At 40.1% G+C, this 72089-nt stretch overlaps 1 long non-coding RNA gene across 2 annotated transcripts; it reads right to left on the minus strand.

Annotated features, from left to right (window-relative positions):
• Positions 1 to 25048: 25048 nt before the first annotated feature.
• On the minus strand, positions 25049 to 52166 carry LOC121013373 (uncharacterized). 2 transcript variants are annotated; one of them, XR_005782670.1, is made up of 6 exons: positions 51767 to 52166; positions 36848 to 36997; positions 33087 to 34874; positions 30423 to 30561; positions 28678 to 28822; positions 25049 to 28075 (listed from the first exon to the last, which is right to left on the minus strand). It is a non-coding gene; the product is annotated as an uncharacterized LOC121013373 (long non-coding RNA). The 2 variants fall into 2 exon arrangements; XR_005782669.1 differs by having other exon boundaries at positions 28678 to 30561.
• Positions 52167 to 72089: the final 19923 nt, after the last annotated feature.

A 72089-nucleotide genomic window follows, 5' to 3' on the forward strand; every position in this document is an offset into this window, starting at 1 on the left:
CCATTCCCCCCTCCCACATCCCCTCTGTTTGTTCTCCATATTTATGAGTCTCTTATGTTTTGTCCCCCGCCCTATTTTTATATTATTTTTCTTTCCCTTCCCTTATGTTCATCTGTTTTGTCTCTTAAAGTCCTCACATCAAAATCCTCAAGGAGAAAGCAAGCAAAAACCTCTTTGATCTTGGCCACAGCAACTTATTCAGTCTTTCTAAAACTCAGTTTCTCCTCTCAGAGCATAGAGATAACAATAGGAACATTTGCTTGGGTTTCCTGTTAGGATTACATAAGATAACGCACACATAATGTTTAATAATTTCTAAACCTTAAATGTTTCATATTAATATTTCCTATTAAGCCTCAGAATTCTTTGCTACCCAGAACTCTTGGCAGCTATAAGCAATTAGTCACGATTCAAATTGAGACCATTTTTACATTCCTGATTAGGAGAATGCTTTGTTAATTATTATCAATCACTTCAGAAGGTTAATAGAAGCTAATTAATAATTTAGATACTGTTATGGAACTGACATTTGCTCACCATGGGCACCCTAATGATTTTTTTTGCGTATCTGCCATGACATACACTATCATCCTTTTTTGTTAACAGAGACTTCTATGTTTTGCTATCAGAATACAGAGAAAATAATTAAAAATACGCTATGATGAAAGCAAATGTAAGAGTATCATTAACTGGCTTTTTCTCACTTTCCGCAGATAAATTTTCACTTTGGTTTCTGAATTCCTTCCAATAAGGCCTTATTTTTATTAGGGTAAAAGAGTGAGATATGATGAACATGTTCATATACAAAGATTGGCTTGATCAATGGTTATCTGGGGTTGGGAATGGAGAGAAGAAATAACTACAAAGGGCCATCAGGGTATTTTGCAGATGATGGAACTCTTCTGTATTTTGATTGTGGTGGTGGTTATACAACAGTATGCGTTTGTCAGAACTAACGGAGTTGACATTTAAAAGGTGACTTTTACAAATCATATCTCAATTAAAAAAAAACAACAGATTGAATTGATAAGTTGGTTTTCTCCTAACCTTAGGAAATGTTAGTAGTGACACTGGCTTTCCATTACATATTGAAGAGGCCAAGAGGAATACATTTGTATATTCACAAGAATACAATCCAGTGATAACTTCCAGTTTTAAAACTAAGTACAAAATAGCATAGTTATACTTAAGTAGATGTTGTCCTTACAACGGAGCTACCTCCGTTGCTGCATGTGGGAAGTGGAAAACAGGGGAGGTGAGCATCCAAAGAAGACTTCCAAGAGGGTGCAGTTTTACCTAAATATATGGAACTTGAAAAATTCTAGATGTTTTGTAAAAATGATGAGAGCACCTTTACACGGTATACCTATTGTGTGTAATGTTAAAATGAAGAATGAGAGTGCAAATTGAGCACTGTGTGATTTCAATACCAAGATGACTTATGCCTGCTGATTAAAGCTTGTTGCAAATAGAATTGCATTCTTATTTTTGATGGGTGAAGAGAGATTTTATTATATTTGCTTGGCTCTTGTCCTTAGTTAATGCAGAGGGTGAATGTCTCACACAGAAACATATGGCTTCTTGGGAAGTATGAGTCGTCAATTGACCCAGAGGTGCCCAAAACAAACAAACAAACAAACAAAACCCAAACCAATAACAACAAACCAAAAACCCAAATGAAACCAAACCAAAACAAAGTGTTGAGAAGGTGGCAATTATCCAGGAGGAAATGCTTTTATTGATATTTCTTGTTTTTTTTAATTTTAACTCCAGTATAATTAGCATACAGTGTTATATTAGTTTCAGGTTTATAATATAGTGATACAATAGTTCCTTACATCACCTGCTGCTCATCATGACAGGTGTGCTCTTTAAACCCATCACCTATTTTATCCATCCACACCCCCGCCTCCTCTCTGGTAACCACCAGCTTGTTCTCTATGGTTAAAAGTCTGGTTTTTTGGTTTATTATCTTTTTTTCTTTGTTCATTTATTTTGTTTCTTAAATTCTGCATAGGAGTGAAATCATATGGTATTTGTCTTATTTCACTTAGCATTACATTCTCTAGATCCACCCCTGTTGTTGCAAATGACAAGATTTCATTCTTTTTATGCCTGAGTAATATTCCATTGTATGTATGTAGCACATCTTCTTTATCCATTCCTTTATCAACGGACACTGGGCTGCTTCCATAATTTGGCTATTGTAAATAATGCTGCTATAAACATAGGTGTGCAAATATCTTTTCAAATTAGTGTTTTCATATATTTTTTGGGTAAATTCCCAATAGTGGAATTACTGTACTTCTACTTTCAACTTTTTAAGGAACCTCCATACTGTTTTCCACAGTGGCTACACCAGTTTGCATTCCTACCAACAGTGCATGAGGGTTCCTTTTTCTCCACATGCTCGCCCACATTTGTTGTTTTCTTGTGTCTTTTTTTCTCTTTGTTTTTTATTTTTTGTTTGTTTGTTTTTAGCCATTCTGACCGGTATGAGGTGATATCTCATTGTGGTATTGATTTGCATTTCCCTGGTCATTAGTGATGTTGAGCAATTTTTCATGTATCTGTTGGGCATCTGTATATCTTCTTTGGAGAATTGTTCATGTCTTCTGTCCATTTTTAAATGCATTATTTGTGTTTTTTTGGTGTTGAGTTGTGTAAGTTCTTCTATATTTTAGATATTAACCCTTATCTTCTATGCCATTTGCAAATATCCTTTCCCATTCAGTAGACTATCTTTTAGTTTTGTTGATAGTTTCCTTTGCTGTGCAGATGCCTTTTACTTTGATGTAGTCCTAATAGTTTATTTTTGTTTTTGTTTCCGCCTGAGGAGACATATCTGGAAAAATGTTGCTATGGCTGATGTCCGAAAAATTGCTGCCTGAGCTGTCTTCTGGATTTTTATGGTTTCGGGTTTCAAATTTAGGCCTTGAGTGCATTTTGAGTTTATTTTTGTGCTTTAGGTGAGAAAGTGGTCCAGTTTCCCCAACACCACTTGTTGAAGAAAATGAGTTTTGTCCATTACATATTCTTGCCTCCTTTGTTGAAAATTAATTGACATATAATCCTGGGTTTATTTTTGGGCTCTCTATTCTATTCCATTGATCTATGTGTCTAATTTTGTGCCAGTACCGTACTGCTTTGACTACTATAGATTTGCAGTATGTCTTGAAATCTGGGATTATGATGCCTCCATTTCTGTTCTTTTTTTTCAAGATTGCTTTGGCTATTCGAGGTCTTTTGTGATTCCATACACGTTTTAGGATTATCTGTTCTACCTCTTTGGAAAATGCTGTTGGTATTTTTGTAAGGATTGCATTTAATCTGTAGATTTCTTTGGGTAGTTACAATATTTGTTCTTCCAATCCATGAGCATAGAATATCTTTCCATTTGTTTGTGTCACTTCTTTCATCAATATTTTATAGTTTTCAGGGGATAGGTCTTTCATTTCCTTGGTTAAATTTATGTCAGCATTTTATTATTTTTTGTTGCAGTTGTAAATGGGATTGCTTTCTTAATTTCTCTTTCTTCTGTTTCATTAATAGTGTTTTGAAATGCAACAGATTTCTGTATATTGATTTTGTATCCTGTAACCTTACTAAATTCATTTATCAGTTCTAGTTTTTTCGTGCAGTCTTTGGGGTTTTCTATATGGAGTATCATGTCATCTGCAAATAGTGAAAATTTCTCTTTATCAATTTGGATGCCTTTTATTTCTTTTTCTTATCTGATTGCTGTGGCTAGGAGTTCTAGAACTATGTTGAATAAAAGTGGTAAGAGTAGACATTTTGTCTTGTTCCTGATTTTAGGGGAAAGCTCTCAGTTTTTCACCATTGACTATATGTTAGCTATGGGTTTTTCATATGTGGCCTTTGTATGTTGAGATATGTTTCCTCTAAAATTAGTTAGTTGAGGGTTTTTATCAGGAATGAATGTTGTACTCTGTCAAATGCTTTTCCTGCATCTACTGAAATAATCATATGTTTTTTTCTTTCTCCTGTGGATATGGTGTACCCCCATTAATTCATTTGCAAATATTGTACCACCTTGCATCCCAGGTATAAATCCCACTTGATCAAGGTGAATGATTTTCAATTTATGTGTGATTTCAACTTGCCAGTATTTTTTGAGGATGTTTTGTATCTATTTTCATCAAAGTTATTGGTCTGTAGTTCTCTCTCTCTCTCTCTCTCTCTCAGAGTCTTTATCTGGTTTTGGTATCAGGATAATGCTGGCCTCATAGTTTGACTAGAAGTTTTCTTCCTCTTGTATTTTTTTTTGAATAGTTTGAGAAGAATAGGCATTAACTCTTCTTTAAATGTTTGGTAGAATTCACCTGTGAAGCCATCTGGTCCCAGAATTTTGTTTTATGGGAGTTTTTTGATTACTGATTCAATTTCATTGCTGGAGATCTGTTCAAATTTTCTATTTCTTCTTGATTCAGTTTTGGGAGGTTGTATGTTTCTAGAAATTCATCGCTTTCTTCTAGGTTGTCCAATTTTTGGCATATAATTTTTCATAATATTCTCTTATGATCCTTTGTATTTCTGTGGTGTTGGCTGTTATTTCTCCCTCTCATCTCTGATTTTGCTTGAGTTCTCTCTCTCTCTCTCTCTCCCCCCCGCCCCCCCCCCCGAATAAGTCTGCCTTGTTGACCTTTTCAAAGAACCAGTTCCTGGTTTCATTAATCTCTTTTATTGTTGTTATTGTTGTTTTAGTATGTATTTTATTTATCTCTGCCTTAATCTTTATTAGTCCTTCCTTTAACTGGTTTTGGGTTTATTTGTTCTTTTTATAGTTCCCTGAGGTATAAGTGACCATCAACTTAATATGGAGTACTGTATGCATAAGATGTTACATACAAACCAAATGGTAACCACAAATCAAAAATCAGTAATAGATATGTAAAAAATAAAGAGAAGGAATCCAAATATATCACTAAGTAAAGTTATCTGAGGTTGTTTATTTGAGATTTTTTTTTCTTGCTTCTTGAGATAGGTCTGTATTGCTATAAACTACCCTCTTAGAACAGCTTTTGCTGGGTCCCAAAGATTTTGGACCATTATGTTTTCTTTTCATTTGTCTCCATACATTTTTTAAATTTCCTCTTTGATTTTTTGGTTGACCCATTTATTGTTTAGTAGCATATTATTTAACCTCCAAGTATTTCTTTTTTTTCTAGATTTTTTTTTCCTGATTGTTGATCTCTACTTTCATAGTGTTTTGGTCAGAAAAGATGGATAGTATGACTTTAACATTTTTGAACTTTTAAAGACTTGTTTTGTGGCCTAATATGTGAGCTATTCTAGTGAATGTTCTATGTGTACTTGAGAAGAATGTGTATTCTGCTGTTTTAGGATGTATATCTTTTTAGATCCATCTTGTGCAATGTGTCATTGAAAGCCACTGTTTTCTTGTTGATTTTCTGTCTGGATGATGTATCCATTGATGTAAGTGTGGTGTTAAAGTCTCCTACTATTATTGTATTACTGTCAGTTACTTCCTTTATGTTTGTTATTACCTTCTTTATGTATTTGGGTGCTCTCATGTTAGATGTATACATATTTAAACTGCTATATCTTCTTGTGGGACTATTCCCTTCATGATTATTTAGTGTACTTTATCTCTTGTTACAGTTGTGGTTTTAAAGTCTATTTTGACTGATATAAGTATTGCTACCTTGGCTTTCCTTTCACTTCCATTTACATGATAAATGCTTTACCATCCCTTCACTTTTAGTCTGCATGTAGGTCTGAAATGAGTCTCTCATAGACAGCATATAGATGGGTCTTGCTTTTTTATTCGTTCTGTCACTCTATGTCTTTTGATTGGAGTGTTTAGTCCATTTATGTTCAGAGTAATTATTGATAGGTATGTGCTTATTGCCATTTTGTTAGTTGTTTTATGGTTTGCTCTTTTCTTTCACTGTTTGCTAACTTTACTTAGTGATATATTTGGATTCCTTCTCTTTATTTTTTCATATCTGTTACTGATTTTTGATTAGTAGTTACCATTTGGTTTGTATGTAACATCTTATGTATATAGCACTCCATATTAAGTTGATGGTCACTTCAGCTTGAACCCATTCTTTACACCTCCCCCACTGCATTTCAGATATATGGTGTCGTATTTCACATCCTTTTATTTTGTGAATCCGTTGACTAACTTCTATAGATGTATTTATTTTTACTGCTTTTGTGTTTCCTACTTTCTACTCCTACTTAATGGTCTTTCCTTTCCACTCAGAGAGTCCCCTTTACCATTTTTTGTAGGACTGGTTCAGTGATAATGAACTCTTTTAGCTTTGTTTGTCTTAGAAACTCTTTATCTCTCTTTCTATTCCTAATGATAGCCTGGCTGGATAGTGTATTCTTGGCTACAGGTTTTTTTTTTTTTTTTTCTTTCAGCACTTTCTTTTGTAATGTTTATTTACTTTTGAGAGAGAGAAGAGAGTGGGGGTGGGCAGAGGGAGAGGGGGACACAGAATCTGAAGCAGGCTCCAGACTCTGAGCTGTCAGCAGAGTCCAACGTGGGGCTCAAACCCACAAACCACAATATCATGACTTGAGCTGAAGTTGGATGCTTAACCAACTGAGCCACCCAGGTGCCCCTTTCAGCACTTTGAGTGTATCATGCCACTCCCTTCTGATCTGCAAAATTTCTGCTGAAAAAAACAACTGATAGCCTTATCAGGGGTTTCCTTTGTATGTAACTGTTTACTTTTGTCGTGCTCCTTTTAAAATTCTATCTTTATTACTACTTTTTGCCTTTGTACTTAGTATGTGTCTTGGTGTGGACCTCCATGGGTTGATTTTGTTGGGAACTCTCTGTGTTATTGTTATTTCTAATGTTCCTATTCCACTGGGGAAACCTTACCTCTGGCTATCATGAGCTCCTTTTTTTAGTTAAAAAAAAAAAAAAAAAAGAAATGAGTCTGTTGAATGTTTGAAGGTGCAAAATTAGTCATCTGTCTTCTTTTTATTTTCCCAGGAGTGACCCGCTTATGAACTATTGATAGGTTATTTCTTGCATTTATTGAGTACTTAGTGTGAATCCTTTACTATTTTCTAGGCATTGTACTAGATATTTGGAATTCAAGCACCCATTACAGAGAGATTTTCTTATTACTGCTATGACTGTTGGATTTTTCACATTAACTAGGTCAGCTTACTTCCATTTTAAGATCGTCAGAATCGTTTTTTTTTTAAGTTTCTCTTCAGCCACTAGTACTTCTCTTTAACTTCTCTATGATAACACTGTTTGATGTTCACCTGTATTAGCATAATATTTATTACTAAAATTCCTGTCACAAACTAGAAAAGCCTATATATGTGAATGAAGAACAAATAATAATAATAATATAAGTATTTTAATTTCAAAAGTTTGGACACTATAGGCAGTTAACCATGTATCTATTTATTAAAAAATATTTCTTTAGGACTCACCATATCGCCTACATTGTTTTGGATATTGGAGATGTAGCAGTAAATTGGATGGATGAGCCAACTGCCCTTCTGAAGTTTATATCCCAGTGAGGTATAATAAACAAGTAAAAGAGTGAGTAAACATTGTAAGTTCAGAGAGTAAGGTGAAATAAGGCAACATGACAGTCAGAGGCACTCTCTGAGGAAATGACATATGACAAAACACCTGATCAATGAGAAAAAGTGGCTATTCAAAAACTGGAGAAGAACTTCCAGATAGAGAGCAAGCAGGTGTGAAAGTTATATGGAGAGAACGCTCTTATTCTAGGAGCAGAAAGCACACAGGGCAAGTGGGGGTCTATGTGGGAGGTGAGTAGGATTAGCTGCATGAGGAGTCAGCAGAGACTGGGACTGTAGGACAAATGACAAAAGTTGTATTCAGCCATAGTGCATAGGAAACAGCTAGAGTATGTTTAGCAAGACATTGAAAAGCTTTTAAGAAAACTTTATTTGGAAATAATTTCAGAATTACAGAAAATGTAAACAGCACAAAGAATATCTACATTCTTTACTCAGGTTTACTTATTGTTAGCATTTTGCCTGACCTTCTTCATTGTTTGCTATCTCTATCTTTCTTAAAACCTTTTCTTCTTTGAACCATGTGAGAATAAGTTGCATACATTGTGGCTCTTAAACTCTAAATACTCTATTGTGTATTTCCCAAAGAAAGACTATTCCCTTATGTGAGAGTCAGTTTGATGTGTCAACTTGACTGGGTCATGGGGTGCCCAGATATTTGGTAAAAAACATTATTCTGGGTGTTTTCATGAGGGTGTTTTGGGATGAGATTAACATTTAAATCTGTAGATCTAATAAAGCAGATTGCCTTCCCTGATGTGGGTGGGCACCATCCAATCAGTTGAAAACATGTGTAAAATAAAGACTGACATTTTCCAAGTAAGATAACATTATTCTTGCCTGATAGTCTTTGAACTAGAATATCAGTGTTTTACCTGCTTTCAGATTCAAACTGGAACATTCATTCTTCCTGGATCTTCAGACTGCTGACCTTGGGACTAGAACTACACATTAGCTTTCTTGGGTCTCCAGCTCACTGACTCACCCTGCAGATCGTGGGACTTGCAGTCTCCATAATTATGTGAGCCAATTCCTTATTATCTATCTATCTATCTATCTCCTATTGATTCCATTGCTTTGGAGAACCCTAATATGCCTGACATAGCAACAGAATAGTTATCAACTTAAGTAAAATTTAGTATTAATGTAGTACTTTTATCCAGAATACTATCTGTATTCCAATTATATCAATTGAGTCAATAGTGCCCTCATAGCATTTTCTTTTTCTTTTCCAGTACAGGTTCCAGCCTAGGATCACATATCGCATTTGGTTTTCATATCTTAGTTACTTTAATCTGGAACAATTTCCCAGCTTTTCTTTTTTTTCTTTTAGGATTATTGACAGTTCTGAAACATTCAGTCTCCCACCCCCATTTCCATTCCTGCTTTGACCACCCACCCCATTTTAATAGATCAATACCCATTTTGGATTTGTCTAACATTTTCTCATGTTTAGATTCAAGTTATGCATTCTTGGCAGAAATAACAGAATTGATGTTTGTCATTTTCAGGATATCCCATCTGGAGACATGTAATGTCCATCTGCCTGTCCTCTGTGATATTAATTTTAATCACTCAGTCATTGTGTTATCCAGTGTCCACTGTATAGCTATTATTTTCTCCTTGCTGCTAATAAGAAATTATGCAGATATCCTGGTCCTTACCAAAACTTCCTCCCTAGATTTAATATTTCTTGATGATCCTTGCCTGAATTCCTCCTTACTGTGATGTTTGCAAAATGAAGATTTTCCATGTTCGCTCTACATTTACAGTATGCTACTACAAGCAAGAGCCTTCCTTCCTTCACCCTTTATTTCATTATTTATTATCAGTGTGGACTTGTAGATTCCTATTTTTAATGGTTTATGATTATAATTATGTTATTTCTCAAAGTGTCCCAGTGGGAGCTCCTTAAATATGTTCCCTGTGTCCTTGTGACAAATCCTTGTCATTTTGGGGGGGTGGGGATTTCTTTAAGTTTTCAACATAAAGGTATAGGTTCACAACCTTCTCAGGAGCTTTCCTGATGTAATCTGAAATCAGCCACCGTATGCAGAGGGCAGGTAGAGACCACAGAAAGAGGCAGGCCACTCCATGCAATTTTAATAATAGCAAAAGGAACTTATATACGAGGCTAGTCTTGCGCAGCAGCAAGATGAATGTATCCCCATGCCTGCCTCCAAATCTTGAGAGAACCTAACTGGGCTCAATCACATATACTGTGCAGGTGCTTTCAACATAACATCACCATTTGAAGGCTGTGTCCTTGGAGGAATCTCTGGAAGTAGAAAAGACAAGGTGAACTCACATTCCAAGGACAGAGGAGGGGATGAAGAGCCTTGGGGTGCCCAGGTCCAGTTCATGGCTCAGCTGGTGGTCATGTCTTTTTGACTATGTTCCTCAACAAAAGCAATTTTCCAGTATCTTATTGTACTAAGCTTACCCAGCCTAAGAGACTGACATTTCTCTGAAAATCTCCGATGCCTTTTAGTGGAGATGGTGTCAAAAATCAGGATCTAGGGGCTGCAATGTTTTGTTACCGGGAGTGTCATTGCTCCAGGTTCTTTCAGCAAACAGAGCTAGGAAACGTGCGTGTGTGCATGTATGTATCTATGTTATATATGCGTGTGGATACATACATATACTCAAATACTTAAACATTTTAGAAATCATAAATCTACATCAAGAACTCCAATTCCAACCCATCCTCTCAAGGTACTCTCTTTCTTCCACAACGTCATAATGGGATATTGAAAAAGCTTTTTGACTACTCTGTGGACAACGTACTCTAGGGTGGGAAAATGTGGAAGCAGGGATGCCAATTGGGAGATATTGCAGCAGTTCAAAGAACTATTGATGGTGACTTGGACAAGAGTGACAGTGGTGGATGTCGTGAGGAATGGTCACACATGTATTTTTAAGGTTTAGATAATACCGTTAAGGACAGTATATGCTATGTGAGAAAAGAAAAGAAACCATACATTACTCCTGGAGATTTAATCTGATCACTGGGTCTGACTCAACTGGCAGAGTTTTCATTGGAATTGATTTGATACTTTTTCTTTTTTTAAAGCCCCTTTTTAGTAGGATCCATATAAATTATGGAAGTGAGCACATATTCACGATGACCAATGAAATCCCCATAAACCCAGATTCTTTCCTTAGGAAAATATTTTATTTATTTTTTTTTTAAAAAAAAATTTTTTTTTTTTAACGTTTATTTATTTTTTTGGGACAGAGAGAGACAGAGCATGAACGGGGGAGGGGCAGAGAGAGAGGGAGACACAGAATCGGAAACAGGCTCCAGGCTCCGAGCCATCAGCCCAGAGCCCGACGCGGGGCTCGAACTCACGGACCGCGAGATCGTGACCCGGCTGAAGTCGGACGCTTAACCGACTGCGCCACCCAGGCGCCCCAGGAAAATATTTTAAAAGTCAAACACTTACATACTTCCTTTCCCCACCTCAGGGAAGTGTTTGGGATACATAAATCCCAGAGGGGAGGCTGTGCAGCTGAGGGAAATATGTGGACATTCCTCATATGCACTTCTGAGAGCAAAGCAAGAAAACAAGCCCACTTTCTAAGCATTCTTTTTCTTTTCTTTTCTCTTCTTTTCCTTTCTTCTCTTCTCTTCTCTTTTCTTTTTTTTTTTCTATTTTCTTTTTTAAAACTTATTTTATTGCAGTAAGAACACTTAACATGAGATTTACTCTACCCTCTTAATGAATCTAAGTGTACAACACAATGCCATTGTGTAGAGGTACAGTGTTGTGCAGTAAATCCCTGAATAATTTTTTAACATCAGAACACATTCAATGCATATTCCAAAGCAATTGCAAAGAAAGCAGGAATTGCATTGCCCACTTTTCCGATAGCTGGACACCATCTGTATGACAATCACGGGGGACCAAAAGACCCACTGCCCATCAGGAATAGAACTACTTTCATTTCTTTAGGTTTCCCTCAGCCATGTTCATAGACACCCAATTTCTACACTGAAGCCATCAGTGCACATTTTATGATGTTTTTAACTTTATTTCCTGTCTTTATTCCTATTGAGCATTATAAGAGAAACATTTAAATGTTTCTGACTATTCCCCGTTTGAGATCACTCATGTCGTCTTTTCATAATATAGATATTTGCTTTTGCACCCCCACCGCCAGAACCCTCCAAACAAATAAAAGTTTCCAGAATGTAGACTTCACAACTCTCATTACCATGCTTTACCTTATCGCTTATATCCTACCTTGCTTCAGGATGGGAATGTGTTTCAAGTCACATAAAGAAAAATGATTCATAATTTATCTACTGATTCATTTTATTCTTTCACCAGACCCTGGGATGTCAAATCTAAGCCCGCTTTCCTATGCAGACCTACCAAACACAGTTTGATCTGCTTTCTTCACTATGGACATTGCTCCCATGAATGAAATACCACAACAATGGCTGAATAGACACTTAGATTTAAATTTATCTAAACATACACACAGCAGCCTATCTCCAACCCAGAGAGGAATCCCAGCTATCCATGTTTCCCAGGCCCAGATAGACAGTTCCAGTGAGTGATGACACCTGAGAACAGCTTCCTATCTGTTCAGTCTAGGACTGCATACTCCATATCTCGTACAAAATTCCAAAGCTCTATCTAAAAACTCTGAACACTGTAGAGCTTTCCTTATCTCTGAGAGCTCACGGGACTGTGGAACCAGCACTTCCTGCATTACAGGAACAGGAAATAGCGAATATGATTTACTTAAGATGCTTCTTGCTATAGCCTGTGCATCGCCAAACCCCAGACTGTCTGCATGGATGTTGATTCCCTCTGCTTGTGGAAACATTAATGTCTATGATGTCCTCACCCAGAAAATGTAAAGGAAGGTTCTTTAGGTGTGGGGTAGATGCTGATATGTTGACCTTCAATCACTTGAGAAACCTGATTGGGCTTTACTGATAGGAGAAGGAAGTTGAAGCAAAGGAAACAACACAGAACTTAAAGCCAATTGTTTTGAAACTGCAAAATCTGTGGGAATGTGGTTTCCTGCTCATTTTCCCACTATGGCTTGATTCGCTGCATACTCCCCTCGGCACCCCTCCCCAGGAGATGATATATTTAAAACTTCACGAGCCTAGAGATTTTAACATTTATTCTAAGAGAATGCTGTTAAACACATCAGAATGTGAACCTCTAAATTCAAAATATCAGACGCATATGGGAACAAAAAAATAAAATTCTTATACTGGAGAAAGGGGGCTGCATCTTGCACCTCATGGCCACTTTTTCTTGGCATTTTGTTAGCAATTTCCTGGTAGCAATTCTCAGCGAGGTGTTACCTGGAATTCTGCCAAATCAGTCTTATGCAATTTGTTACAATGACTGTAGGTCACAATCTTTAACTGTTGGCAGGTGTTCTGGGCTTGCCCTCACTTGAGGAGCCCCAGTGAATGCGGTTTGGTACAACTCTTTTCTGTTTAGTTCTTGAAGATCCTTTTATATGCTCTATGAACCAAAAAAATTAGTTAGCATGAGCTCACACACTCAACTCTCCATACTGCTTAGAGGGTTGATTTCCAAGAGCTGAGTGAATCTTTTGAGAGCTCTTCACATATCTCTGTCTATTCTCAAAAGATTTTTTCAGTGAATTTGTGAAAATAAAAGGAATATAATAGATACCAACGTATTGGCAGGAGTTACCTCACTGTTCCTGTAACTGTATGTTGGGTTCCTGTAACAAATATCATAGACAGAATGATTTAAACAATAGACCCTTATTTCTCATACTTCTGGAGGCTGTGAAATCCAAGATCAAGGTGCCGGCCGATTATGTTTCTAGTGAGAGCCTTCTTCCTGGTTTGTAGAAGGCCACCTTGACACAAGAATATGTATCATCTGGGAAGGTAACCACCCTAAGCATTTTCAAGAAGTTCAAGAGAAGCAAAACGTTTGTTGCTCTTGGCTCTCTTGGCTGAAAAAGGGTTGGGTGTTTCCCTGACATGTAGGGTATTCATTCAAAGCCCAGGGTAAAACAAACAAACAAACAAAAAAAAACAGCTTCTACTGCAAAAGTTGTTTGTAACTCAAACACTAGGGACAGCTTAGCCCTTGAGGCACATTTCAGACTTGTGTCTTTCCAAGTTTCAAGACTGGAGAATCAGGAGAAAGGGATGCTAGTTCAGGCATTTGGGGCTTCTGGTTCTCTCTTCTGTTCAGTTATCTCCAGTCTACTGAAGTGACTGTGCATTCTTGGATTCTCTCACTGCCTCACCCGTTGGTGACAGGCTCTGCCTTCCTGGCTATAACACAGCCTCTCACTCTAGGACTACCTCCTCACTCCAGAGAAGATACTCCTCCAGGCTCGAACAGTCTTGTGGTCACCACCCACTGTGTCTGGAGATTAAGAACAGGAAAAAAAGCACCCTACAAAAAGATAGATTACTGGGGTGCCTGGGTGGCTCAGTCGGTTGAACGTCTGACTTCAGCTCAGGTCACGATCTCACGGTTCGTGAGCTCGAGCCCTGCGTCGGGCTCTGGGCTGATGGCTCAGAGCCTGGAGCCTGCTTCCGATGCTGTGTCTCCCTCTCTCTCTGCCCCTTCCCCGTTCATGCTCTGTCTCTCTCTGTCTCAAAAAAATAAATAAACATTTAAAAAAATTAAAAAAAAAAAAGATAGATTACTTATCCAATATTCCCAATATTCCTGAGGTGTTGTATTGTAATACCCTAGTTCCTTTAGATTTTCATTACAACCCGAACCCTACTCTGATTTTCCTCCGGGCAGCAAATAAACACTAATTGGGCAACCTCACATCCTTCGAGTTTTATCAGACTGCCTGTCCCACGCTTCCATGCTAACACTAACTGTGGCAAGCGACTGGGTTAGCTGGTTTTTTGTGCTTGTTCGACTTTTATGATTAACGTTTTTCTTAAGCAAACGCTAACTTTTCTGTACAGTGCTCTTCCCCCTGTACAATTATGGGATCGTTGTGGATTGGGGAGAAATAAAGAAGTTATATTACATCGCTTTTCAAAACGTTTTAATTCTTATGGAACATCCGGATAACGTAACCAGCTCTCTTCTCTTGGTCTTTGTTCTACTTGGAAGAGTGTTGAACTCAAGTGGTAATATAGAAAAGAAAGAAAGGTTATGGCCAGTCTCACAAAAACAAGTGATAACCTGAAATAACCCAGAAATGCTCAGAAAACTTTCCTATGTCTGATGTTCATGGCACAGCAGAATTTATTACTCAAGGCTCATTCCTGTCTTGCAGTCTAACCAGAGTCCCTTAAATTTTCACACACGGGAATGTCTTTTTCATGATTAAGAAAACAGTCATGGACCTATAATAGGGAAATGTTGACTGAGAAAATATCTGAAATATCTGAAAATATCAGAACTTAAAATTAACATTTTCGGATACAATTGGATTTTATCAGTGGTCAAGTCATGTAGACATATTTGAATGATGGTAACACATGTATATGTAAGAAACTTATTTAGGCTACAGGCAAAGTCTTTGTGACACACATAGTAGGTACTTGAAACATGTTGAAGAGGTTGTCTCTATTACTCTTTCCATATTTGTCTTCTTCAGACAAATTGTTTGCCATTAACTTGAAAAATAATAAAATTCATACACATATGTAGGTCCTACACAAACATCCTGAGGTTTATGCCCCTTTTTATCTTCACATTTATTTGAACATTTATCTGACAGCCTGTAGTATAATTGTATGGCCTCCGTGGCCCCTGGAATATTTAGCAAAAAGCTCCATAAATGGAGATGCTTTCGAGTTTACGTTCTATAAATTGTTCAATTGATGATGAGTGTCTGAGACACAAAAAAATCTAAGAGAGTGGTTCTCAAATATTCCTTTTTGCCCTAGAAACCTTCCTACAAACTCAGTGTTAGTCTGAAGGCCTAATATAAACCATATTGTGGAGGAGGTGCACTCATTGAGGAAATGTCTAGAAGCCTCCCTGCTCTCTTTTCTATTGGACATTTCCAGAGACCATCAGAGAAGTCCTGGTGCCTGATGTTGATGTTGATGTTGTCAACTCTTCCACCAGGGGTCTGACCATTTGAGTTCTGGCTAAATGATGTCAGGCAAATCTCTCTTCTAGTTTTAAATGTCCTCATCTGTTGAGAGAGAAGTTAGAGCCAGATCTGTTAAGACCTTTTCTGTTCTAAATGATAAACTTCCTCACTTATGTCTTCATACTTTTACTTTCTTTCCATTTTCTAAGACGCTGAGCTTCTCTTCAAAACAGGGCCTGTCCTCAGTGAGACAGCATCTCTCTATTTCCCCCTGAGAGATGGACACCCAGGAGACTGAGTGGCAGTGTGGCTCTGCAGCTGTTGTAGAAGGAAGTCACTGAGAATGAGCCTAATGTCCGGAAAATCTACTCCATGAAAGCCAGAAGCCAGGCTGGAATCCTGGGAAGGAAGCCACTTCAGAGGTGTACCTCAAGGTCATGACTGGAGAGTCAGTGGTGGAGAGCTTGAGCCCCAGCTAGGATGAGCCTTTGATTTCTCAAACACCCTTCCCCTCAATCCTTCCTATATTCAAATCTTTCCCTAACCAAGGAGAAAATTTTCTGGTATATGTGAACCAACCGAGTACAAGTTCCAATGTTGAAGAGCTACCTGTAATCACAGTGACAGTAATTTGAATATGTTCTATGTGCCAGTTACTACCCGTAGGCTTTTCATACACCCTTTAAACCTCACTGCAAGCCTTTGCTGTATCTGTGATTTTTATCCTCAATTTGCAGATAAAGAAACTGATGTGCAGAGGCTAAGTAGCTCCCTAAATTCACAATGTTAGTAAGCAGTGGAACTCTAATTCAAACCCAGGACTGTCTTATTTTCTTACTTCTCTCTCCTCTGAACCAAGAAGCTGACCTTATCTCTTCACCCCTGTGTCTACACATGGGGTTTTTTGTTGCTTTACTTAGACTCAAATAAGTTATAAATCCTTCCTATTCTTAACCCTTAAAATGCACTGTTGGAGACAAGAAGCTATGTTTAAAAAGGGGAACTCTGAAGCTATAGTAACTGGGTTTAAATCCTGGCCTCACTACGTATTAGCTGTGTAATTTAATCCTCTCTGCCTCAGTTTTCTCATCAGTAAAACGAAGTTAAGAATAAGACCTCAAATGGTTATTTGATTTTGAAATCAAATAAGACAAAACTTGAGAATCTGTTGCAACAATGAGTGTGTAACATGCACTTAATGAATATTAAGCATTATTACTTTCTCTGCTTATAAGAAACATAGACTGCACTGTATATGTTGTTGAGCTAGATCTGTAATGTCTATGCTATGGTTATCTATACCAGCAGGGACTGGCAAGGCCAAGATCACTGTCAGTTCCACTCATCACGTTGTCATGTGAAACCAGATACTTATCAAAATGCTGCTTAGGTGATTGTCTTAGTCTGTTCAGGGTACTATAACAACAACAACAACAACAACAACAACAACAAAAACCATAGACTGGGTGGCTTAAACAACACACATTTATTTCTCATAGTTCTCGATGCTGAGAAGTCCAAGATCATGGTGCTGACAGAGTTGGTATCTGGTAAGAACCTGCTTCCTGCTTCATAGACAGCTGTCTTTTCACTGTATCTTCACATGGTAGAAGGAACAACGGAGCTCTCTGGGGTCCCTTTTATGGGAGCACTGATTCCATTCTTGAGGGCTCCACCCTCATGACTTAATCACCTCCCAAATTTTAATATATGAATTCGGGGGGCGATGCGCACAAATATTCGGTCCATAGCAACGATAATGGTGATTACCATACATTATTTTGGGCGTTTAAGACCCGAATTTGTTCCTCTGAGGCCAGAAGGGATTTGGGGCGTTTAAGACCTGAATTTGTCCCTCTGAGGCCAGAAGGGAGGTGGTCATAGAATGGAACTCTTCTTGCTACAACTAATCTTCACTTGTCTCTCCATGAAAGAGGGAAATAAAGATTCCTGAAAATGCTGGATTACCACGACCAATCTTGCATTCTTAGAAAAAATGAAACTGTTGTATCGAAGCCAACAGATTCCTTCTCATCAACAACAACAACAAAAAAACCCCAAAAAACAAAAAAAACAAGCTCATTTTCCCACTAAAAGTGAGGTTGGAGGTCCTTGTTCTTCCATAGAAAAACCCAGTATGTTCAACTTCAGCAGCTGCAAATGGTTTACTTTGAAACCTGTGATAGGATTATTTTCTACAGTAAAACTCACTTCAGTCTTTATTTGCATTTCACTTCCAGGCTTTCACAAAGAAAAAAAAAAAAAGACACCTTTATTTTTATTTTTTTTTTCAACGTTTATTTATTTTTGGGACAGAGAGAGACAGAGCATGAACAGGGGAGGGGCAGAGAGAGAGGGAGACACAGAATCGGAAACAGGCTCCAGGCTCCGAGCCATCAGCCCAGAGCCCGACACGGGACTCGAACTCACGGACCGTGAGATCGTGACCTGGCTGAAGTCGGACACTTAACCGACTGCGCCACCCAGGCGCCCCAAAAAAAGACACCTTTAAATAGCCATATTATAAATTGTTATTTTTGTTAATAGAAATAACAAGAACACTATACAACAAACAAAATATTTTTCATATTCACTTGTCGATATTCACAACAACCCTGTGAGGAAAGTAAAACAAATCCATCAGAAAACTCACTGTGTTTTCTCAGCACTCCAAGGTATTAAATCTTAATTTTAGGTTCTTGGCAACAATGTGCAGTGCGAGTCCATCAGCGACATTTTGCTAGATCTTCCTGGTTTTAGACATTTGACCTTTGAATCTCTCCTCTCACTCCCATTGGAATTGTCTTAATTAAAACTGTCCTGTGTCTTGTATCTTATAGCAGCCTCCAATAGGTCTCTTTAGCACAAGTCAAAGCCCGTTGTCATTCATTGTTGTCAAAATCCTGCTCGGCCTTCAAAGACTGAGATTCAATCTCATGTTCCAGAGGAAGTGTATCAGATTCCACTATCAGAATTAATGTCCTTGTCGCTGAACTCTCATCACCTTTTACTTATGGCTCTTCTCATGATAATATGCATTACATCTTACTTTAATAATATCTGTGAATATACTTGTCGCCTCACCTGTCAGTAGCACCTTTGAGGGCAAAAGCTCTGATTTATTCAGGTGTGCAATTGCCCAGCCCCAGCCTGGACCTTCCACATGGTAGTGTTGCACGGTTGATAAAATGAAAAAGGTCATAGCACTAAAGTGCTCTAAGACAGCCTATTAAATTTATCAATATCAGCCACTCTCATTGTATAATATTACCAACGTTTGTTCAATGTTAATTCTTCAGCAAATACTGTTTTTGTTTACTTGTTTGTTTTGCGCTAAGGTTGCTTTAATTGATCAAGTAACAGAAACTCTTCTTCGCCCCAATTTTAGTTTGTATCCTATGGAAACCTGCTTGTAGAACAAACATAGAATTCAAACTGCCCTTGATCTTCAGAGAGATGTTTAGAAGAAAATAAGGAAGTTGAATCTGAATTGGGACAATTTCATTCACGGGCCTCCTTAAATTAAGCAAGCTGTGGTTAACTTGCAGAGTTCTGAAAGGTCATACTTAGAGAGAATTGAGTTTTGAAAAACGGGGTCAATGATAAGAAGGTAACGTAATTCCAATTTGTCAGGATAAAGAGAAGTCTGTCTTTCAAAACTGTGCTTTGGAGAGAATCAGTTTTTGTCTTGAGGTTACATACAAGACACTTCAAGAAAGATTGATTTTATAACAAAACCAAAATTAAATATTGCTTGATAATTGGCAGAGTAAGTATTATGTGATAATTGGTAGAGAAACTTATCAGCAAGTAATCTTAACACTCTATTTGACATCCACAATTGGATGCCTATGAGACATCTTATATGTAGTGTGCCCTTGTTAAATGAAAAAAAAAAATGAAAGAATATATAGTGGTTTTTCTTTTGTATAAGGCAAAAGAGGAAAGAATAATGAAATAAGAATATATATATTCTTTGGTACCATGTAAATATAATACATGACCAACACATAAAATCGAAGGGAAGTAAGAGCAAACCCTAAATTTAAACCCTAAAATGTGAACCCTAAAATTAAATAAAAACAACAGCAAAGTAAACTTAACTATATAGCAAATTTATACCAAAATCATGTAGAAAAAAATTAATCTAAATAATTTAAAAAAAATTTAAGTTTATGTATTTTGAGAAGGAGAAAGTACAGCAAGGGAAGGGCAGAGAGAGAGAGAGAAGGAGAGGATACCAAGCAGGCTCTGTACTGTCAGTGCGGAGCCAGACATGGGACTCGATCCCATGAACTGCAAGACCATGACCTGAGCTGAAATCAAGAGTTGGAGGCTCAACTGACTGAGCCACCCAGGGGCCTCAATCTAAATAATTTTGAACACAGTACTCTGGTTGTGTATTTTGTGTGGGAAATATTTTAAAGGTAAGAATAATCGCAAAAACAATCTTAAATTTTACTTATTAAGTTTTTCATAGCAGTGGTGTGGGTAGAATAGTTGTGAGATTATTTCTGTGTATACTGGGCAAATGAGTAAATATATTGATGTTCTGGGAACTAGGGTTCTCACTATAGTAAAAAAGAGAGAGAGAGAGAGAGAGAGAGAGATAACATGAGGGAGTGTGAGGAGAACGCTGCTGGGCTTGAACTCAAGATATCAGTATAACATAATCATTTAGAAAGTTACAGACCAAATGATACCACAGTATAAATGAACAAATGCAGCACCCATATTTTGCTTTCTAAATATTATTGCCTACTAAAGATCCAGAGCTCCTTGCAGAAATGACTGATTATGCGTTCAAGACTAGAAAAATACAAGATGAACATAGAATATCCAGTTGCTTTAGAAAGCAAAAAGATAATCAAATACTGATGAAGACAAGAAGACAAGGGGGACTTTTCTTTTTACCAGTGACAGAGTAATAGACACCTCATTTACCTTCCTATCTTAAATAACTAGAAAACTGGGATATACATATATCCTGAGATATATTCCTGAGAAAAGAAAACCAAGTTAAACCTGCAACTGACCCAGCATAATGCTTGAAGGAAATTTCTAGGCTGCAGCATAGGAAGGGGAAACCAACAGAGTTTGGGGGTCTCATTAAATTGAGGAGAAAACAAATTAGAATTCAAGGAGGCTGAGGCAGCCAAAATTTTCATGGCAGAATACTGGAGCAGGGGCAGCTGAGCTCCAAAGGTTTGGAAAGCGTCACCTCAAGTCTGCAGCAGAGTACTGTTTTGTATGGTTTGGAAGCAAGTACTCAAGGCCAATGGAAAGAAGCAGGCTGAAGAATTCTTAGAGCTCAAATGGGGCTGAGAATAATTTGTGTTTCTACCAGACAGGGGAGACAGACCTCATAACACATGGGGCACTGGATAGAATTCTCAGAAAGATATCATCTTTGTAATGGGGATAAATTCATCTTAGATGAAAAATTACTCTTGATTTAACCCAACAAAACTTATTCCAGTGAAGTGATGAATAAAATTGATTCCAAGCACATACCGCTAGAACATGTTCCAACAATAGTTACAGGAATACAACAAAATACAGCATTGACAAGTTAAAAATCTCAAAGTCCAGCATCAAATAAGTAATGACTAGCCATATAAAAAAATAGGGCAATATAATCCATGTCTATGAAAAAAATCAATAAAAATTTATCTCCAAATGACTAAAGTGTTCAGATTGGCAAAAACACTAAAATTGCTATTATAAATATGCTTGATATGCATCAGAAGGTAAAGGAAAACATGAGCACAATAAGCACAAACAATCCAGTGTAGAAATGGGCAGAAGACATGAACATACACTTTTCCAAAAAAGACATCCAAATGGCTAACAGACACATGCTCAACATCACTCATCATCAGGGAAATACAGATCAAAACCACAATGAGATACCACCTCACACCTGTCAGAATGGCTAACATTAACAACTCAGGAAACAACAGATGTTGGCAAGGATGCAGAGAAAGCAGAACTCTTTTGCACTGTGGGTGGAAACACAAACTGTGCAGCCATTCTGGAAAACAGTATGGAGGTTCTTCAAAAAAATTAAAAATAGAGCTACTCTATGATCCAGCAACTGCACTACCAGGTATTTATCCAAAGGATACAAAAATGCTGATTCGAAGGGGCACATGCACCCTCAATGTGTATAGCAGCACTATCGACAGTAGACAAATGGAAAAAGCCCAAATGTCCATTGACTGATGAATGGATAAAGAAGATGTGGTATATACATACAATGGAATATTACTCGGTAATCAAAAAGAATGAAATCTTACCATTTACAACAACGTGGTTGGAACTACAGTGTTTAATGTAAGTGGAATAAATCAGTGAGAGAAAGATAAATATCATATTATTTCACTCATATATGGAATTTAAGGAACATAACAGATGGACATAGGGGAGGGGAAAAATAAGATAAAAACAGAGAGGGTGGCCAATCAAAAGAGACTCTTTTTAAAAAAATTTTTTTTAATGTTTATTCATTTTTGAGAGACAGAGACAGAGCAGGGAAGGGGCAGAGAGAGGAAGACACCGAATCTGAAGCAGGCTCCAGGCTCTGAGCTGTCGGCACAGAGCCCAACGTGTGGCTTGAACTCACGAGCTGTGAGATCATGACCTGAGCTGAAGTCAGACGCTCAACTGACTGAGCCACCCAGGTGCCCCAAGAGACTCTTTAAATACAGAGAACAAACTGAGGGTTGTTGGCGAGGTGTTGGGTGGAGAGATGGGCTAAATGGGTGATGGGCATTAAGGAGAGCACTTGTTGGGATGAGCACTGGGTGTTATATGTAAGTGATGAAGCACTAAATTCTACTCCTGAACCATTACTACACTATGTTATTCTAACTTGGATTTATATTAAAAAAAAGAAATTCCAGAGATGAAAAATATATAATATCTGAAATGCTAAATATACCAGATGGTGTTTTTTTAAATTTACTTTTAAGAGACAGAGAGAGACAGAGCATGAATAGGGGAGGGGCAGAGCAAGAGGGAGACCCAGAATCCAAAGCAGCCTCCAGGCTCCGAGCTGCCAGCACAGAGCCCGATGTGGGGCTCGAACCCACGAACCACAAGATTGTGACCTGAGCCAAAGTCAGACACGTAACAGACTGAGCCACCCAGGAACCCCACTAGATGGTATTAATAGCAGATTAACCAAAGAAAAAAATGTCAATGAACTTGAAGACGTAGAAATAGGAGCTAATAAATGAATCACAGATGGGAAAAATAAAAGCTAAAAGGGAGAGGAGGAGAAAGAAGGAGGGAAGAGGAAGCCTAGCAACAACAAAACCAACAGATATAACAAGAACAACAAAGCTCCCTGAACAACTCAACAATATCAATCAGTGTAATATACATGGAGTTGAACTCTGAGAAGGAAAAAATATTTGAAAAATGAATGGCTAAAATGTCCCAAAGTTATATTTATATATTAACTTATATATATTAATTTATATATTATATATTAAAAGATAATTATATATAATTGTATGCATTATCAATAATAATTATATATTTTTATAATATATATCTAAATCTACAAATGCAAGAAGCTCCATTAACCCTGAACAGGATGCACCTAGAAGAAAATCACACTGAAACACATCATAATCCCTTTGATGAAATTAGTGCTAAAAAAGACATTAAAGCAACTAAAAATACAAAGACACATTATTAACAGAGAAACAAACATTAAGAATGACTTCGGTTTCCCTGTCAGAAACTATGCAAATTAAAAAAAAAAAACATGAAGGAATGACATTTTTAAATTTCTGAAAGAAAAAAATCTAAAATTCTGTAACCAGCAAATATGTCTTTCACAAATGAAGCAACATAAAGGATGTTTTTGACCATGAAAATCCAAGCAGACTTGCACTAGAAAAATGTTAAAGAAAGTTCTTTAGGTAGACACAAAATACCAAATAGATGTTTAGATCTACACAAAGGGAGTGAAAAGGGCTAGAAAATGATGTGTATGTGGGTAAATAAAAGAAAAACTTTTATTTATTTATTTATTTATTTATTTATTTATTCTGAGAGAGAGAGAGAGAGAGAGAGAGAGTGGGAAGGGGCAGAGAGAGAGGGAGAGAGAGATAATCCCAAGCAGGCTCTGTCAGCTCAGAGCCCAATGCAGGTCTCGAACTCACGAACCCCTGAGATCGTGACCTGAGCCAAAATGAAGAGTTGGACGCTTTACTGACTGAGCCATCCAGGTGCCCCAAGGTTTCTCATTTTTAATTGCTTTAAACATAATTGGCTGCTTAGAGCCAAAATAACAGTGACTGCATTAATAATACATACAGAAGTAACTTGTATGATGACGACAAAAGCACAGAGGACCGTAGGGGAGATAAAGAAACATATTGCCGTAAAGTTCTTACACTGTTTGTAAGGTAGTGTAATATTTGAAAGTACATGGGATTGGTTAGATATGCACATTGTAAATTCTACGTAACCACTCAAAACAAAACAAAGAAATAGATAAAATTTTATAGAAGCCCCTTTGAAGGGGCTTCTGCTAATTACATTTGTGGCAAATTTGAACATCAGTAGGATAATGATAGTTCTAGCACATTAATTTTTTAAAATCCTTTCAGATTTTAGTGATGATCAAAAAGGGAGAAGAAACAACAAAAAAGAAAGTTGTTTTTTTATAAAAGAATGCCAACGAGTACATGAAGAAGAAATGACAGGCTTAAAAAATTTGCTGTGGGGCGCCTGGGTGGCTCAGTTAGTTAAGCGTCCGACTTCGGCTCAGGTCACGATCTCGCGGTCCGTGAGTTCGAGCCCCGCGTCGGGCTCTGTGCTGACTGCTCAGAGCCTGGAGCCTGTTTCAGATTCTGTGTCTCCCTCTCTCTCTGACCCTCCCCCATTCATGCTCTGTCTCTCTCTGTCTCAAAAATAAATACACGTTAAAAAATATTAAAAAAAAAATTTGCTGTTTTGCAAACCTAAACAAATAAATGATAAGTGAATAAATGTTTCATGGAAGAATAATTAATGGATGCTAAAACCACTGGGCGAAATTTTTTTGAGGAACTAAATATTCATACAGTTTAAAATTTTTACTTCGCCAAATATTATTTATTAATTACAAAGAGAAGTTTCTTTGGAATAAAGAGCTCTGACAGAAATTACCTTAAACAAGTAATCAACTTGGTATTCGTAGTAACGGGACTATTATTTGCCATGTGGCAAGATGCAATGAGAAGGATACATCAAGTTTGAAGTATTCTTGCCAGGCATTAAAATAAAAATTAATGTTTATTTATTTTTGAGACAGAGAAAGAGGGGCGGAGGGGTAAAGAGAGAGGGAGACAGAGCATCCAGAGCGGGCTCTGCACTGAGAGCACAGAGCCCGGCGAGGGGTTCAAACTCACCAGCCGTGAGATCACGACCTGAGCTAAAGTCGGACACTTAACTGACTGAGCCACCCAGGAGCCCCGCCAAGCATTTTAAATATGAATTTAATCATGAGGACATAATAGTACAAATTCAGAATGTAGGACATTCTCCAAAACAATTGTCCCGAGTTACTCAAAAAGGTCAATGTCAAGACAGACAACAGCAATGAATTTTTTAAAAGTACAAGGCAGTTGTCTTACATTAAAGGAGATTAAAGAGACATGACACTCAGATGTGATGTGGGAAACCTGACTGGGAAACTGAGGCATTCTAAGTATACACGAGGGTCACCGGGCAGTGAGAGGCAGAAACAGGAGACCAAGCTGGTTGTGCTCATCTCCAAAGCCTAGGCTCAACTTTTTGTCACTATTCGTGGGTTTTTACAAAATCTCACTGTTAGCTTGTTGAACGTTAAAGAAGAATTTTAAACCTTGGTGTTTCAGAAGTGCCGTTTTCACAACCCACTTCGTCTCATCGGTCGACAAAAAACCCCCACGTGTCCCAGATTTCAAGGAGCGTGTTTATCTTAGACCACAGAAGTGACAGGTGATTTACTCCATCCTAAATAAAATAAAATAAAATAAAATAAAATAAAATAAAATAAAATAAAAATTTACAGATAGAGACACTCTTTACACCTAAAGATAGATCTAGAATATGGAGTCTAGCTCTTCACTTCCAGGACTCCAATCACAGGCACCTACTCTTTGGATACCGGGAAGGAAGCGAGTTAATGTGAAAGCCGAGGAGGGGAATGACACAGAAGTAGAACGTTTAATAGGAACAAGATGTGTCAGTAGCCCCTGTCTCCATATTTAGCTCAGCTTCCATCCATCATTTGCAAAGGGAAGCATGAAAAGCATCATGTTTGTGTTGAAAGGAGGAAAATGTGAGTGGCATTCTTGGTAGCAAGGCTTGGAAGTGGGAGGCGGTGGGGAGCTATATATTATACCTGGAACGCAGGCATACTGGTGCCAGCTTCAAAAATGGACTGAGAATAAGAGGGAGCTAAAATTTTAACAGAATCTGGAGCCTTTTGAAGTGTGAATGAATGAAATGAGATGTGTGAACATGCACAGACCCGTCCTTCTGTTCCTCCTAGGAAGCTCCCAGCCCGCAGATCCCCAGATACCCGCAGAGGAAAAGACCTTCTGGATGAGGACACGCTGTGGGTTTTCCCTGTCAGAACGGCGCGGGGCACGAAGGATGTGTGTCGGCCTCCTCTCTGGCCAGTTTTAGCTCTCTCAAGTGATTGGGCTTCCTCGGGTCCGTGATGGAGCAGGCCGTGCTGTCAGGGACATCTCCAGACATTCACTGGCACGTTCACAGGGTGGATGTATCTGTGAAACACATTTGGCTCTTTGTCTCCTCTTGATGGTTGCCTGCCGTTCTCAGCATTACCGAGGGTGCTCTGAAAAGCCGAAGCTGGCGTCCCGCAAGCTTTCCCTGTGGGGGCTTCAGTTGGACTAAATCTCCCTTTAGAATTTCGTTTCCCAGAGGATCCAAGTTGGAAATGGTTAGATGCAAAATCATCCCAGTTCTCCAAGATTTGGGCACTCTGAATACTTTTGATGAGAAGCGGGTGCATGGAACAGAGACACAGCATATGGAGAACAAAGGGTCTGCGTGTTCAGGAAGTGGGGACCTTCAATTCTTCCACGTGCAATGAGCGATCCAAATATTAATCGCCGTCTCTTCAGAGCCCTCAATTCTTGTTTGATATACCACCCCTTTAATATAGCTATTACTTTATTCATTTCTCTCTTTTTTTTGGAATTTCTGATATTATTGTTCATATTGATCACAATCGTCTACTTGATTCATTTTTAAGGCATCGAAGAGAGTGCTTTTCAATTTTGCAAATGTTGTCCCGTGACTCTTCTCAAAAACAGGTGTCCCCCCACTTCCCAAAAGCTCGCGTTACACCACTCACTTTTACAAGAGAACTGATAGGACCTGTTTCTGCTAACCGAAAGAAATCCAAAGAGGATTTTTGCTTTTACAAAAAAAGGCGAAAAGCCAAAAGAACGTTCAGCGCCTGTTTTGCAGAGAGCTGTTTCAGAGGCAGCGTGCCCAGGGCAGTGAGAATGGCGCTTCCAAGCCCCCTCCCCTGAAACTGCACTCAACGCCTCAGCATCAAGCCGCCATAGCTTCGAACCGTGTCTGTGACCATCTGTGCTTTATCTCAATTTATTTTGCGTGTCCGTTAACAAGATGTGGCCTAAGGTATCTGCAAAGTCTAAGAAAGGTTATGTTTGGGGCCTGAGAATGCTCGAAATTGTTTCTATGGGAATTAATGGTAATTACTTTCTTTGCTTGCTGCCGTTTCAACTTGGGAAAAGTTTCATAGGGATGCTCCACTTCTGGACAGCAAGGGAAACCCGTAATTTCCTTTGTGCTCCAGTTGTTTTCCTATTTGGACTTCTAGCTGCAGAAATGCCAAACCCTCCCTTTCCCATTGTGCTTTCCTTGGAGATCATTCTGTTGTAGGAATGTGGAAATAGACCCTTGCCCTTAGTCCCATGCACATGATTGATGAAGCTGGGACCAGACTTCATCATTCCTGACTCCTGGAATTAGTATCATCCCATTGTCCCACTTGCCTCTGACAAACTCTAATTCCGCAAGCCCCCCACCCACACGGAGCAGGTCCTCAGTCAGCTCCTGTTAACTCAGAGGAACCAGGGATATCGAGGATTAGATATTATTTACAGGGCCGGCAGCACTTAAACATTCGCCGGGGCCAGCAGAGGTGTGGTGAGTTTCTTTTGGCCATTGCAGCTATTGAGAGCAGCCGTATCTTTGGAAAATGCAAGAGCTAAACATGGATTCAGTCAAGAAGGAAGATCTGTTCCCAGGAGGGTCTCCTTTCCCCTTATAGGTGGACACAAGCTGTGAGAAGGATTCTATTAGGGCCTCATAAAGACCAATAGTGTGTGGTAAAGTTCTCTTGTTTACCCGTGGTGGAGAAACATATGTGTCTTCTGAATGAGAGGTTTGGCTGTTTTTGGTAGATGGGAGGTAAAGGTAGTATCTGCTGGAAGTGGAAGCAGGAATGGTGAGTGAGGATGGGGTAGTGGTGCAATAGGCAGAGTTCTAGAGGTAGGTTTACCCTGAGAGGGAGATGCACTGGGACAGTGAGACATCCGGGGTGGTGACATGGTAGCCACATATTCCTAGCAGTGTTCTGTTAAGTGACACAGGTCACTCAGCCTGGAGATTTGCTTGGACACTGAGTCATTTTGGCTCATTCGGGCATAGTAACTTCTCATTACCTCTCATTCCTCTTCTTTCACCTTTTGGGTTCTTTTGAACCCTCTGACTTTGTAGCTCTTGACCTTGGTGGTACATTAAAGTCATGTGGGACATTAAAAAATAACAGGGCGCCTGGGTGGCTCAGTCAGTGAGGTGTCTGATCTCAGCTCATGTCACGATCTCACAGTTCGTGAGTTCAAGTCCCTCATCAGGCTCTGTGCTGACAGCCCGGAGCCTGGACCCTGCTTCGGATTCTGTGTCTCCCTCTCTCTGCCCCTCCCCCAATCACACTCTGTCTGTGTTTGTGTCTCTGTCTCTGTCTCTCTCTCTCAAAAATAAATAAGCATTAACAAAATAAATTTAAAAAAGTAATGTTAGGCTTACCTGCAGAAATTCGTAATTCTTCTGGGTCGAGCCTGGGCATCAGTATAGTTAAGACTCCCTAGGTGATTCTAATATGTATCCATGATTGCCAACAAAATAAAGATCTAAAACTCAGGAGAACCCTTCACGGTTTGATTCTGCAAGGCTGGATATGCAAAGATTCTGATTAGTAAGACCCTTCCACTGGACTTTGGCAGCTTTCTTCACTAGAATGATATTGATAAGATAAAGCTGACATTCTGTTCATAAGCCTTGCCACAATCCTATGGACACTCCTAACAAATAACCGAGATGCAGAAAACTCCAAATGCTGCTAGTTTATACGGTGCATCTTCATTATGTTCCCAGTGGGGAACTTCCTTTAAGGGCTCTTTAGGATTCGTGCAGCTTCTTTATGCTATGAGATGTAGGCTGTGGCTTACCAAACATGTCTAGAAAGAATCTCCCTTAGCCCAGGACTTCAACCCTTTGCTTACTCTCTGATTTTCCTGAAATGTGTTTGGGACACATTATAGAATGGGACATTCCACTCCCACATTTTTGTTTGCCACTTAAACCCTAGATTGTCATCAAGACATATCCTGATCACTAACACATGCAATAAGCACACAGTATGTTTTTTTTTCCCCCTTTCTCCCTGCTGGATGGTACATAGAAAACGCACACTTGGGAATCAAGCAACCTCAGCTGTACTTCCAAATCTAGCTAAATAGCTATGTGATTGTGGGACAACCTTCATTTCTTCTTGATTCACTCTTCTGTAGAACAAAGGGGATTGAAGTAAATATCTGGTTTTCAACACTACCCGCCTTTTTACAGTGAGAGTACCCTTTCCTCAAAAGCATGCTTACTATAAAAGTCAATATATAAATCTGATTGTCAGGAAGCTGTACTGATTGTGGGGCTTTGGGAGGACCTGAAGCCCCTTGGGTTTCCTCATCTCCTCCCCTAACCTTGAAGTGATTCCACGGAATCCGCAGGATATAAAAAGGAAGGTCGAAAGTATATGCACTAATTAGTTCAGGTCTTTTCTACCGTATTATTCTCTGAGTACAAATGCACGCACACATGCACATATATACACATGCACACTGAGTTTGATGTTTCAGGCTTAAGAGGTAGTAGATACAGTGAGACAGACTAGCAGTGATAAAAACTTAGAAATGTTATGCACTCGTTGGTAGGGCATGGAAAGATACAGGTCTTGGGAGTGCATTGTGCCTCCTTCTAAGGACAGCCAGGCAGTGAACGGTCAATCAGGTTTGGTGACTACCAGGTACTCAGTGGTCTGGAGGGTTAACACCTTGTAGCAGGTGATATCCCATAGGTAGTGACTTCATGACCAAGAATCTGGGAACAGGGTCTTGGAGAGAGACCCGTGAGGAAGCAGGATAGAAACAACTGGCGTTACTTATTTTTGAGAAGGAGGAGGTCCATATTTATACGGAGTATTCACTGCCTATTGGAAGTACTATCCCGTAGGTCCCCTATATTCCAGGTAGGCTTATAAAAACAAGTTACACAAACAAGTCATACATTCTTTATAACTAGAAGTGAAAAGTAGCATTTCTCTTCATTTCCCCTGGTTCTCCTGGATATCTCCATATCTCTAGATGCTTACTTGAGGGACAGCTGTTTAGCTCTCAACCAATATACTTGTCTCAAGAAACATCTCATAGGACTTTCTTTGGCCTGAAAGAACGCTTACTCCCAATTCAGCAGGGTTCCAAAAAATAAAATATTACCTGGGGTCAGATATCCATTTTCTTAAAGCAGACATACTTAACTTTAAGGAGAAAAGCTTGCTGAATCTTATAAGTTAGTTTAATATTTCTGGGGTCCTTCTAACCCTAAATGAAGAGGCATGTAATCTCCCTTCTCTTGCTAAAAAAAAAAAAAAAAAAAAAAGAAAAGAAAAGAAAACAAAAGGGTTTGACTTTCATGCTATGCTCTGGAAATAAAATTGAAATCCATCTTAAGACTGTTTCTTTCAGAAATTTCACATTAATCATGCTTTATCGTTTGTTTATGATATGTGCCATTTACCTGATGAAACCATTGATAACTGGTATCATTCAAATAAGTGAGGTGTTAGTCATAATTGTCCACCACAGTGCCTGGCACCCATAAAAACAACAATTAAACAAAGCAACCGGCTTCAAGCCAACAAAAAACAGTCTCGGAGGCTTGGTTTCAGTTAGGCCTGGACTGACTGAGTTGAAGTCAGGAAAAGGCTGTCTGGCCTGCCAGGAACCAGCTAGATGGTCACTTACAAATATAATTTGAAGGGGTTTGACCTTCCGACAGCAACTCTCTCTGGTTTGTCTGCTGTACTCGGGAGCTGGAGTGTCTGGACTCTCACTGTTGAATGTTGCTGCCACATGGGGATGGCAGGGAGTGTACCATCATTTTGGTATGCTTTCTGAATAGTTGTAAATGTAGGAGGTTAATTAATGATTTCCTACTCAGGTTTTGGTAGCATGAGGCTTCCATCAGCCACAGTGGAAATCCTGAGTGCATTGATAGAGTCAGGTGGGTGTCAGGTGAGGGGTGATGAATAAGATACATGGGAACGCTGGGTAGGGCAGAAGGCAAACTTAGGTTAACTCCATGCTAATTCCTAGTGATTGCCTTGCCTCTTAGTCTTCATAATTCATTGAAGGAGATTGTTGTGCTTAATGTTTGGGAAGATACCAAAAAAACAAAAAAATGGCAGAGATGACTCCTTCCCTCATATAGTGTATAATTTAGATGAGGAGATAAAACATATATGAAATGATTGGTTATGCATTGGTGCAATTTTAAGCATGAAGATAATGGTTGGTGCCATTTTGGCTTAATAGTGGTATCAGCAGAATTTTTAGTGAAATGAGATCATAATTTTATCTTGCACTGTGAGAGCTCCCTATTAATATGGAGATTGGGATAGCTGACTAGGAGAGTCTTATTTTCTTTGTGGAAAAGATGAAGATGGTTGTATCCATGTGCTATTTCTTTGCAAAACAATAATGCAGAGTGAGGTCTTACCCAAACTCAAAACATGGGCCTATCTGTTCTTCTGACTTCACCTCTCATATGAGCTCATAAGAAAGAGAAGGGTCAGATCTTGACCACAGCCTCTGTGAATGTACATTTATCATCATGTAGATAATAGCTGCACAAAATGGTTTTAGCATTTAAAGAGTAGTAGCAACAGCATGACCTGGAAGCTGGAAGCTCATAGAAATGCAAATGATCACCCTTCGAATCCTCAACCCTCTAGAGGATGTTTCCCAGGAACTTGTGTTTTAACAAGACTCTTAGATTCTTATACAAGCTAAGGAAGACTGAAGAAATATTGTCATAGAAAATAGAGTTGACTGACAACAGAGCTCATTTTTTTTTTGTAGATCAGTCCCCGTACATAAATTTCTAAAAATTCAATTGGACAATCTTTGCCCCTTAATAGGAATGTTTAATGCATTTATATTTAATGTAATAACTAATTTGTTATAAAATATATATGTGCATGCCAGGAGCTTTTGTGAATTGTCTTTTCCCCCTATTATCACTCTCTCCTTACCTCTGGCATTTTAATTACACATTTTAAACCTTTCTCCTGTGCCTCTGTGTCTCTCATGTTCTAAATTAGTCAACTTTCACAGAGAATCAGAACCAATGCAATATGCATAGATATATGGACAGATTTGTTTCAAGAAATTGGCTCATCCAATTATGGAGCCTGGCAAGTCCAATATCTGCAGAGTAAACCAGCCAGCATGCTGGAGACCCAAGGAAGAGCACTGACATCGTAGTTCAAGTCTGAAAGCCATCCACCAGCAGAATTCCTTCTTGCTGAGGGGAGGTCAGTCTTTGCCTCCCTTAACTGATTGAATGGGACCCACTGATGTTATGTCAGGCAAACCGCTTTATTCAAAGTTCTGTAATTTAAATGTTATTCTCATCTACAAAAAACCACCCTCTTATAAACATCCAGAATAATGCTTGATCAAATATCTGGGCGGGGTGGCCTGGCCATTTTTACCCATAAGATTATCTATCACATATTTCTTTCTGTATTTTCCATACAGAAAGATGGAAGTTGATTTTCTACTTCCCTATTTTCCTTCACTAATCCACATAGCTGCTGAGTCCCAACTGCTGTTAAATTGCAGTTTATGTGTTGGGTATTTAATTTCAAGTATTTTATTTTCTACTCCATAATTTTCATTTAATTCTTTCTAAAATACCAGTAGAAAACCAGAGAAGTAAAAATTTTCCATCTTTAACTTATGTTTTATCAATAATATATTCATGTTGGACTATGTTTGAGTTATATTTTCTTAATTTGTCACATTAATCATATCCTTAAACATTCAAGTATAATAACTTTAATAACAGTAAAGTTATTGTGGGTCTGTTTATATTACCTGTTTTTTTCCTCTTGGTTCTTTTCCTTGATAGGACCATAATTTTTGATTGAATGCTATATATTCTATATGAAAGACTGTGGAGGCACTCTCTTCCTTTGAGGGGGCTTACCCTCTCTTTTCATATGTATTCAGGGAAGGAGTTGATCACTTTGATTCAGTTAGCAACTGAACAGATTTGAGGCTGGGTTGAAGTCTGGAAAGTTACATATACTTCTGGTTAGCTCCTCAACAGTGGTATGGCTCCCAGGAGTCCCTCCTGAGCATAGAGTATTGACTTGGGCTTCTCCTTGTCAGGTTGTATTCTCCTATTTTTGTCTCTTCAACTCTGTGAGTAGGCCAAAACTCCTCTGATTTTCTGTGATTTCCTGCCTCGCTTCTTGTCCTTAGCAGTTTAAGGATTTAGCATATGCCGATGGGAGAAAATGAGGTATCTAATGTGCTTCTCCATGCTTTCCTTCTCTTCAGGATTCTGTTACTTCAAGTTTTGGATACTTTGGCCAGTCAATCTCCCAACCTCCCCTTTGCTCTCAATTTTTTTTTTTCCCTTTTTTGTCTGCACCCTTGTGAGATTTCCAGAAACTTTGTTTCTCTGCTTATCAGCCACAGCTCTCTGGGTAGATTGTTAGCCTCTAATTCCAAGCCAAAAACTAGCAATTGCCTTGAGGGGAAAAGCTGTTTGAAGAACATCATCTCAGCTCTCTGTGGTTCCCTTTTCTTGACTCTGCTTGATCTTGGCCCTTCAATTCCTGGTTGCTTCAGTCATTTTCCAATGCCTTCAGTCAGACAGCTGTTGTTATTGCTGTTTTTCTTTACATTTTATCTGAGTTTTCTATTTGTTCTTCCCAGAATAATTGGTCTAGTGCAAACTATTTTATCTTAGCTAGAAGCAAAAGTCTAACATATGATCTTGAAAATATCACTCAACATATCTTTGTCTATTTCTTGGTCAATACCTGAAAAAAATAATAGTATCTTGCCTTCATCTTCCCACACTACAGCCCATTCAAGATAATTTGTAATGTGTTTGGTAAACTTTAGAAATGAGAGCAAAATCATTACCCTGAGATAGGCATTAGAAACCCTGATATTTGGGGAAAATAATAACTTCCAATAAGATTCTATATGTGCAAGTATCATTTGCCCTTATAATAAAGACAATATTTTTTTATTTTAATATACTAAGGTTTTCTCATCTTCCCTTGGGGAATATTTTGCATCAAGAAATTTGATATTAAATCTGAATGTGTTTGAGGTCTGATTGCACCTAGACCAGCACCTGCAAATTCTACAATTTATTTTTCATCAGTCTTGTTTATAGTTCCTACATTTCACTTCAGGCATTTTTGAGGCAAATTATAGGTAGCTAGATTTTTTGATATTGAGTTTGCATAAAGATTTTTGTTTGCCAATGTCATCTTTCCTGAATTTCACTCTCTGTTAGTTTGTAGAACATCCCAATCTTGTCCGATGTTTTAGAAGGAAGTTTGTGTCTTCTTGCTTACAATCTCCTGCTGTTTCATTATTTGTATCCCTAAAAGACCCTGGGGAAGTGAGTACCAAGTACAGGAACAGAATGCAGGTTTTCTTACTTCTACCCCTGAACCCTAAATCAGAAAACCAAAGGCCAGATCCCAGATCGATTGCTTTCTTTTTTATTCCTTGCATTAGGATAACCTCCACAAGAAGTGACTTACTTCCTCACAAGCCATTACTCTTCTATTTTGATCCAACTATAGGTATGTTGCACATGGTCTTTGTGATTCTTCTGAGCCTGTAAATATGATCCTAAAAAAAAAAAGTCAGTTTTTTCTCATCACCTCTCCTGTTTCTTTTATCTACTGCCATAGACAGATTGAAGAACAATTGTATTATATTAATTATATACCGGTATAAGTGGTAAACTGTTACAGATATTTATTACCATACAAATTAGCCAAAGTTGGCTCCTTAGTGAATGGAAACAGAAAGAAACCAATTCCCTTTACTTTATGCTTGGTCATTTCTATAGCAGCCGATGCAATCATACTATTATTACCAATTCTTTGTGTAAATCTACCCATCTGAAATGGGCTCCAGGGCTTGTAATGTGATTCACAAGGATATCATAACATCATGGCAACTCTACAGCAAATTGAGGAAATTAAAAATGGTTTCTGAAATCACAGAAGGAGCAGAAGTAAGACAGCTCAAGGAAAGCTCAGAAAGGAGAATGAGTTAGGAATTATTCTCCAGCAACCATTGCTGTAGAAAACCCCTATGCAGTGACTGTTTTGATGCGGAGTGGAGGGTAAATGGTAGGAGAGGGAGTATCTGGGGGCTAACTCTCTTGACTAAGTTATTCAATTTACATGGCACCAGCATACTATTTCTTTAAAACTATCCCAACAAAATCGTTTTCTTGAAATTCAATAAAATATTTAATAAGATAGTTTTTGAATATTTATTGAAATGGTATTATTTCAATAAAACTAAAGCAACAGAGTAAAGAATGAGGCGTTCTATCTTAGTAACCAAACAACATTGTTTTCTTACCTGATAGAAATGGTGAGTTAATTGTGACCCTCAATTGTGATAGGTACCTTCAAGTCATGTAGGTATTTCTACCCTTCTAGGGTTCTTTTTTTTTTTTTTTTTAATTTTTTTTTCAACGTTTTTTTGTTTATTTTTGGGACAGAGAGAGACAGAGCATGAACGGGGGAGGGGCAGAGAGAGAGGGAGACACAGAATTGGAAACAGGCTCCAGGCTCCGAGCCATCAGCCCAGAGCCTGACGCGGGGCTCGAACTCCCGGACTGCGAGATCGTGACCTGGCTGAAGTCGGACGCTTAACCGACTGCGCCACCCAGGCGCCCCTACCCTTCTAGGGTTCTAAGGAGGACCCCTCACAAAAGAAAAGTAATCACAGAGTGACAGAAGCCACACTGAGAAACAAGGAAAACTTTATTAATTCTGTGTCTGTCCATCCTGTAGACAGAAGCCTCTTTGTGTGCTGCTCAGGGGAACCCCTAACCTGGGTTGGGGAAATGGACTCATGACCTAACACTGGACTTGCCAGTTACTGATCCATTTAACGTGAATATTTCATGTTCACGAAACATGGAGAATAATATATGAAACTAAAAGGCCTCTGACTAAGGAAGGAAGGTGCTCTGACTTTTGCCACCTCTCTCCTCTGTGAGTTTGGGCATGTTACTTGAATTTCCCGAGTCTTGGTTTCACCTTCCAATCAATAGGAATAATAACCCTTAGTTAAGAGATTAAATGAGACAGTGAATGTCAGGTGCTTAGCACATAGTAGTTACTCAGTAAATGGCAGGAATTTTTATTGACTCAATTTTTCACAATTTTATAAATAAAAGTAAATAGTAAGAGGGAATATGAAACTTTTTAAAGCCGTATTCAAGGCTGGAGGCAGGGAAGAAGGGAACAATGGCTTATTTATTAATTATTTAATTATTTGTTTTAAAGTTTATCTATTTATTTGGAGAGAGAGAGAGAAGGAGAGAGAACAAGTACAGGAGGGGCAAAAAAAAAAAAAAAAAAAACAGGGAGAGAGAGAATCCCAAGCAGGCTCTGCTGATAGCATGGAACCCGACATGGGGCTTAATCCCATGAACTGTGAGATCATGACCTGAGCCAAAATCAAGAGTCTGACGCTGAACTGACTGAGACACCCAGACACCCCTGAAAAATCACTTTTTTAGTATTTGAAAAAGGATATAAAATGAAACACTAATGATAAGAGGAAGCATCAGTTACCTTGACACTTACTTTAAATGCTCTTGACCCAGTTTGGTGAAGCTTCATTACATACTGGGATAGCACTGAGTCACATTCTCTCTCCTGGAAGAGTTTGGTGATTGGACTTTACACAATCACTGAACACCACGATATGGAGTTCTCAGGGGTCTGTGAACAAGTTTTCAGGTTCAATAGCGAGTTGAGATCATCCAAGATGCCCTGACTCCAAACAATCTCAAAAATTCTTCAGCACCATTTTATGTCTTTCAGAACCTCACAAACAAAATTCCTAACTCTGTAATGTACTCATGTACTTTGTAATAAAAAATGAACTTTCATGTTAAGTTTATCACTTTGCATTGAAAATGATCTCAGGAGTTAACATATACCAGTCCATGCCTTTTTCTATCCATAGCAATATACATTCCTCAGTAGCCTGGATAATGATGACATTGTACATTTTTTCTTTCTTTCTTGAAATTTATTTGGTATTTTTCATAGTTGTTGTAACAGTTGCTTATTGAAAGATAAGTGCCAGTTGAGAGGGAGTCATTTGCTAATGTCTAGTCTAATGGGACGCTGAGAAGACAAAGGCTTTGAATTGCCTGTTACTCTTTTTTTCAGCCTATATTAGGTTTCTATTGCTGCCATAACCAATTACCACAAACTTAGTAGCTTGAAACACTACAACTTTATTACCTTACACTTCTGGAGGTCAGAAGCCCAACCCAGGTCTCATTGGGGGTAAAATCAAGGTGTCTGAAGGTCTGTGCTCCTTCTGGAAGGTCTAAGGGAGAATTTGTTTTCTCGCCTTTTCCAGCTTGTGGAGGTTGCATTCCTTCACTTGCAGCTTTTTTGCCCCCAATTTTAAAAGCTAGCAATGTCTCATCTCTATTACCCTATTGTTCTTTGATCACAGCTGGGAAAGGTTCTCTGTTGTTAAAAAAACCCATGTGAGGGGCGCCTGGGTGGCGCAGTCGGTTAAGCGTCCGACTTCAGCCAGGTCACGATCTCGCGGTCCGTGAGTCCGAGCCCCGCGTCGGGCTCTGGGCTGATGGCTCGGAGCCTGGAGCCTGTTTCCGATTCTGTGTCTCCCTCTCTCTCTGCCCCTCCCCCGTTCATGCTCTGTCTCTCTCTGTCCCAAAAATAAATTAAAAAAAAAAAAACAACCCATGTGATTAGACTGGACACACATGGATAGTCTCATCAATTCTCCCCATCTCAAGATACTTAACTGAATCACACCCCCAAGGTTCTCTTTGCCAGGTAAGATAATCTTATCCATAGGTTTCTAGAATTAGAATGTGAACATCTCTGTGTGTGGAGTGGTGGTGGTGGTGGTAATTCTGCCTACCTTCAAAGAAAAAATGGAATTATAATTTTGGCAAGAATTACACAGGGAACTTCTAAGTGCTGTCTTTCCTAGAGAGGGCTTAGAGGTGGCTTATTCGAGAAAACAAGAGAGTAGGTCCTTGGTTGAGTGTTGTGGATAGAGCTCAGCCTTTACGCACCATGCCCTTCTATTACATGGTGGGAAGTGAGGCTCTCCTTCACAATCAAGACATTATCAAGGACACTGAATTGCCCCCAAGGATTTTGGAAAGAGTGAGAGAATGTGAATGATATGGGAAAGTACCAAGGAGTGGGGTCTTACCTGAGACAGTCCCTGGACAGTCTAGACAGGTAAGGAAAGCTAGGCAGCCTCAGAGATGGTCTTTCTTGAGAGAGATGGGTTTGCCAGAAAGGATGAAAATCTTGCTTCTGGCAATCTCATCATGATGAGAAAAGAAACAGGACAGTGTAGCTTTGATTGGATTAAAGAAATGTAGGCAGCTGCAGAAGCTCCAGAGATGGGTAGAGATGGTAAGCCCCCCCCCCACCCCCCACCACAACAGGCAGTATGGCCGTGTGTGGCGGTGCCAGAGTGGCTGAGTGTCTCAGGGAGGCTGATGCAACGGGACCCTTCTCAGACCTTGAGCACATCCGGGCCTAGAGGTTACTGTTGTCTTCATGAAAGTCAAATGTGTAGTGTGTTCCGGGGTTTGTCCTGTGCTCCTTTGCACAGCACAAATTCTCAGGCTGCAGATGAAGAAGTTAACTAGCAGAGTAGAGCTAGGAGTGAGGAAAAAAGGGAAGCTTAAGGGGTGATGGGGTTGCCGGTGTGGTTTAGGGCCAGTTCACAGCCCTTTGCTGTGACAGACACTGTTTCCAGGGGCCTGTGGCATATGAGCAGAATCCCAAGGGAGGAAGTAGATCGGTAATGACAGTTATGAAGATGATCCAACTACAAACAGGGCAGGGAAGATGGAAGCAGACGTTGCACTTCTTCTTGGAAAAGTGGAGGCAGATTTGAGTCAAAGAGGTCTTTACTGGCCGCTGGTATCTACTGAACTATCTGCCCAAATAATCAGTATTAAACCAGTGAATGGAGAGTCCAGGAAGCCTCTGAGAAAGTGGAAGCAGAGGGGCTGTGACTTTGTCGAAGCAGTGACTTTGTTAAGCAGTGCCCTGGGGTGTTGGATGGTGAGCCGCAGGTTCAGCAAAACCCACAAGGGAATTGAAAGAGAGAAGTTTCTTACCCACAGGTCCTAGAGGAGCTACATGGTATGCCTCCAGGGACCACAGTGGGAGGCCAAGGCAGGGTGCAGGCAGAGAGCAAGGCAGGACCTGAGGTTCACGCCTTTGTGAGGGTCCCGGAATAGAATGCTTTGGGGTTCCCAGGCTAAGGCTTATCTGGTCTATTCAAACCAAAAGGAGCTTCATGGGGGTCTTATCTAAGGGATGCACAAGGGGAAGGCCCTGGGAGGTGGGGGAGACTATCACCAGCGTGGTGTGGGGAGTCACATCAGGAATTTGTATTTATCTGTGACTCTGAGAGCTATTGTCTAGGGCATGTGCTTGCATGAGGGGCTCGTATCAGTCCAGGGCCCCCACAGACCACTTGGCCACACCAAATGGATGCCAAGGCAGCAGCATTATGGAGAGTAGTTTAGTTAAACTCTCAACACAAAGGTTAATGAAAGGGACTTGAATTTGTCATCATCGAAAGGGTCATAATTTGTGCCTTGGGGAAATGCACGATAGAAGACATACCATTGTCATTGTTTTATTGTTTGTAGTCCTCACAATTCATGGAGTAGCTGCTTCATTGCAGGTACTGTGATAAAGTACGTAGACTTTGAATTCAAATAGCCTGGGTTCAAATCCCATTATTGCCACTTACTAATAATATGACATTGAGTAACCAATCCTAACCTGACTTTCCTCATCCAAAGAATAGGAATAATGTGATATTTTGTAGAGTTGTCATGACTAAATGAGCTGATATATTTAAAATGATCAGTGCAATGCCTGGCTCTTCACACTAAAAAATCCTGGCTTCTAGTTTTTTAAATGTGATTCAGTAGGTAAATATTTTATGAATTTACTCTCATTAGAATATTATCAGATGTGAGGCACCTGGGTGGCTCAGTCAGTTAAGCATCTGACTTTTGATTTCCGCTCTGGTAGTGATCTCACAGTTTGTGAGTTTGAGCCCCATACGGAGCTCTGTGCTGACAGTGCGGAGCCTGCTTGGGATTCTCTCTCTCCCTCTCTTTCTGCCCCTCCCCTGCTCACAGTCTCTCTCTCTCAAAATAAATAGATAAACTGAAAAAAAAAAAAAAAAGAATATTAGCATACGTGAGTATCTCGGGATGAATAAGTTTATCAGACCAGTTCTTACCTGCCATAGCTCTGATAATAGGGAGCATAAGGAGGAAATTTGATAATGGGTAGGAGAAGGGATCCCAAGTAGGGAACACTAATGATATTCCTCATGATGGGTCCTGGAGATCCCGGGGGCTATATTTTGAGGCATTGAATGCTTTGAGGTACAGAATAGTCTAAGTGTACTAATCATACAATAGAGATCACTACCTATACCTCAGCAATATAACAGAATTCCGGTTTCCAAGGTGTTGAATCTAATTGTGTTTGCTACTGAAATAAAAAAGAATCCCAGCTGAGGACTTCCATTAAATAGCTCTACAATGTCTGGCAACTTCAGCTTTCAGATAAAAGTGTAGGGCAGAAAGATCTCTAATGTTCCTTCTGTGTCTGACATTCCAGGACTCCAAAATAATGCTAGGGCCAATATTATGTATTTCTTTTTATAGGAGTTTTCTTTGCCTGGGGAGAGCAAGACCATATGCCAAAAACATTGTGCAAGTCAGGTCAATTAAGAAGGATTGCTCCTCCAGCCTCGGGTTTGCTTCAGCAAATCTTTAGAGCTGGCTCTTTATTTATAACTCTGTAGAGGACCAAAACAACCCTGCATCTGACTAGGGTGTGGAGAAGCAAAACATAGTTCAGATGCATTCCTAAATCATGAATTTTTCTCATTGACGTATATGCCATCACAGTGCAGCTGCGTGTCATAGATTTTTAGGGCTTGATTATAAACGGCCTTCGACAGACATCCCTGGGAGAATGGCGAAGAAGTGGTCCCTGTGACACAGCTGATCCTTCCCCTCCACGGAACTGAGGCTGATGATCTTAAGGGCAGCTATCAGCAGCAGTCCTAGAGCCTAAGGAATAATGTAGGTTGCTTAGGGACTGAACATTCCTCATTTCTCAATGCCAAAAAATGCTAAGACTTGTGGCCAGACCTTCATAGCATTCAGGTGTCATTATATCCTGTTTATTGGGATGCTTGATATTAGACTGTCCCCCTAGACTGGTGTTCCAATACCCTCGGATACTGGCCTTTTGCTTCTGGAACCTTCCACTGGGCTCTACAATCATCGGTTCAGCTACTACAAGGGTCTTATAATTCACTCTCCTCTCTCCCCACAACGCACTCCAAATTTAAACTGAAAAGTTACTTATAGCTCCCAGGACTAGGGTAAGTGCTTCTCTTAAATGGACTTGTAATAGCTTGTCCTCACACCTTTTGCAATACTTCTGTATGCTAACTTTTCCCTTTATAGAATAAGCTTCTTGAGGATAGGACCTGAAGCTGATTCTAATTGTATCCCTGGCATTTAGAACAAATTCCAGAACTTATTAGAGACAAAATATATTGTGGGATGATTGAGTGCCTACATCTCGTCTCAGGTACTAAACATTAAAACACATGGAGAGGGGTGCCTGGGTGGCTCGGTCAGTTAAGCATCAAACTTTTGATCTTGGCTCAGGTCATAATCTCATGGTTTGTGGGTTTGAGCCCTGTGTGGGGCTCTGCTGCTGACAGAGCCTGCTTGGGATTTTGTCTCTCCCTCTCTCTACCCCTCCCCCACTCACTCTCTTTCTGTCTGTCTGTCTCTCTCTCTCTCTCACTCTCAAAAATAAATAAATAAACCTTAAAAAATAAATAAAAACAGCACATGGAGAAGGCGGCACAATTGGCTGGCGCATAGTGACTCCTATCCCTATCCAACTTTTCAGACATGGCGGACGGTACCACTATCTCTCTCAGGTCTCATGAACGAAACCTCGGAGTAATCATGATGCATCTCTTTGCTTTGTGTATATACTTCATGCAGCTGGTTTTTCCTCTTTAACTTCTTCATATTACGTGAAGACAAACACTTATATTTTTAGAAAGTCTGCAACGTTTATTTAGACCTTTTCCTCAAGTGGAAATGTGGGACTAAGTGTTTACATTGCAATTAGTCCTCTCTAACAAAGACATTTACCTATTTAATGGGTGACTAATGTTTGGTGCTTTGTATTAGGGTAACTGTATGATATACATTCTAAACTAGGATTGCTCTGGGAGTGAACGAGGGCCCTATTAATTGCCCAGGTTGGTGGATAAACTTGGACTCTGCAGGGCACAGTGAGACATATGGTCACTCTATTTATAGATGAAGATGCTGCTGAACTGGCACCAATAAACATGCCTCGGGACGGTCCTTCCACAGCTGTGACGTATATGCGATGAGACAGTTACATCTCCTTACCAGGATATTCTTGTAGCTGAAAAAACCAGTCTGGGCAAAGTTGATTTCTGCCTGGGTCTTAACTTATAAAGGTGATCGGGTGATGGCACAGAGAGGCTAATGCTATTGAAAGATTTTCATTGCTTACAGTTTCCAAGTGGAGGGGACATGCCATGTCATGCAGGGCCACATGGGAAAGTACCAGGTTTGATCAGGAGTCAGATGTAGGATCCAGGGGAAAGGATAGCCCAGAGCCTTTCTTGTGTTTTCCATGAGAGGGGCAGGGCAGAGCAGGGCAGGGCCAATGGCTTAGGATTGGCTGGGTTGAATGATACCCAGAGGCTTTCGGCTATAAGGGTGGTGTTTAGTTACCTTGTACCTGGGTCTGGGTGATTTAGAGCAGAGGGAACATTGGTTAGGTGAGTGAGCATTAATCAAGAGAGGTGGTTGGGGTATGGGCTCAGAACTGGCTGGAGAGTCTCTAATATGATTTTTGTGCCCCTGCAAAAGCTGGATCACAGGGGAGATGTAAACTGCTTTGGCCCCTAGTTCAGCTTGTGATTAATGGATACCAACTAGACAGATACAGAATCTGAGAAAACACAGTCGGATCACAGGCAGTTGCTTGAAAGTAGGGTGCACTTCTGGAAATGGAATATAGATTGCCTCTGAGAAACTCACTGCTCCATAGAGACTGAACCAGCAAACTTCATGTCCTGAGCTTGAAGCTCCAGTCTATGCAGTCAGCTGGCCCATTGTCAGCATAGAAATAATGGCCCTGCGTGCTTGAGGACCCAGAAGAAAAGGGCAGAGTTGAGGGTAAGCTGAAGATACATCTTTGAAATCAATGGTTTGAAGATTCTTCATGAAGATGTAAACATTAAACACATTTTATTGCCTATCGAGGGAAACTGTGGCTTGTTGACTTTATTTTAGGAACAATGTGAATGTGAAGTTCTTCTGGTTTTATATCTGAGAGATGGCCCGATGTACAGATCATCTAAACTCAGTGCTGTCCAAGGGTGTGATGAGGAAATGGTGAGTCCATCGAGGGGAGCAAAGAGGCTGCAACTCCACCTGCTTTCATGTGATCCTGACCTGAAGGCTGTGGGGATGTTTGTTCTACAGCTGGGAAGGCTGCGAGGGGTCCAGCAAATGTCCTGGGTGCCGCAGCTCCTGAGACACAGACACGATCATAGAATTCAGGTTTGTCTGACTTTTCTCGACTCAGCTGGGAGCTCCGATAGGAGGGAAAAGCAGAGATCTTTGCTGCCTAAGCTGGCTCTCTCTGGGCTTAAACCAGCGTTTAAAACATGTGCCCAGTTTCCTAGAATGGGAGGCCCTGACTTCTCTTGTCCCAGCGGTGAGCAGGCTTTTGCATGCCTCCCAGCACGTTGCCATTTATGGATTTGGGCAAAATAACAGAATTGCAAAGCTCAGACTCCCAGACTTCTTTTTTTCTTTTTCTTCCACACTGAGCTTCCTGTTTCTATGGCAATGAATAGGATGTTTTGCACTAAGAAACACTTTAAATGCCACTGGGGGAAGGTAAGAACCGCGCATAGCTCTCTACAGAGCAGAGAGGTGAAATGAATGAGATGTTAAGAAAAACTGAGTGAAATCAGGACAGAAAGGAAGTGGAAAAGCTGGAGTAGAGGTGGGAGAAGGGAGGAGGGAGGTTCAGAGACATCTGCTTGGAAGTAAAAATCAAGCAGAGCAACATGGCAGGGGAAAACCAGGACCTGCCGACTGGCACTCCTGTGGACAGCAGTGTCCTTGAGCACTTGGAAAGAGCACGTTCACTTCATGAGAACCACGGGGTTGTGGGGGGTGGGGGGGGGGGTTCATACAGTCTTCACCTGAAAGCAGGGGGCAGGAATCGGGGGGCAATTCTAGACACCCTCACTACACAGGACCCACTAGAAGGTGGCTTCGGGCATAACCTCCAAGGTGAGGAGGCTCCAACATTACACCCTGCAATTGCTTATTGTGTACACGAGCCCATAGGCTGCCACTGGAATCCAACTCTCTCACCTTTGAAGTTAGAACCAGGATTTCCAATCAATGGCCAATGCCTGTGGAGGAGCTATGGAAGCCTCTAGTCTTCGGTTCCTTTACTGCCTTCTCTCACTACTGGGTGGGACTGCCCGCATAGGCTCACAAGAAGGCAGATGTTTATAATATCAAATACAAGGGATACAAAAGAGAATCTCAAAAAGTCAAGGGGCCATCGAAAAGTTTCTTTTCCTCCTTCCCCAGTCCACGTCTCCCCAGTGAATGCACAAAAATGTATGAGCAAATCAGCATTTAGGAAAGAAATACCTTAGAGTAGCTTAAAAGTCAACCTGGTAGAACTATGAGTGGTATATCAAGTAGTTCTCACTTTTGGTTTTACTAATTCCTCCACTAGAGCCAAGCCAAATCAAATCAAACTCCATCTAGCTTGAAGTTCCTGTTATATAAGGTTTTAAGAGCTATAAGCTAGAATTAAAGGCACAGTAATAAGAAGAGCCAATCAAGGGCAGCCTCAAAATAGCCTGGTCCCTGTGGAAGGCCAAGGCAGATGTATTTGTCCAGCTGCTTGAAGGAGAAGGCCCCGAGGCCTCTCGCTCACTCGCCAGAGGCCTATAAAAGGCTCACCTACAGCTGCTTGTGAAATTGGTTCCTTGTAAATGAAAGTCAACCAGGAGTCATATGAGCCAATGGCAGCTGGACAGAGAGGTCTGGGGTGCCAAACGGAGCCGGAAATGGCCAACTGCCAGGGTAAACAACTGGGGGCAGAAGCTGAGGTGAGTGTCTATCCCAGGATAGCTCAGCGAGGTGTTGCTTTCCAAGGGCTTGGCCAGGACAACCTGGCTTATTTTCAGTTAATCTGGGTATGCTGTAATTTACTATGGGAGCCTTACATTTGCATGTCTACTTTGAGAGACCCTAATAAGTACACATAATAAAATGTTAATTTATGCCTTCTGCTAGGATTGGACTTGAGTGTGGCTTGATGCAACTGCAAAACAGAACAAATCTGGAAATTCTGGCAGGCAGAAGAGGAGGGTGGAAGGAGCACGTGCTCCTTTGAGCTGTGGAAAGGAAGCTGAGAGAAGACTAGAAACTTCCTGGCATCAAGTTCCCTTCAGAACCCCAGAGGGGACTTCCCACAATGCTGGGCCCAGTTTCCCCAGCACAGCCTAGGGATAGCCTCTTTGTCTTGATAGCCCCAAACTCAACACTACAATAGGGAACAGACTAGGACCTTAGTAACTATTTGGGGAAGTGATTAATAATACTGTGAATGTACTGAGGGCAAACTCTTCCTCCCATGTTTTGGGAATTGTCAGGTCTTGCTTAGCTCTCTAAGAACCCCACACTCATCTCCACATTAAAGGAAAAAGCCAGCACACATGTGATCTTCTGGGTTATTCTAAGTAGAAAATCTCTATAGGTCTTTGAATTCTTCCGACCCCAGCACGGTGCACAACATCTCAGGCAGTCTTGTGTAAATGCCTCTTCCCTGTTCAGCTTTGCCCAGACCACCTTATGCTGATGCTGCGCCCGTGGCTGACAATCCATGTGTCCTAAACTGGCCCTGTTACAGGAATAAGACAAAAATTTCCTATATTTATATATAATTTTTTTTCATTTTTACTGACACCAAGTAGGATTGAAATACACCAGCAGACTTCTGGCCAGTCATTGTAAACACTTTTCAGAGTCCCTGCCAAGGCCATGATGTAACTACATTTCTATAGGAATCATCCTCCTCTCCACAAGATCAACTCAGGTAACCATTTATTCACTGAGTACCCTCCACTTTGATCATGGATTCCATCAGAGCACCTACTGACCCAAGGTGCACAATCATATTCTTTCTCGTAGGAATTATCTGAGTTTGGCTCAGAAATGCATTTGGGAGCCAAGGTGGTCATCTGCAGAGAGAAGCAGAACAATCTGGTCTGGGGAGGGAAAGAAAATTGCAAATATACAGAGGATAGCAGAGTGAAAAGAGGCCTGGATACACTTCCTTCTATTGGGTTCTGAAGATGACTTTGCATCTTTATAAAAAATTCCTATTTAATGATTAGGCTGACTTCTCTGGCTTTATGATACTTTTAACCAAAAGGACTTTGAAAAGACACTGAGTTTCACTGTAGACATCTGTGGCTCCAATCCAATCTGCATGCCTAAACTTACCCTTTGTCAGCAGGCTTCAACTCTACTCAAAGTCACGACATGGTTCCCAACTGCCTATGTCGCTATGACCATGACCCTTCATCTAGCTCTCAGGGCACTCTCTACACTGTCCTACCCACCCATCCAGAAAGATTTCCCCCTGCCACTGCCACATGTAGCTTTGCGTGGGTCTGATAACTTTCTTCACACTTCTCTGAACCCAGTCCTCTGGTTTCCTTTCTCTGTTTCTGCTACGATTGCTCCCCAGCTTAGAATGGTTTTCCTTCTCTTCTTGGTCATACAAAACTGGACACTAGACTTTTTTTTTAAGTGCAAATGGGATGGTTCCTTTTCTACTTGCTGACTTAAAGAAACAGAAACTATCACCATGAAAAAAAATGGTTATTGGTGAGACCCAGTACCTATAGGCACTTGGCTCTTGTGTGCCTGATACAGCATATGCAGCCCCACTAATATTTGTATTTATGGTAATTAGAGAATTTCCCAACTAAAAAAAAAATATCTAAACTCCTGAGGAAATGAATGAGCTAAAGGAGTGTTTGCTTCAGTCCTTGGCTCATCCGGACAGCCAGATTCTCTTCACTAGAGGAAGACTTGAGGAGTATCCAGCCTAAACGGAAGTTAACTGGGCAATGACCGTGTTCTTCTGGGAGTAAAGGGCAGAAAAGGTTTGGGGATGAGTACACAGTATATAATGATATTTCATCTAACTTCTTTCTCCATTTGAGGTCAACACATGACATCATGAAATGAAAGCAAAGGTAATGGGAGGAAAGGTCAACAGAATGGCTGTTTAGTCATCTGATTAGAATATAACCAGGAGATGCTGGAGATGCCATGTTCTCTTGCTGAGGGGGCTGGTATGTAAGGGGAAACACTTTCACATAAAACAGCACTGAGGATCGAGTGTTTTAGGACCCATGGGACTGTGCCGTGAAATATTTTACATATTTATGACAAGGAGCCTGAGGAAGCCAGTTCTGAATTTCTGAATTTATGCAGAAGAAACCCACTCTGTGTCACAGGCATATTTAAGTCAAGTGTTGTGATCCACTTGAAATTACTGGGTGTCTGCTGGGTGTACTGTGTAGCCCTGGGCCCTACTTCTTATGTTCTATATGGTTGCTTCATCATATTATTTCTCTTTTATAGGACAAATTCTTTGGTAATATCTGCAGGAATGGCAAAAAAAAAAAAAAGGAGACTATTTTTATTATGAGATAGAGCTGTGTTCTACATATGCAACATAAGGAATCGTAATAATTTCTTTAATGGCCACACATATGGAAAAGGTCTCTCACTGCTTTACACTCTCCACTGGATTTCTCCTCTATTCCTTCTGGCTTCCTGTTATTCCCTGCCAAAAAAAAAAAAAAATGTTTTTCTGTCAGTCTTTGAAACCGTTTTAATTTTACTTTGGAGTGGGCTCCAATTTGTTAAAGTGTGGGGTTGGACACTGATACAAATAGTCACAAGTTTTGAAATTTGAAATAGAGCCCTATTAGGAATAAATGCAGCGAGATTATTGTTTAAAGCATCCTACCAGAACAAAGGCTTTTTGGAGGCGGAAGACCCTTATACCACTGGAAATTTATAGCAATTTCCAAAATGCATTTATGAGTTGCATCCTGCCAAGATGCCGAGGGCACTGTGGATGAGCAATGACAAACTTTGTGGACTCAGAGTAAACTGGCTTTACTAGACCTTCTCTAGAACACAACCAAAGGGAGAGTATTGGGTTCTACTGTGGAAAAGACTTCCTAAAGAAATGAAATGTTAAATTTTCTACTTATGTTCCAGGCCAAAGGTTGAGTGAGTAACTTAGTGGGGAATCCAGAGAGGACTCTGGATTCCTCACCCACACATCACTTAGTGCTCTCTGTCTGTAGGTCTCTTAATATCTTTAAATGAAAGAACAGAATTCTATTTTTTTTTTTTTATTAGATGATGAAAGACTGTGGCCTTCTGACATGGCATCTGAAGAGGAGATCTGTCAAAGACCCAGTGCTGCATAAGGGGATAAAATGAGAAACCCACCAGAAAAGAAAGCAGCAATACTGAGTGAAAGGCTTCTGATGTGCTCTTGTATTTAATGCAATGCTTCTCCTTCTCTTGGTCCCTGGTTCCACACAGGATGCTCCAGAGGTGGCCCTCCTTGTGGATAGATCATGGCATGTGTGTCCCTCAAGCAAATGGGCCTATAGTGGCGAGTGGACAAAGCAGCCATGGTTGAGGAAATGGCCTGGTTTGTGAGTGTAGAGAGGAGGCTTGTAGGAACTGCTCTCATTCTTCCAAGTAATGACGTTGGAAAACCAATTCTGGAGCAAGGGGGCAGTAGCTGATAAAAATCATTGAGGAGAAGGTGGCCTAGAAGATTCCAAATCCCAGTCCTCACACACCCCCTAGTGTAGAACATAGGGTAGTTCCCGGGATACTGGGTTGGAGCTGAAAATACGTCAGCCGTTCTTAATCACCTCCCTTGATGAATAGGAGATATTGAGGAGAAATAAATTAGAAACAGAGTCAAGCAATGAGCTAAATTTGCAACTGACAATCACAGGTGACAAAGTAATAATTGTGTTAAAAAGCAAGCCATTTTTATATACTCAGAGCTCCAGTGTGAAGAAAGTAGGCAGACTTCCATTGTTTAGACCTGAGCTTTTGAAACTTTAGTGTGCATGTGGATCATCCAAGGATCTTGTTAAAATATAGATTTTGATTCAGTAGTTCTGGGGGAGGGGCCTCGATTCCGCATCTCTAACAAGCTCCTGAGTGGTCTAGAGGATGCTGGTCCACAGACAACACTTTGATGGCACTTAAGTAGCACAGGGCACTGACTGATCCCTTCCACCAGGCCTGTTTGGTAGTTTTCTGGAGTTCTGCTGGGGCGGCAATCTCTACCACCCCTCCCCTCTGCCAGCCTTTCTAGTGCACCATGTAATGGCTTCCTCATTCATCTGATCACCTTGTAAATTTGTCAGCTTCAAGATAACCATATTTTATTTTCTGAACTTAAGTAGTATTTACCAATAGCATTTACTGTTTGTAATGTTAATTACTACATATTACTTTGTGACTTCATGATTCATGAGTTTGTTTTCCCGACACAGTTGTCTGCTCATAAGAATAGGATCTGTCTTCTATCACTTCATTTTTTCCATGGGGTCTTGCACAGGGGAGGGCCTATATGAGACAATTACAGAATCAGTTGATTGGTTTTCTACTGTAGGCTCTGATTTGAAAACATTTCGGATCTCTTTCCAAAGAGTGGAGTTTGATTCTAAGGTGGCGGAATGAAGAAACTTTGGAAAGGTGATGGCTCGCTGAGGGAAGCAGAAAGAGGATGCCCAAGGAGAATTTGGACATCTTCCAGTATTCAAGAAAAATGTATCCTGTACTTTAAAACTTTACCCAAGGGTTTCCTTAAGGTTAGGTGTCTTGAGTTCTGCTTAGGTCTGTACTTAAAATCACTCTATGTAACAATGTTCAGACATCCTGAGTAGAGTGAAAAACAGAAAGTAGATTTGCTGACAGTACACAAGAAACACAAAAAAGGAAAAAAAAATCAGTCTGTGCTTTGAAGCAATAAAAGATGAAATTTTCGGGGCACCTGGATGGCTCAGTTGGTTAAGCATCCAACTCTAGATTTTGGCTCAGGTCATGATCTCACGGTTGTGAGACTGAGCCCCTTGTCAGGCTCAGAGCTGAGCATAGAGCCTGCTTAGGGTTCTCTCTCTCTCTCTCTCTCTCTCTCTCTCTCTCCCTCTGCCCCTCTCCTGCTCTCTCTCTCTTTCAAAAAAATGAATAAAAATAAAAATTATAAAAAGATGAGATTTTCAGGTCAAGGAAACAATATTGTATAAATAAAGTGAAGAACCCCTCTCTATTTTCACTGTGAAAGATCAGAGAGGAGTAATAATGCCATAGACTTGAATGTGCCATCCTCTGTCGCTTGGGAATATATTAAATTCCTTCACCTACCATTGGGCTAGGTGTTTTTAGGACAGACATGTCTCTTACCTACAAGGGTAGATCATGCTGAAATGGGCAACAGGTCCCTGGACATACGCAATCATCTACCTGCACTTATTGCCTAAAGGTTCTTCAATTCCATCTGTATTGGCTAGAAAAGATGACTTCTGAGCTCTCTAACAAATATGAGAGTCCATGACTTCTTATTAATAATTAATAATAATAATTAATGTCTACACATGTTATATATTATTAATAATTATAATAGTTATCCATAATTAATACTTTGTGCAATAGACTCTCAGAACCTAAAGACAACTTAAAAGCTGGTAGAGCTAAGGTATGTTTTCCTTTCTAAATAAGGGCTATCCTTTGACGCCCTTAGAGTTATAAAAACAAATACAAGCTTTTCTCAAACACCTTCAGCAAAAAGGAACTCCCCATGTTCCAAAACAACAATTTTTGTGGTACAGTATTTTTTTTGTCATTAGAAAAATAATCCTTCATCACTGCAATAATTTTAGAAAACAAGAAAGAAAAGCATGAAATAAAAATCCAAAATGTCTATAGTACTATCACATGATAACCACTATTAACATTTTGATCTATGTACCCAGATGTGTGTGTGTGTGTGTGTGTGTGTGTGTGTGTGTGTGCGCGTGTGTGTGTGCATGTGTATACTTTTATTTTGAAAAAAAATCATGCCATCCATATTTTGGAACCAGATTTTATCATCCTTTGTCATTAAGTATTTTTCCATAACACCACTTTCAAAGGCTGAATAAGGACATTTCATTTTTTTAAATAGCTATAATTATTAGAATTTTTTTTCTTCTATCAAGCCAAAACTTACCTCTTTGTAATTTATACGCATTGGTCCTTTCTCTGCCCTCCAGAATTGCATGCAATAAAAAGTGTAATCCTTTCTTTCCAGGTCAGCACTTCAAATATGTGACCACTGCTTACAGGGCTCTCCGAATCTTAGTTTTGGGTTTTCATCGGTTGCAGGTGTTCAGACATCTTTCGTGGTTCTCAGACCCCACGATCATGATAGCTCTCCTGTGGATTAATTTCAGCTTGCCATTTTCCCCAGAACAGGATACAAAATTCCAAGGAGGAGGAAAGCTATGCCCTCCTTTTTTGGTGGAATTTTGAATTTATTTATGTGGCCAACATACTAAACATTTTTTGAAATCTTGGCTCATTACTGATCCGCTTCCAGGTCTTGCTGTCACACCTGCTTGCTGCTTAGCCTATCACGATCTCCACCACGCCTGCTACATCTTCTAATGACGCATTCAGCGCTCTTATCTTGAATGCATAATGGTTTGTAGATGCTTTCATTAATGCCACAAATAATCATCGAGGACTTGTATGCCAGGAACTGCTGTGGGCACTAGGGATACAATGGTGAATGAGATAGATGTATTCTCACCCTCAACAAATTTATAATCTGCAAAAAGGAAAGAGACAGGGCAAGATGCTACAGGAGCACACGGACATGTTACATGGTCCAAAGTTTGGGTAAGACCTTGCTAAAAAATACAATTTAGGCAAAGGCCTGAAAGAATGAGATTCATTTTTGTGAGATTCAGCCTATTGTCTGAGGCTGTTGAGACAACTCCAGGCCTCAATTCAATCATGCCTTTCATTTTTCTTTGTGAATGGTAGAATGGCATCCACATTATGGTATGAAATGTAGAGAATGAATGATTTTATGAATCCTTGCTTAAGTCATGTACATGCCTAATGCCTCTGAAAATGTATCCTGGACAAGTGTGGGCACAACATTTCAAACAGCCCCCTGATGCTCTGGAAGTGAGCTGTTGATCATGAGCTCTGCCTTATGAAGCGAATGTCTGCCATTAAAGCTTCTTAGCTCTTTGGGTGGTGTTCTCTGAAATTGCTCTCAGCTGGCTGGTGAGCATATTAAACTGTGCTTTTCACCACATACTGTAGCCTTTGCTCCCAGACTTCCTCCATTATTCTTGACCATGTTTTTATGCTCATTTTTGCCCTTTTAAATAATTGTGTGCTCATCATTCCTCCAAGTCTTACTCTAACTCTGCAATATCGAAAGGGACCAATTCAGTTCCCAAACAGTCAACAGTGTGTTTATACCACAAATGCAAACAACGGAGAGACTAGATGAATCTTCCATTTTCTCAACCAATTTTGACATTGTAGAGGCACATGTTGATCTTTCCTTGTTCTCACCAATCTTGAACAACTACCTAGATGGAAAAAAGGTAAAGTGATATATTCTAATAGTAACACTGATTTCTGTTCCTGTATTGTTGCCTTAGTTTATCATGTTGGTGTGCTTTTGATACATGATTGTAAGCTCCCAGAGAGACTGGGTGGCTTATTTAAAATGTGGTGAGTATCAGAGTACCAAGTACCCTGTGGTTACTGTTAGTGACCAGATCAATGATGAGCCAGAGACACCAGAAAGAATCTCTGTCCCGGGGGCAAAGTCACTGTTGTTGAAATGATATAGTTGAGATATATATATCTCATATATCTGCCCTCCAGATATATGTGAGATACACACACACACACACACACACACACACACACACACACAAATATATATGATAACTCTTTTTGAAACTACTTCCAAACTTGGTTTAAATACAGTCTTGCCAAGAAAGCCAGACTGTCCTTCCCTTCTTTTAACTCTATGACTTCATTCAGTTAAAGAAAGCATTTTTTTCAGGGACAATCTCCTGTGTTTTGCTGTTGCTATTTGATATTATCTAATGTTCTATGAACTTACTGGAAAATTCGACTTTTTTCTTTTCAGATTTCTGTTGTAATGCCATCATTAATACAAATTCATCACAAGTCTGTTTCGAGAGTTTTTTTTTATTTTTAATTTTAGCAGTAACATGTTACTGAATTTCTGGGCAGAGAATACTTTTTTTCTGTCTGGCAGTGAGTCACGGTTTTAATACCTTGAATGGCTTGCCACAGGCTTCTTTCTCACATGTGGGTTGCACTTTGAAATAACAGTGGGTTGAACTGGGTGATGTGATTTTTAGCTTAGCTCATTTGCAGAGAGCTTGGAGAGCAGAGGTATGCAGAAGGATATGTTGTTGGAGGTCTCAGGCAAGGTCAAAGCCCACTCAGATATTCACTGCCAACTTTGATGATACAAAGAAAATGTTTCTCCCAGAGACCAGACATGAGGCAGACCCTCAGCAGGAGACAGGGCAGACTGTCAGGTTTTCACATTTAGCAGGAAATTTTTTTATGATACTTTGATGTCGTTCTTGGAGCTATCAAACACACAGGAATCACTGTTTGAACATTTCTGCACTTCTCTAAGTGTGTTATGTATAAACTAGCAACTATTTTCTGGTCACATTTTCAGCACAAAGTGCTACATTCTATTTGCATCTTAGCAATGACTGAGTTCCTCTTGCATATTATTGCATGCTTTACTCATTGGGAAGATCTGAACAGGGAAAAAAATGTTGGCTGGTCAAAAATATAAGGCTCATTGAACTGTTAAAATGTAGTACTTATTATTCTCTAATATTTAACAAGTGTTCTGTTAACACATTATATTAAAGCATTACAGGCAATTAAAACATTCTTGAAAAAATTTATTCACCCATTTATCCATTTATCTATTCATTGAACAACTTATTGAAAAGTTCTTCTCCTGGACATTGAAGATATAAAGATGAACAATACCTCAATTTGCCTTCAAAAAGTTCACAGTCTAGTGGTCTATTGAGGAATATCAGAAGAAAAATTTATAGTCAATGTGAAAACTATCATTCTAGAGAGAGAAAGGGAGTGGAAGGGGATCATAGAGAAGGTTTATTTTATTCTTTGTATGGGGAGGAGGCAGAAAACCAGGGAAGACTCCAAGAACTAGCTGCATGTATACAGCCTTCAAGGAAATGCTAATGTAATTGGCAAGACAAGAGTACCCCACACAGAGTAACAGGCATCAGTTTGACACAGGATCTGATTAAGCACCGAATGGAGACACAGAGCCTCTGTGCTATGGAACTGGAGAGGAGGTGGTGGTCCATGAAGGAGGGAGTCGGTATGGAAGCCTTTTTGTAGGGACTTGTGTGCACCATGCAAGACGGTGTTTTGACGATGTTTTCATTTGTACATCTTAAGTAGGATAATTCAGGACAAGAATATTAAACTATTGTAGGGAATGGATGCCACCACCTATATTTCCTGGAGATTTGTATAGTACAAAGACAATTTCTCCTTAAGTGATAAATGCCCAGGGAGAGTTAGGGGAAATCTATATGCGCCATAAACTGATGACTCCTAAGGTTGAACTCGAACAAGCATTCATAGTGAAAGTAACAGAAGTGGTAAGAATAATGAGTTACAGTCACACATTTTGGAAGGAGTGGGCATGGGGATACATCACAAGGAAATGTTGAGAATGAATCCCCGTTTCTCAGTAGAAACAAGAAGTAGCTTTCGCAGTTCCACAATCATTTATATGTTTTTGTTGATCACATGAAAGGCATAGGATGGAAATTCAGGAATGCTGAGATTATATATAACTTTCTGGGAAGGGGAATTTAAGGATCTCTAGTGCACTGACAGGGTCAAGGGATGTGGTAAAAGAAAAATGGAACATATGCTGCAGTACTCACAAAACACATGCATCTGCACTGCAGGTAATGAACAGATGAGATGAATTAAAATCATCTGTTTCTACTACTCATTTCAACCCACTTGCATAATTCTGGGCCAACTTTTGAAAGGAGGCTTTGCTGAGCTTCCTCTTCTGTAATTCCCAACAAATGGTGAATCACTGGATGCACACAGATAACCGTGAGTTCCAAAGACATAAGCTAAAGAAGACAAATCCCTGACAACCAGGACAGTATAATGTGGAATAAATGGGGGTAAAGCAGTTAAGCAAGAAAATCCCCGTGGCCAGAAAGTTCATGGTTTTGCTCACAGCTGCTGTCTTTCTGGGGCCATTGGCTGGTGAGACTCAGGAAGTACCTTAGGGTAATGGCTTCCGCCTAGTGGATGTTCTCTCTCCAAAAGTCAGGGTGGTCTCCAAAAGCCCTCTGTGCTGTGGGACAGAGAAGATATTTTATAGCAGGCAAGTGGCAACCCCTCCTAAGTTGGAGAGTGGCCCTGGAGATGAGCCATGCTTTCCATAGTTCTTGCATTTGCATGAGTCTGTGCCTTCACAAGTAGGAATAGAAATAGCTGGAGTTATATAAAGACAACTGATGGGGACTCTGAACTTTAATGTGTGAATGTTGTGAAATCATAGAAGATGATAAGAATTCTTCAAATCAGTCTAGAAGGAGGGTCACATACAGATTGGTACAGTATATAAGAGGGGTCTTGCCCTGTTCAGCATAAGGCTTACAAAAGGAAAGTAAGGACAGGACCATGCTAGACCTTACAGGTACCTGGCTGTGTTTTATCAACACCTTAGTACGGAAAGATTGAAGGTAATATAACAAACCACCCTATAGTTATATCTATATGTTAGTTGTTACAACTCTGGATCTTTAAGCATAATACCAATCAACTGTATGTCCTATATTCCATAGCATCAGTTCAATATATATATATATATTTTTTTTTCCCTTAAGATATATATATATTTTTTCTTTAAAAAAATCTAGACAAAAAAATAATCCCATCTGATCTTGCCACAGAAAGATATCTGAAGTGGGTAAGTCCAATTGATACTGGTAGAGGCAGTAAGCAGCAGCCTTCACTAAATGGTGCCCGAGCATGGCAAATTCCTCTCTGGGTGTGCCAAGTGAGCATCCACAAGTTTATGCTTGTTAAATAGATCCATGGAATGTTTGAGAGCTAGAACAAACACCATGTCCAACGCCCTTCATTTTATAGGCAAGGATGCTGCAGGCCAAGGGGACTTCCTGAGGAACAGAATTTCACCCCCAGGACTCGAACCCTAAGCCTCAGCTCCCAGTTGGGTACTTTTACAACTATACCAAACAGTCTTGGAAAAAAGAAAGGGGAATCAATGTTGCTTTCCAGTAGGAAGATAATGTGTAATGTAAGCAGAACCTGAATGTTAAACAACCATGACAAAAAGTGAGCAGAGAGCTTACTTAGAAGTTCTCTTGCTCCTTTTTTGACTCTGGCCATCAGAGGAAATGGACATGTCTTCAGTTACTCCTTTTTTCTTGCCTCAGCATGGCTGGAAAACAATGAATTTGTGAAGGTTGACAGTGAATCTGTCGGGGGAAGGGCTCAGTTTTGGGAACTGTGTGATGGCAGCTGAGATGTCTCATTGTCTAGATAGACACATCGGTGGCTGGACCCATCCACTGGCTCTCAGGAGGAGTCGAAGGTCCTCCTCCCCGCCTCTCTTTCTAGTGGGAAACAATCCCTCCTAGACTATATGAGATCTCATAAAGCAGAGGGAAGTCTACTTCACTTCTATTATGAGAAAACAAGTACCACTTTCTCTTTTGAGCAAATCTGAACATTTCTAAAGACATACCAGCAACTCCTTTATAGAAGAATTTGGGGCTTATGGGGATGAAAACACAGAGGGTGGAAATCTCTTACTGGAGAAGGAGTTTATTGAGATGCAACACAAGTTGTTTGCTTAGATGCTTAAAAACAAGTCTTAGGGGGGCGCCTGGGTGGCGCAGTCGGTTAAGCGTCCGACTTCAGCCAGGTCACGATCTCGCGGTCCGTGAGTTCGAGCCCCACGTCGGGCTCTGGGCTGATGGCTCAGAGCCTGGAGCCTGTTTCCGATTCTGTGTCTCCCTCTCTCTCTCTGCCCCTACCCCGTTCATGCTCTGTCTCTCTCTGTCCCAAAAATAAATAAATGTTGAAAAAAAATTAAAAAAAAAAAAAAACAAGTCTTAGGAATTCCAAGTTGCTACACGTCATCAGGAAGGGGTGTGAAACACAGAAGAGAAAAGTGAGAGATGTGTAGAAACTCATGGGTGACCAACAACACTGCATGAAAGCAGGTTCCACCAAGTCTGCAGAGAGCTGAAATATTTGAGAAAAACATATTCCTCTACTTCCTGCCACCTTGACATTCCAATACTATTCTTTAAAGGAAATATTCACATTGAGAGATATTCATATTGAGAGAAGCCCTCTGCTGCTCTGTGGGGAAAACAGGCCAGGGGAAAGGAAAGGGCAGGCGATGGTCATCGGAGTGCTGCAGGAGGCAGTCTGGAAGCCAGTGGCCAGGCAGCTGTATGTGCTTGCCCTCTGGGGTAGGAGATTCTTGAACACAGCAAGCTTTTCCCGCCATGAGGCCCTTGCTTTTGTTCCCTCTTCCTGGAATACTTTATTAGCTTTTTACCGAAAGACTTTCTGGCCATAGAGCTTCCTTGCTCCCTGCTCTCCCATTTTTTGTTTAGAAGACCCTGTTCACCTCTCTTGTCACAATGTTTGATTTGACTTGATTTTGGTCATTCAACAAATATTTATTGAGCACCTATTCTATTTCAGGCATTGTTCTCAGCACTGGGGATATGGCAATAACCAAAACCTCAGAAGGGCCTGTCCTCTGTGCCTGCATTCCAGTGCGGTTCCTAACAGCCAACACTGAGGAAAGACTCACCCTGCACTAGGCACTGCTCCCAGCTTGGAACACATAGCCATTCATTTACCCCTGCACCAAGCCTCTGGTGTACAGACTATTAATATCCTCCTGATGCCGATGAGGAAATGGTGGCATAAGAAGTTTAGGACACTTGCCCAGGGTCACATGGTGAGTTCATAGTCCCTTGGTTGAGAACAAAGTCTTGTTTATGATTTGTCTTTCCCAGTAGAATATAAGCTCCACGAAGTGTATTTTGTTCCCTGTTGTGTCTCCAGCATGGGGTACATAGGAGGTGTTTGTAGAAATCTACAGAATGAAAGAGAAAGAAAAAAATAGGACTTAAAAATGCCCATTAAGAGACGTCTGGTTCATTTCAAAAAAAGGCTGTGCACTTAGGAAAATGCTATTTCCATCCATGTCGGCTGTGTGGTGGCAGAATCAGGCCTTGTTCTGCCTCTGATTTTGATCCTTTCTTCCCACCATATAGAAATGTGTTCTCTTGTCTAGCCACACTTAACTATTGTATACTTGTTAGTTAACACTGAACCTGAAGTTGAAATTCTTCTTTTATTACTGCCTCCTTTCTCCCTTATTTATTGATGCTGCTGTGTTTAGTCTCCAGGAAGCTGGGCCGAGTTCCTGAAATGAAAACCACCTCCCCTCAGCTTGGCTCTGGGCTGCATGACTCAGGGGCTGGCTCTGACACCCTGGCATACGAACTCAAAAGCCAGAAGTTTGGAAGAGACTTTATTTTGGTATCTAAGTAAGAAGGAAATACCTGGTGCAACTTGTCAGCCTTGACAAGGAAAAAAGAGGGTAATAATCATAATAAAAGATGGTATCCTGGGTGAAGGTGAGGCTGTTTATAAGCACAGGTCCTGTTTGCAAATGTCGGGCAGGACGAGCACTGGAGCTCCATGGAAGCAGCTCTCTCTTTGTGAGCTCTTGTACCTTGGAGCTGCTTTGGAATGATGGATAATTATTAGAATTTTAAATTAGTGGATTAATGGAATCCAGACATGATTGAACAGAATCAGGAAGAGGCTAAAAAGATTGAGAATAAAACCGATTGAACAAGAAGGAAAAGGAAAAGGCTCAGTAACCGATACACTTATTGAAAGGTCTCTTAGCAAGTCCACAGAGGAGGATGATAATAATAAAAATAGTAGGAGGGCCACTATTGTTGTCCGACACTGGGCTAAACCTTTTGTGTGTCATCTCTTTTTTTTTTTCTTATGATAACTCTTGTCATAAGTAGGATTATTCCTGTTTCACATATCGGTAGATTCACTGTCTGAGATGAAGTTGAGATCCAAACCCAGGTATGACTGACTGCAGGGCTTTAGGGTTTAACCGTGACTCTGCATTTGAGTGGATCACCTTCAGGGCTATGGAGAGAGGAGAGGAGTTAGGAGCAGTGGCCTTTCATTTGCTCCTGCTTGATGTGGCAGGTGGAACTTAATAAGACATGGGCTGGAGAGGATAAACTTTTTGGAATTTTAGGATGTTTCCTCTGGCCTTTCTACCATTTCCTGCCCTATTACCAGCCTCTTAGAAATTACTGTAGTATATTTGGGAGAGGAGTCAAACAGAGAGGGGACTCACTTACTCCTCATGAATATTTTGCCAGAAGTCATTTCTATCCCATTTTATGGGTTGAACTCGAAGACACGGGGTAGACATCACTTCGCACAATGTCACAGAGGTGCTGAATGGTAGAATTCATATTTGAGCACCCCTTTTCCACAATCAAAAAGTTTTGTTCTTTCCAAGACTAAATTGAGGCCCTTCCCCAAGGAGTTCTTTTGTCCTTTTGTCTGGATACATGTGGTCATTCCTCCTTCTTTGGGGGAAGGATGTGGTGTGAGGCAAGGCCCATGCTGCCCCACGTTTTATTCCACTTCAGCTTTTCATTGGAGCCTCTTGTTCCATCTCTGGTTATTTGTGCAGGGATTGTTTATTGAGTCGCTGACTGTTATTTCGTTCCCATGACTAGGTCTCTGTGTTCCTTTATCTTGGGGAAAATGTATGGTCCAGGGAGGAAAGCAGGAGTTATGAGGCAAAAAAGGCAATTCTCCCTTTTAGATGTTTCCTGTTCTTTTTGAAAACAAGCCAGTCATGCTGGATGGTCCTGAAAGTGGAGACAGCAGATGAACTGTAGTGTTTGGGGTTAAAAAAAAAATTGACTGGGCTGGAAAGGAAGAAAGGAAACTGGAGGTTCAGGAAAGTGCCAGATACTGTCTATACCACACGATCATCCCCCAGGGGAGGGATTTCTCAGAGGATTGAGGGTAGGCTGACATTAAAGCTGAGCCTCTGAGAGCCCAGGTGTGGCATGGATGTTGAGGAATTCCCTGCCTTTGGGGGATGTCTTGGGCTTAGGAAGCAAGTATATCAGAAATGACCATATCTGAATAGAAATGAGAGCCCTTCTCCAACATTGTCAAATGCAGAAGATCACAGAGAATCTTGCATGACTGGGGGTGGGATTAAAACCCTGATATTGGGGCGCCTGGGTGGCTCAGTCGGTTGAGCATCTGACTTCGGCTCAAGTCATGATCTTGCAGTCGGTGAGTTCAAGCCCCGCGTTGGGCTCTGTGCTGACAGCTCAGAGCCTGGAGCCTGTTTCAGATTCTGTGTCTTCCTCTCTCTCTCTCTGACCCTCCCCCACCCCATGCTCTCTCTCTCTCTCTCTCTCTCTGTCTCTGTGAAAAATAAATAAACTAAAAAAAAAAAAAGCCCTGATATTGATTATATTTCTCATCATCTGGGAGAAAAGTGACCTTGAAACAGATTAAGAAAAGAAATTAAAGTGACATTTCTTGCATTTTAGTTTTATGAACAAAATTGCATATCTACTACAGATCCATTCCTTTAGGCTAAAGACAAAATTTTGTTTTTAAGTGGCAAATATTCCTGTGAGAAGTTGTATAACCTAGTGTCCATGATCAAACATCCCAAGAGATGAAACAACAAATGTACACAGCTTACCTTCAATGCCACCTGCCTGGTTTTTCAGGTCATGCTTTGTACATGCTTATAAAAGTCCATATTGACAGATTCTGTAGTTTTATCTTCCTTCCATTCCTGCCTTGAGAACTGGGACTATAACTTCTTAGCAGTTAATGGCGAAAACATTTATTAAATTTTTACCAAGGAAAAAGAAGATAGTACTTAATCTTGGCGGGAGAAAGAATTGAGTCCTCATCCTGGGACTTGTTGAGTTACATACAGAGGCAGAGGCCCACGGCCAAGCCAGGGAAGTATCCAGAGTCAGCAGGATGGCACCAGGTGCCTGAGCAAAGGGCTAAATTCCTGAAGAAGAGAGGTAGATAGGAATGACTTATTTCACCATTTGTCCTGGGAGCCATGCTGCCCAGAGTGAAGGGTACAAAGAAGCTGGAACCATGTTCCTTGAGACACTTGAAAATCTGTCTCCAAAAGAAGGTAGAACTCAATGGGGGCAACTAAACAGCCTTCACTGGCTTACCAAGGTTAGTCTTGCTAGGGATAAAGATCCCATCCCCAATCATAAAGATGATGACTCTTTCCAAACCTTGACATTAGGGAAGGCATGATGAAGTAACAGAATCTCATATCGTAGGAGGAGTTCTTCAGTGCAATCTCTTTACTCTATGGGGAATTTAGCAGAAGAACACTGGCAAGGGCTTTAGTTTTCTCTAAAGGAAAAAAAGTAAACATACCTGTTTACCGATCTTTTGATAAGGCACTCAACTTTTTCATCTGCTGAACACTGATAGACATGTGGACTATATCCCTCTCTCCTTCATCCCTCTATTCTGTTGTTCCTTCCCTATCCTCTATCTCTTCTCTCTCTCCTTTCCTTCTTATTTCACGGTTATTCTCCTTTTTTATCACTTCTTGCTCCCTCTGTGGATCCCCAGGCTTATTCAGAAAGAATTTCAGCCAGCCAACATAATAAATGTATTGCTTGACCAACTAATGCATGGATGAGAACATAGGTCACAGTGTCATAGACAGCAAAATGCAGAGAGGAGTCTGAATAAGGTTAGTGCACTGCAGTCACACCATGAGTTTTTGGCATTCTCTAGAAGGGACTATGTGTTGGTTTTGAGCTTTCTCATAGCTAATGCAAAGCAGGGAGCAGGAAGCAGGACTTTGCTACGTAACTCCATGTTCCTGACACAAGAAGACATTGATAGCTTAAGAGGAGCACATCTAATGACGGTGCTGAGACCAGAGAGAAATCGCATTTTTGGTGTTTACAACATTGAGTGTGATCCAGGAAAACTTTGCAAAGTTTTGAGAAGGAAACAATTAAGACATTGACTTCAAGTAGTCTCTTAATAGAAGAGACAGAATTCCTTACTACCAAGTCCCAGTATTTCCTTGGTTCTCCCGGCGTGATTAGTATGAAGTAGCTTGTGGGCTTCCTGGCAGACTTACAATAGACTCTAGCTGTCTGCTAAATTCTACAAAAGCTGTTTGCTTTTTTATGGCAGTCGGCATGTAATTGAATGCCAGGACTTATTTGGACACGAAATAGTCATCTTGAAAATGTTCAGGTGATAAAATAATGCCATAACTCTCAACATGTGACTTAATACTTTGAAAAAGGTAATATGAACTTGCAGCATGTGACTCCAAGCCGAGCAGAGCCACGGAGTGTCTGCTGGTTTCCCAGCCATTCTTAAATTAAGGCGCTGCAATCTGTTACATAAATCTCTATTTTCTTATTTTAGGTTCAGCCAGCATTTTGCTAGTGAATAAATCAGACATCCCAGATGTCATTTCTCCCTGACTAGATATAAATCACAACCAAAAGGCTCACTAGGTTTGCCAAAATTGCTTCATATGTCAGTGAAATCTAACATTACTGCCCCAGGATTGTTGCTTCCCCCCAAAGGAATAAAGAGATCATTGGCCATCAGTACAGCATCAAAGAATATTAAATTCCCACACAGAGCAATGAAACCCTCCCCTTGATGTTTTATGGTGTATAAATAAACAGGATGCACCCTTTGCTCAGTGGACATGGAAAAGCTTCTAGTGCAGCTCCTTTTCTCATTAGAGATGCCCTAAATAAGTCTTTTTGATGAGGATCAACTAGTTCACAGGACGAGAAGGTGTGGAGTTTGTCATTACTGATTTATTTTTTTTAGGTGCTGTATCAGTTAGAGAAGACCACTGCTATAAGAAACATTCAAAATTTCAGTGGCATAACACAGTGAAGTTTTATTTCTTCCTCACATGGCCCATCCAGTGTGGGTACTCTGCTGCCTTTGCTCCATCTAGTGGCTTCAACACCCCCTAGAGCCTCCTGAGAGGGCTTTCCTTAATCCTCCGCAGCTGGTGACCCAGAAAAGAAGGAATGTGTGCAGGTTTCTGCAGGGAGTTTTATGGGTCAAGCTTGGAGACGTACACCTCACTTCTTCCCACATTCCATCCCTCAGAACTCAGTCTAATGGCTGCTCCCAACTGCAAGGGGTGGGGTGTGTGTGTGGCAAATATGGCTTATTTCTAAGCATAGGAGAAGAAATTAGTTTGTTAATATCTGGCCAGCTCTACCTTGGATACCAGACTCTCCTTTCCATCCCCTTCCCTCTCTATTCTATCCTTCCTTTCCTTCCTTCCTTCCTTCCTTCCTTCCTTCTCAGAGTCTACTGAGTTTCAGGTGCTTTGGTGAGAGATTTCCATTTTCTGCCCCTCCCTGAACGTACCTGGGTACCAGAACTTCCATACTGGGAAACCTAACACCGTGATGCACAGATGATCTGGAAGGAAATTCAAAACCACTACTTTTAAAAATGTTTAATCATTAAGAGATAAAAGGATAAAAATATGAATGAAATATGGCTGACATATATGTCATCAATATATTATTTTCAACAGAAAAGATGAAAAATTCCTGAGATAGTTTTTGTGTAGATTATGTCACAGAAATAAATATTTCCAAAGTAAATTTAGCCAAATATTTTCAGCAGTCACAAATGTATGGAAAAAATTATATTTAACCTAGTTTGATATTTGGCGATATTTATAATGTATAATGAATAACAGTAACATTTTAAATTCAGATATCCTACTTTAAAAATAATTTTTCAAATTAGTGAAGGATGTATTTCTACTCTCCATCTTTATCTACCGTTGATGATCAAAAGCACCTGCCTGATCATCATTCAAATATAGCAAATTAGAAATGTAAATTTTAAAAAGAAAGAAACATTCATCACATTCATCGTTAATCTCTAGCCCCATCACTCATGCAGGACGGGTGACAGGGAGGAATCTATGAACAGTTAACTTCCACATGGGTTAAATGCATCACTTTTGTGTTCTTCATTAACCATATTTTATTCAGTAGATTACATAAGATGTAAGTAATTTTTTTTTTTTTTAGATTGGGCATCTTATCAGTGTTTTTCTCCTCATGAAAATTTTAGTGAAGAAATTAATGCATTGGTAAGAGGCTGTTAAAGGAGACAGAAGGAATTCAGAGAGGAAAGCACATAAATTAGAGAAGCATTGGCTTAAAGCACAGAATAAAATTTCATGCAAAGTATAGTTCAGCTATTTCATTCTGAGGTACTTTTAAAATTTTTATTTTAGTTTATTTTAAACATGTCTCCCTTATGGATGTACCAATTAGGTAAAGGAGAATTGTAATAATTTTTCATTTCTACTTTTCAAGGAGCAATTCATTTTGGTTTATTCACTTGTGAGACAGGAGCTATTTTCTTGTTGAATTTAATAAAGCTTAAGTAAACAAGTTCTATTTACCTGTAATCCCAGGAAGACATGGTTGTATGGCGTCTTCCTTCCTTCCCTTACTGGCTGCTTCATTTACCACAGGGAAATTCTTTCCTCAGCATTACTTTCTTCTAGGATGTAAACTTCACTGGGGCAAATTCTTGTCTTATATATCACTGTATTCCCAGCATCTAAAATACTATCTGTCATATCCTGAGCCCTCAGAAAATAATTGTTAAAGATTTGGTTGGATATAAATGGAAACAACCAGTCTCTAGTCCTTGGGCATGAATAGAAATGATTGTATCATGTCCTGCATATAGACCTGGAAATGAGTTAGTTTTATAAATCTTTTTTTTTTTTAATTTTTTAAATATTTATTTTTGAGAGAGACAGAGACAGAATGCGAGTGGGTTAGGGGCAGAGAGAGAGGGAGACAAGAATCTGAAACGGGCTCCAGGCTCTGAGCTGTCAGCACAGAGTGTGACGCATGGAGCTGGAACTCAGGAGCTGTGAGATCAGGACCTGAGCCAAAGTCAGACGCTCAACCGACTGAGCCACCCAGGCGCCCCAAAAATGAATTAGTTTTAATTGCATTGACCGTATACCAAAAATTTACTCATTCACTCTTTCACTCTCTCATGTATTCGTTAATATGGTACTAGGTTAGGCATTGAGGACAACAAGGACTTATTGGATGCAGCCCCTACTGAGAACTGAATTCACTGAAGATTGAAAAGTCTATTCCAACTCGGGTGATATAATGACAAACATAATGGATTTAAACAGCCACAGGAGAGTGTAGCCATTCTCAGGGATGGTCTTTTGTGAGGCATCAGAGAGCCATGTTTCTGTTTTTCTAAAGTTGACTTGAAAAACTAGATCTCTCACAAGTTCCTAGAACTAGACGGGCAACTCCTTAAGGGCAGAAATGATATCTTTTCTTGTATTTCTTATAAAGGGCAAAACTTTTCTTCTAACTGGAAACCAATAAATATATGTTGGTCGGTTTAGTTATACTACTGACAACACCCTAAACCAATTGAAGAGATTTAAAGTGGTAACAATGATTCTAGTTAGTCTTCCTTGGAGAGCAAGGGTGGGGCTGTCTTGCCTCATGAAAAGTGGTTCCATAGCCCTAAGGTCTTTATGGAAGATGATATATTGCGGAGGTTCTTATAGTCCGAAAGTGAGGAAAAGCCGATGTTTCCATGGAACTTTTTCTCTGGGGTACATCTAAATTCATTTTCGTGCACTTGGGTATAAATAAACTGTGCCTAATTTGCATTGTCAAACCCACTACAAAGGAAATTACCCTGCAGATAAAAGAAGATGTGAGGGAAACATTTTCCAAATGGACTGAATCTCTAGTGTTTGTCTTGAGAAAGTAATACCTTCCTTCAACTCTTTGATGCACCACAAGAAATATGCAGGGGGTGGGAAGTGGTTGGCAAATTTTATTGAGCTCCCCTTCCCAACAGTAAAATTCTAATGAAATAAGTGTTAGATCCAGGATAGATTAAAGCATGAGATAGAATAAAAGAAGACCCTTGCAATAACATAATGAGAAAAGTATTTTTAAACTGAATTAACACTGTTTGAAAAATGAGGCAAACTTGATTCTGTCAAATGTGAGGCTCTCAGGAGGTGAAATTTTGTACACATAGCGCAGATGTGTGCTGCTAGATATTCGGAAAAAATGGAAGATCACGCTGTGGAAAAACTGACACGAATTGGTCATATAAGTCTTGGGAGCAATCATAGGTGAGTCATGGCAAATTTTTACAGAAAATACATTTTAATAAAAAGTTATGACTTAGCCAAGGTGTCTCAATTTTTAAAACATCATACTGATTAGCAGGAAAGACCCGAACCATAAAAGAAGCAAAGAAGGAAGAAGGAGCAGGCCTCAGTAAATCTTTATAGTGGAATCTGGAAAAAATCCACTTGACATTTTTCTCACTTTTAAGATCTCTCAAGATCATATGTCCTTCGGAGCCTGATATTGATTCTCTGTGTTAATGTGTTTTTCTCGAATATAAGTAATAATAGGCCATAAAGAGTAAAGATACTAAACAGAAAAAAAAAAAATAAGTCACAAGAGAAAGTAAGATAACCTACTGTGCCTGTTTACATGTGGGTGGCTCTGCTCTTGGAAGTCAACTTAGGTCTAGGCCTCTGTCTTCTTGTTCTGTTTTCTTCACCATGTGCCTTCCATCTTGTGGTATGTCCACACTTCAGCCAGTGGAGTGGAGGGCATACCCCTTCTTTTTTAATGGCACGTTCTGGAAATTGTACACATCAATTAATCTCAGGTCTCATTGGCCAACGCATAGTCACATGACCACACTTAGCTTCAAGGAAGGCTGGGAAATGTATTCTTTACCTGGGTGCCCCAGGGCCCAGCTAAAACTCAGGAGAAGGAGGTAAAGAAAATACAGTAGGAGCAACCAATAGTTCTGCCAGTAAACTTGAGGGAGGAATGTGAATGGAGTTCTGAAACTGAGATGGTGCAGGCTGACTACAGAGACTGGGGTATGTGAAATGGAGCAGTGGGAAATAGGGTAGAAAGTAGACAAGTTAACAAGTTGACAAGTTAACAAATGAATTTATGATGATGGGCGAGGTGCAGGTTAATATAGAGAGCTGGCTAAGGAACAAATATCATCCTATGTGATTTGTGGGAACTAGCTCGTTTAACCCACCAAACAACCTTCTGAGGTAAGTATAATAATTGTTTCCACCAGAAAGATGAAAACACTAAGGCACAGAATGGTCTAAAAATTCACTCAGGGATGCCTGAGTGGGTCAGTCAGTTAAGTGTCCGACTTGATTTTGGTTCCAGTTGTGATCTCACGGTTTGTGAGTTCGAGCCCCGCATCAGGCTCTGTGCTGATGACCTGGTGCCTGCTTGGGATTCTGTCTCACTCTTTCTGTGTCTTTCCCCTGCTTGCTCTCTCTCTCTCAAAATAAATAAAAATAAACTTAAAAAAAACTCACTCAAGGTCATATATCTAAAAGTTGCCAGTGTTGAAAGACAAACTCAGGATGAACAGATATTTAAATATTGAGGCCGGCATTGAACTCTTATGAGAGTGGAATGAAAATGTTTCCCTACTATGCTGATGTCAGATAATTTCTTTAGATGAGATATATACTCATATGTTTCCGGCAAGGAAACAGTTTTGAAAGTCTGCCTCTCTATTTATTGTGACACTTGTGCCTAAGACTCTTTCAATGATCTCGGCTCACTTCCTTTCATCACCAGGGTTCTGTCTGCACTGAGATCCTCTTGGCTCCCGTAAACAGTTCATCAATCCCAAGGCAGAGCCACCTCTACAGAGTGAGGCCTCTGGCACTTCCTGAGGGATGGCAAAGAGTTAGGTCCTTTCCCCACCTTAACCTGGAACTACCAACTTTGCCTCTCTGAGGCCGCCAGGCTATAAACTGACACCAGGGCCTTTCTGGTTGGGAGTTCCCTACTCCACCCAACATCCCTGTGCCACTGTTATGCCCATAGAGGTCGTAAAGTATCTGGGAACTTTACAGCAAATGGCCCTGGCCAGCCAGAGCTGAACTATCTGCTTACTTTAATTAAATTCAGCACATTTGTTGTGCATGCAAGGGCCTAGAAATATGAGTGAAACACAATCTGTGACCACAGAAATCTTATAATCCATGTAGAAGATCAGTCCAATAAAAATAACACGGTAAGAGAAAGTGTCAAAGAGGTGAGAGGCTATAATGCATATCTGCTGAAGTGTCATATCCATCCACTTTGAGTGAATCACAGCAAAGCTGTATCATATGAATGGATGATCCAATTGGAAGCAAGGGGGAAAAACACAAAGCAACTAAATCAGGGCGAGGCCATTTCCGCCCAGCTTCTGCCTAGTGACAAAGCATCCCTGAGGAGCAAGAGATGATGGCTATGAATCTTCCTTACCTCAGTCACCTCGGTTGTCCTATGCCCTGGAGGTTTGCAAGGACAAATCAGGGAATATCAAACTCCAGGGGTGATTTCAGGGGTTTCACAGATAAACTTGACTAAGCTGAATTATGCCTATATGTGGACTTTATAATCTAACGAGAAGTACCAGAAGTGACTCCACTTTATAGGAGTTTGACAACACAAATGATGAAAAGAACTTTCCTGGCAGAAGCAGCGACACGAACAAGGGCAGAGAGGGCATAGAATAGAATATTGGAGCACAGAGTGAGCACAGGGAAGAGATGGGAGAGGAGCCTCATGAAATGAATTTGAAGCTGACTACTTACCATCTGGAAACCAGTTTTCCTACACTGTTCAGCATTAATCAGACATAGAGTTCATTTCACCTTCCTGTGCCAGGCATACAAGAAGTAGGCACCAGTGGTTTTCAGCTTCCTCTATCTCCCTGGTAGGTGTCATGCTCCACATCTTACACCTTCCTGCTTTTTCCATGAGATAGTGAAGGTGGAGGTGTTTGACCATGAGTTCAAACCCAGATGCTAATGTACAGTAGCTCAGTGAACTTGGGTTCTTTGGAGGCTCACTTTCTCTTCTCTCCATGAGTATAGTAGCCCCTACCACTCCAGTTTGCCTTGAGGATTCAGTGAGACAAGATCACGTACTTGAGAGAACCAGCTCCTGGTGAGTAGTTGACACTCTCGTTATCCCACACCTGTTGGTAGCCCTGTCAAAATATTTCCTGTGGGCCTGTTCTTCCTTGCCAACAAAAGCGTGTATAGTTTTATGATTGGAAGAGTGTCTGACTAGCTGCCCTAAAGGCCCTGCATCTTTTTTGACTCACTCTACCTCCCTGAAGTCGCATCTTATCTCAGGGCTTTGCTTTCTGGTTGGGAAGTTACAAAGCATCGAGCAGAGATCCTAGAGTCTACTTTCCTAGGTGACATACCTGTATTTTAACTGAGGTTTCTGTATTCCAGTCCTTACTCTAGAGGGAAAGTGTGGGGATTTTGGAAACTAAGGCAATTCATGGAGAGAATTTAAAAATCAGAGATATCTTCTTTTGTGCCCCTCATGTCATATTGTGTTAAGAAGTTGCCAAATCACTCCACCCATGGGCATGGCAGCCTGATGGAAAGATAAATTGAAATTTATTGGTGAACAGAGAGCGTCTACATTCTAATGCTGGAAAGTGTATAGTATGACTTTCCTCTAATGTTTTGCTCTCTGTGTGTTCTGTACCTTCAAATGTGTTGTCAATAATTATAAAATTTACAAAGGACAAGAACAATGATGAATTAGGCTTGTCCTTCATTTTCATGAGATTGTTAGATTAATTATGTCAAAGATACCAGACTTACTTGCAGAAGACATGTTAGAAGTTTAGAGAAATGAAAGTTCAGGCCTGCTGACATGAGTGTATTTCTTTTGGAAAAAATACAACATAACAACTTCAATGGCAATAACTGATTTATCCTTCATTTCTGGGATTTAATGCAGATCTGATTGCAACGAAGTACATTGTCCAAGTTTCTAAAATTGGTCAGCCTAACAAACTGAAGTAATTGCAATCAGATGTAGCATAGGATAAGGTCAGCAAGTTATCTGAATGGGGGAAAAATCTGTGTAGGATTTTAAAAGGCAATCCCAATATGCTAGAGTTTATCTCTTTACCTCACACCCCCTCTTTCCTTTCCTCCTTCCTGTCTCCCGCACCCTGCCCTTCTTCACAAAAGCACCATTATTTGGGTCTAAATAATAAAGTAGTCCATTAAGTTGACACACTTAAAAAAAAAACAATGAAATTCTGCCTCACTAAAAACATAGAGACACAGCAGGAAATATATAACCTGATCTAGGAGCAGGAAGTAATATAAAGTGACAGAGAAAATGGAAAGATTTGAAAATGATCTTTGAAGCTCTAGAAAACATATACAGATCCTCCATCAGTATGTTCATGGACAAAAAAGAAAATTCTACAAAATGGTTTAGGAGTTAAGTATTACCCAAGCATAGTGTATTAGTTCCAAGCCATCTTATATTTTTTTTCCATTTACAAAATAATTCTTTTTTTTAATTTTTTTAAATTTTTATTTTTTCAACATTTATTTATTTTTGGGACAGAGAGAGACAGAGCATGAACGGGCGAGGGGCAGAGAGAGAGGGAGACACAGAATCGGAAACAGGCTTCAGGCTCTGAGCCATCAGCCCAGAGCCCGACGCGGGGCTTGAACTCATGGACCGTGAGATCGTGACCTGGTTGAAGTCGGACGCTTAACCGACTGCGCCACCCAGGCGCCCCATCCATTTACAAAATAATTCTTATGAAAGTGTTCAGATGTATTGATCTTGGTGTCAAATGGTCCTTTTGCAAGGCCATAAAAATAATAACCTTTAGTAATTTCAAAAACAAATATGAGTCCCTTTTGCATTTTGAGGAGTTACTATGAAAAGAGGGTTGATAAGTTGGTATTGCACACGCAATTGACATAGCACACCAGAGAGTCTCTGGAGAGGAGGCAGCTCAGTGGTCTGGACCAAATTCTCTCTGATCTCTGTGAACTTGGAGAAGAACATTTCCTAGTTAAGGAAACTTAACTTCTCTTTGCCTGTTATTTTATTATCCTTGAACTAAATTGGTTGAACTTCATAAATAATTTTCAAACATGCTCCAGAGAGTCCTAGAGATTGGATGGAGCTGCTTGGAGAGCACAGAAGTCTATAGGCTGAGATGAGAGGGTCTGCCAACTCGGAGTCTGGGTACCTCTCACCTGATCCAATCACAACATCTCCACATATTTATTCTACTTCTTTATGTTCTCAGTTAATAGTGATTTTTGAACAAATAATTCTGTGGTAAAAATAAAAATTTGAAAAACTATGAATGAAATAGTCTCTCTGTTGGGAACCCACCTTCCCATCCCACTCTGTACACTT

This window comes from Herpailurus yagouaroundi, unplaced genomic scaffold, assembly GCF_014898765.1.
Source record: "Herpailurus yagouaroundi ecotype Mexico unplaced genomic scaffold, PumYag 198, whole genome shotgun sequence".
In the NCBI taxonomy this organism is placed as follows: domain Eukaryota; kingdom Metazoa; phylum Chordata; class Mammalia; order Carnivora; family Felidae; genus Herpailurus; species Herpailurus yagouaroundi.